General features: G+C 52.9%; 1 protein-coding gene across 8 annotated transcripts; it reads right to left on the reverse strand.

Moving 5' to 3' along the window:
* Positions 1 to 17,299: 17,299 nt before the first annotated feature.
* On the reverse strand, positions 17,300 to 50,802 carry LOC125159908 (uncharacterized). 8 transcript variants are annotated; one of them, XM_047848581.1, is made up of 4 exons: positions 50,482 to 50,802; positions 37,003 to 37,153; positions 36,220 to 36,383; positions 17,300 to 17,442 (listed from the first exon to the last, which is right to left on the reverse strand). In XM_047848581.1, the coding sequence occupies exons 1-4, from the start codon at positions 50,512 to 50,514 to the stop codon at positions 17,368 to 17,370; spliced, it is 423 nt and encodes a 140-aa protein (XP_047704537.1). In that variant the 5' UTR covers positions 50,515 to 50,802; the 3' UTR covers positions 17,300 to 17,367. The 8 variants fall into 8 exon arrangements, 5 of the variants coding, with proteins under 5 accessions (XP_047704537.1, XP_047704540.1, XP_047704535.1 ...); XM_047848584.1 differs by lacking the exon at positions 17,300 to 17,442 and adding an exon at positions 20,514 to 22,605; XM_047848579.1 differs by lacking the exon at positions 17,300 to 17,442 and adding an exon at positions 20,514 to 22,647.
* Between the last annotated feature and the right edge of the window lie 18,256 nt (positions 50,803 to 69,058).

Raw genomic sequence — 69,058 nt, forward strand, 5'->3', positions numbered from 1 at the left:
CATCCCCCCCGGCCCTGTGCCCCCCACCTTGTAATGTCACCTCCATACTGAGACCCTCACCCAGTGACCCCCACCCCATGACATCACCCCCAGCCCCGTGACATCCACCATGTGACCTCTGCCCCATAACTCCCACTCAATGACCCCCAGCCTCATGATACCCACGGCCCGATGCGCCCCATCGTGGGACATCTCCCCCCGTCCCGGGTCCCCAGCCCCCAGCGCTGTAACCCCTCTCCCCCTCCGTCTGCTCTGTGTGTAGGATTTTCATAAAGACCGTGTTGTGCCCACAGCCGACCCTCCCAGGGGTTAAACCCGTGGGTATAAGACGCGTCTCTGGCGCCAGGTCACCGCGAACTTGTCCCTCGGGTACTTTTCCTGACGCGCACACACTTTCTAGCAAGAACATACGGTAAAGACACAAGTTACAACACTTGTAAACCGGTGTTTGCTCATTTGACAGATTTGTCGGCGTTCTTCCGTACGGATCCTTCAGGTAACAACTTATTCTTGAATCCCTGCAAACGACACTCACGGGCTGGGTTCCAGGACGTCCGCCCAATGGCAGGGGCCCCGCTCCCAGTATTCCAGGAATTCCAGACTGTCCACCGGGAGGTACAGGAAGTTCCTCATGACCTCCTCACCCTGCCTCCTGTCCCCTGTCCCCCACCCCCACTGCTCTCTGGGGTCTGTCCCCTGTCCTCCCCGCTCTGGGATTTGTCCCTGTGCCCCTCTCTCTGGGGTCTGTCCCCCGACCCCCCTCTCTTTGGGGTCTGTCCCCTGTCCTCCCCGCTCTGGGGTCTGTCCCCCGACCCCCCTCTCTTTGGGGTCTGTCCCCTGTCCTCCCCGCTCTGGGGTCTGTCCCCCGACCCCCCTCTCTTTGGGGTCTGTCCCCTGTCCTCCCCATTCTGGGGTCTGTCCCTGTCCCCCTCTCTCCGGGGTCTGTCCCCTGTGCCCCTCTCTCCAGGCTCTGTCCCCTGTCCTCCCCCCTATGGGGTCTGTCCCTGTCCCCCTCTGTCTGGGGTCTGTCCCCTGGCCCTCCTGTGTCTCCCAGTCACTGTCCCATATTGCTACCTTTCCTCCACACCTTTTCAGGGTGTCATCTGTCGTATTAAAGGCTCCTGCTCAGGTCACTTCTTCTGGCTGTCAACGTCCTTCGTCTGCCCGTGCCGTGAGAACTTCAGCCACCCTGTGTTTGTGCTCCTGTCCTGGGTCTGGGTCCTCATCTGTTTGTGTCTTGGGCTCAGCAGAGACACCAAGAGGCCGAGAGCTGAGTCCCCTAGGAGCCTGATGAGAGAGTGTGAGTATCAGTGTCCATCCTGGGGCTCACTGTGGTTGCTGTTCTCCCATGTGTGGATCTCACACGGCGACCCCCAACCAGAGCTGCTGGGGCCAGGCTGCTGTGGTTCCCACACCTGGACGGGCTCCCCCGTTCTGGACAAAGAACAGTGAGATCAGTTTGCTTGGTTTCGAAATGGCCTCGTGCAAAATATCTGAGACCCAATCATTATTTTATTGTTTTAATATTTATTTTTTACTTTAGAGAAAGAGAGAGAGAGAGAGGGAGGGAGGGAGGGAGAGAGAATGAGCGGGGGAGGGGCAAAGAGAGAGGGAGACGCAGAATCAGAAGCAGGCTCTAGGCTCCAAGCTGTCAGCACAGAGCCCCACGCGGGGCTCGAACCCGTGAACAGCGAGATCATGCCCTGAGCCAAAGTGACACGTTTGACCGACTGAGTCACCCAGGCGCCCCATTTATTTATTTGTTTGTTTGTATATTTTCATCATTTTTTTTAAGAGAGAGAGAGAGAGAGAGAGAGAGAGAGAGAGATCGTGAGTGGGGGAGGGACAGAGAGAGAGAATTCCAAGCAGGCTCCACAGTGAGCGCAAAGCCTGCACTCATGAACCTTGAGATTATGACTTGAGCAGAAATCAAGAGTCAGACACTTAACCCATTGAGCAACGCAGGTGCCCCAGTATTTTTTTATTTTTTTAGAAACCAATTAGTTTATTTTTTAAAAACTTTTTAGAGTGGGAGAGAACCAAAGCATAAGAGACTGTTAAAAACTGAGAACAAACTGAGGGTTGATGGGGGGTGGGAGGGAGGAGAGGGTGGGTGATGGGTATTGAGGAGGGCACCTTTTGGGATGAGCACTGGGTGTTGCATGGAAACCAATTTGTCAATAAATTTCATATATTAAAAAAACCAATTAGTTTATTTTTTAAAAACTTTTTATGTTTGTTTCTTTTTGAGAGAGACAGAGCGTGAGCGGGGGAGGGGCAGAGAGTGAGGGAGACGCAGAATCCGAAGCAGGCTCCGGGCTCCGAGCTGTCAGCACAGAGCCTGATGCAGGGGTTGACCCCACGAACCTTGAGATCGTGACTGGAACTGAAGTCGGACACTCCAGCGGCTGAGTCCCCACGCGCCCCGAGACCAGTTACTTTAACCCCTCCTCACAGAGCATGTGGGGGCTCCAGGTATGCATATTTCAGACTCTGCAGCACAACCTTGTCTCCCCTTGTGCTCGAGACCGGTCCAACTCCGGTCCAGCCACCCAGGAATTGCCCTCCCCGAGGGCAGAGCCTGCCTCATCCTGTCTCCTCACTGCCTGGATGGATGGGTGCCCACAGGTCTCTCCCTGTTGGTGTCTGTCTCTGTCTCTCTTCTCTCTGTGTGCCTCTGTCTCATCTGTATCTCTCTGTCTCTGGCACATGCTCCTACAGGTGCACAACCAGGAACAGGACTCACACCCCATCCCCCACTCCTGGGTCATTATCCCGGGTCTTCAGATCCAGACGGACCCCAGTGTGCAGGGATGGCAGCCCTCCAGCACCACCTGTGATCCAAACCCAGAGCTCTGGGACTGCAAGAGTTGGGCAGAGAGGGAACAGGCTTGGGGCAGAAGCCACGAGCACCCCAGCAGTGTGGGATGTCACCTCAGCCTGTGCTCCTGGGAAACCACAGTGATTAAACAAATCTGCAGATGAAAGACCTGAATGAAGACAGGAAACCATCCAAACCCTAGAGGAGAAAGCAGGAAAAAACCTCTTTGACCTCAGCTGCAGCAATTTCTTACTCGACACATCTCCAAAGGCAAGGGAATTAAAAGCAAAAATGAACTATTGGGACCTCATGAAGAGAAAAAGCTTCTGCACTGCAAAGGAAACAACCAACAAAACTAAAAGGCAACCAACGGAATGGGAAAAGATATTTGCAAATGACATATCAGACAAAAGGCTAGTATCCAAAATCTATAAAGAGCTCACCAAACTCCACACCCGAAAAACAAATAACCCAGTGAAGAAATGGGCAGAAAACATGAATACACACTTCTCTAAAGAAGACATCCGGATGGCCAACAGGCACATGAAAAGATGTTCAGCGTCGCTCCTTATCAGGGAAATACAAATCAAAACCACACTCAGGTATCACCTCACGCCAGTCAGAGTGGCCCAAATGAGCAAATCAGGAGACTATAGATGCTGGAGAGGATGTGGAGAAACAGGAACCCTCTTGCACTGTTGGTGGGAATGCAAATTGGTGCAGCTACTCTGGAAAACAGTGTGGAGGTTCCTCCAAAAATTAAAGATAGATCTACCCTATGACCCAGCAATAGCACTGCTAAGAATTTACCCAAGGGATACAGGAGTGCCGATGCATAGGGGCACTTGTACCCCAGTGTTTACAGCAGCACTCTCAACAATAGCCAAATTATGGAAAGAGCCTAAATGTCCATCAACTGATGAATGGATAAAGAAACTGTGGTTTATATACACAATGGAGTACTACGTGGCAATGAGGAAGAATGAAATATGGCCCTTTGTAGCAACGTGGATGGAACTGGAGAGTGTGATGCTAAGTGAAATAAGCCATACAGAGAAAGACAGATACCATATGGTTTCACTCTTATGTGGATCCTGAGAAACTTAACAGAAGACCATGGGGGAGGGGAAGAAAAAAAAAGGTAGAGAGGGAGGGAGCCAAACCATAAGAGACTCTTAAAGACTGAGAATAAACTGAGGGTTGATGGGGGGTTAGAGGAGAGGTTAGGTGATGGGCATGGAAGAGGGCACCTGCTGGGATGAGCCCTGGGTGTTGTATGGAAACCAAGTTGACAATAAATTATATTCATAAAATTAAAAAAAAAAAGGAATCTCCAGAAAACATCTTTACTGTGGGTGGAAAGGACACTGGAGTCTGAAAACCCAGGACTTTGCACTGTGACCTTACGTGGAGACAGGGTCTGAGCAGAGGCAATCACATGAAGTGAGGTCATTAGGTTGGACCATAATTCAACAGCACTGGTGTCCCTGTAGAAAGGGGGAATTTGCACGCACACACACACTCAGACACACGTAGAACGTCGTGTGAAGATTTGACTGAACCCACAGCAGTGAAGTTGTCTCCCCGAAGGGAAGACACCCGTGACTGGGGTTGCCACAAGCCAAGTTCCAGAAGGGGACCCAGACTTGCAACCCCAGAACAGGCCACCACTTGGGCATAAGTTCTCCGCCCTCCTACTCTGCCTAAAAGCAGGATACACGTTTCCCTTTGTGAGGTTGGCGTGGACGTCCGCACCCTGTCCTGTGCTGGGACGAGGAGAGAGACCCTTATCACACAGAGGGGCCACTGACACCGAGAGGACACTGCATAAAGGGACCTCACTAGAATAACCCGTATCTGCCATTGAGTTCCCCATTTATTTCCTAGTCACATCCCCACAATCTATCTCTCCTTAAAGCCCAAACCCTGTTTTCTTTGTTAAAAGGATACATAACCCCCTGAGTGTAACTACTTCTTTGAGTATCAGTTCTCGTCTGTGGAGACCTCTCTGCATGTCAGTATTCTTTCAAATTACGTTATTTTTTTCCTCTTAATCTATTTTTTTTCTTTAATTCACAGGCCTCCATGAAAGAACATAACAGGGCAGAAGAAAAGTCTTTCCTCTCCAATATGTCCACAAAGCGTTGAGAGGGAGTCAGGCCCTGCCGACGACTTGATGTGGGACTCCTGGCCCCCGGAACTGAGGGACAACAGACACATTACTGATGTTTCAGCTACCTGTTTGTGTTTATTAATTTTGGCAGCCTCAGTGAAGTCACGCCACTGTCCTCAAAGGCTCAGATGAGACCCCTGAAGATGCTGTTTCCTCGGACAACGCTGCTGGGCCCTCCGCTTCTCTCCTCCGTCCCATCGGTGGCCCGCTGAAGTGTGCATCCCCAGTGATCCTTCGGGTAAGCTTGCTTCCTGTCATTGGGCCTCTGGACTTTGCCTGTATCCACCTGAGCCCCCAGACGGCCCTCCTGTGGGCCCATCTGGAGAGCCGGCTATAGGCAAGGACAGACGTTCCTTGGCCGGCTGTTGGGCGCACGGCACACTCTCCCCACCCAGGCGGTCCAGCCCTTTTGCTCCTAACGCTGGAGATGCCTGCAGACCAGTGGCCTCAGCATGCTGCCTGTCCCTACGTTCTGCGTGTACTGGATGGACCTTCACACGTCAAACCTCACCGCACTGATCTCATCCCTGTGTCATCCATTCAAACACCCAGGAAATCACAGCGAGGCTCTGTGGCTCGTTCTGAGGGACCACGGGTGCACAGTCGGATGGTCACCCGCTTGGGTCACGTCACCTGCCTGGATCACGTCACCCACCTGGATCATGGTCACTCACCTGGAACTTAATCCCATCTGCAAAGACCCTTTTCCAAATAAGGTCCTGAACCACAGCTTCCAGAATTAGCAGGTGCACGCATATTTCGGGGTGTGGGGTCACTGTTCAAGACACTTCAACACCTAAAAAGGTGTGTATTTTACTTTCTGTAACTTGTGAAAAGATTTACGGTTTATGTAATCTTTTGGAACTTACTTTTCCCTTGAAGTTGCCTTCCTAAGATTCATCTTTTTTTTTTTTTTAAGTTTATTTATTTTGAGAGAGAGAAAGAGCAAGGAGGGGAGGGGCAGAGAGAGAAGGAGGCAGAGAATCCCAAGCAGACTCCACACTGTCATCACAGAGCTCGACGAAGGGCTTGATCGCATGAACTGTGAGATCATGACCTGACTCAAAATCGAGAGTCAGATGCTTAACCAGCCGAGCCCCCCAGGTGCCCCCTCAGATTCGTCCTTCTTGTGAGGCATCAGCAGGGCATTCGCTCTGGCTGGGGCACACTCGCCATGTGCGACCTGCCTGCCAGGTCTCCACGTTACCAAAAAAAAAATAAAAAATTCCTGGGCTCTCGGGTAGCTAAGTCTGTCAAGTGACTGACTCTTGATTTCGGCTCAGGTCACGATGTCATGGTTCGTGAGGTCGAGCCCCGCATCAGGCTCTGCACTGGCAGCACGGAACCTGCTTGGGATCGTCTCTCTGCCCTTTCCCGGCTTGTGCATGCACCCCCCCCCAAAAATACATAAATAAACTTAAAACGCGACTGATTAAAAAAAAATTCTCCACTCAACGTATAAAATATAGAGATCTGTATTTTCTTCATTTTTGTATTATATATATATTTCTGTATTGTACGTGTGTGTATATACAATATACAATGTACATGTATACTATATATATATTTCTGCATTGTATGTGTATTTACAATATACAGTGCATGTATACATATATATGTTTCTGTATTGTACGTGTGTGTATATACAATATACAATGTATGTATACATATATATATTTCTGTATTGTACATGTGTGTATATACAATATACAATGCATGTATATATATATTTCTATGTTGTATGTGTGTGTATATACAATATACAATGCATGTATATATATATTTCTATGTTGTATGTGTGTGTATATACAATATATAATGCATGTATACATATATATATTTCTGTATTGTACGTGTGTACATACAATATACAATGCATGTATATATATATTTCTATGTTGTACGTGTCTGTATATACAATATACAATGCATGTATACATATATATATTTCTGTATTGTACGTGAGTATATACAATATACAATGCATGTATACATATATATATATTTCTGTATTGTACGTGTGTACATACAATATACAATGCATGTATATATATATTTCTATGTTGTACATGTCTGTATATACAATATACAATGTATGTATACATACATATATTTCTGAATTATATGTGTGTGTATATACAATATACAATGCACGTATATATATATTTCTGTATTGCACGTGTCTGTATATACAATATACAATGCATGTATACATATATATATTTCTGTATTGTACTTGTGTGTATACACAATATACAATGCATGTATACATACATACATATATACATATATATATACACATATATATTTCTGTATTGTACGTGTCTGTATATACAATATACAATGCATGTATACATATATATATATATTTCTGTATTGTACTTGTGTGTATACACAATATACAATGCATGTATACATACATACATATATACATATATATATACACATATATATTTCTGTATTGTACGTGTCTGTATATACAATATACAATGCATGTATACATATATATATATATTTCTGTATTGTACTTGTGTGTATACACAATATACAATGCATGTATACATACATATATATATATATACATATATATTTCTGTATTAGAAATATACATCTGTACGTGTGTATACCCAATCTCTACATTGTCGGCACTTAATTCCTGTGGAGCTGATTTCTCCCTAGAGGGAGCTGGAGAAGTCCACTTTGATCCTCTTTTTTATGAATAATATGCTGCCTCTCCCTCCCCCTGTTATACAATTAACACCTTTATTGTTTGTAGCAGTTTTAGGTTTGAAGAAAAATTGGACAGGAAGCCACAGAGTTCCTGTGACGTCCCCAACCATCCCAGTGACCTCCCAACCGCCCCCTTCTCAGTCCCGGGATCCCAAACATCACATCGGGCAGAGCTTTTGTTACACCCTATAAGGTGATGTTGCTACAATGTTATTAACTGGACTCCACCCAGTATAGGCGGGCTCATCCTGGTGGGTTTACACACATTTACACAGGCGGGACTCTGCCACCACAGGACAGAGCAGAGCAGGGTCTCGGTTCTGCCTCCTCTCTGCCTCCCACCCTGGCCCCACCATGACAGCTCTGTCCCTTCCGTGGTCATTTGTGCATTTGACAGCAGGTCATGTTGCCGGGGCCACACGGGGGGGGGGGGGTGGGCAGCCTTCCAGAGTGGTTTCCTCCTATTCTGTTTCCACTTGAAATTATATTTTCATTCCTCACCGCTCAGAGATTGTTAGATACTCTCTTTTTCCTGCAGACTTTTATGCCTAAAAGTCTTTTATTGGTCACGCCAGCATCCCCATGCTTACAAACGGTTAAAAATTTCTTGTATGTATTACAACCATAAAGCTCTAAGGTCTACCTTTTCCCCTGAATTAGCATCATAATTATGAGTAGTTGCAACATGTTAACACAGTAGTAAATATGTTTTGGTACGTCATATACTGTTTATACCAGTAGATAAAATGTATCTGAACTGCATCTTTGTATAGGACGAATGAAACGCCCCCTTTCTTCCCACATGTATATGTAGGACGACCACAATTTATTGCTAGAAATAGAAAAGGCTTGGGGGCACCTGGCTAGCTGAGTCACAGGAGCATGTGACTCCTGATCTCAAGTATGTGAGTTCAAGCCCCACGTGGGGGTATAGATTTCTTCAATGAATAAATAAAATGAAAAAAAAAAAAACCATGGGGGGCCTAGGTGGCTTAGTCGCTTGAGTATCTGACTCTTGATTACAGGTCAGGTCACGATCCCGGGGTTGTGGGATCGAGTCCCGCACCGGGTTCCATGCTCAGTGTGCGTGCAGCCTGCTTGGTATTCTCTCTTTCCCTCTGTCCCTCCCTTGCTCTCTCTTTTCAAAACAAAACAAAACAAAACAAAACAAAAACTAGAAAAAAACAGAAAAGATTCAATAATAGATATATTCATACTTTTTATTTATTTAAAGTTTATTTATTTTGAGAGAGAGAGACAGACACAGAGCGTGCAAGGGAGGGGCAGAGACGGAAGGAGAGAGAATCCCAAGCAGACCAATGCAATGCCAGCAGGGACCCCGACGCCGGGCTGGATCGCACGAACCATAACCGTGGGACCATGACCTGAGCTGAAATCAAGTCTGCTGAGCCGCCCAGGTGCCTCCCTAGTTTCTACTTTTAGCCATTAGCATTGAGCCCCTGTGTTTACATGAGAGTAGAAGTTTTGTTATAAAAGTATCAGTTACTCTTTGAAGTACGCCCTACTGACAAGCCCAAGTGTTACACAAAAGGTTGGGTAATCAGTCCGCTGAGTGATCTGCTTCTCTGCCAGTTGTGTTGAAAGTAAACAATGGCAAACGTTCAAAAGGATGTGGGGTTCACTCAGAGAAGGGTCCCCTTTCCGAGGGTCTGGGAAGCCGCCCAGCGGGCTTCCTCAGTGCTTAGCAACTGAGAAGCTGGGTTTTGCCAGCCAGTCTAGGACCGAGACATTCTTTTGCGTGTGCCATCTTTAAAAATAATCTCTACACTCACGGTGGGGCTCGAGCTCCCCACCCTGAGATCGAGTCACCAGCCGGGAGCCCCTAGAAATGCTTGTGTCCTGATGTGTTCAAAAGACTCGGGAGATTGGGGTACGGCCCATGTTACTCTGCCTTTGCTCCTGTGGTATTTTACTTTAATAAAGGCTTCTACCGGTGAGATCTGAGATCCACGTGTCTGGGTCATTCTGCTTCTGGAAAACCGGTGTATCCGCCCCTCCCTCCCAGCCCCTGCAACCAGCCCGGTCAGGCCCCCTGACAGCCACAGGCCCGTTTCAGTTTTCACTGCAAGAAAAGTGTGTGCTATTGTGGCAAAGGCAAGCTCACGGCACCAAGAGAGGCGACCTTCAGGGCAGTTTCTAGAAGCCCGCCGGCGAGATCCAAAGGGGAGAAAACGAGTATCAGAATAACTCTCTGCATGTGCAATGCTGTGTCACTACCTGCAACTCTTTGAACAGCAACTTCCGAGCACACTTCAAGCCCGTGGCTTGATACGTGTTGAAATGTGCGCACACCGGGGAACGGTTCCTGCCATAGAGATAAGGACCTACCCCTCATCCGAAGACAAGCCTCCAGCCCCTGCCCTCGCTCATCTGCAGACAACTGCTTTCTCCCAGATGCCTGCACATCTGGTAAATGCATATCACTTACCAGTGTGTCTGGAGCTTGGGTTTTCAGAGTCCGGGATAAGTGATAAGAACATGTAACAATTACAAACGTTTTCACCGGGTTTATCATAGCCTTTAACACAACAGAAGCTGTGCCCTGGGGGTGAGGGCGGGGACGGCCTGGAGCAGCAGACAGAATATTCTGTATTTACCGTGAAACGTGCCTACGCCGTGTTAATAGGAAAAGCACGAACACTTTGCAAGATTCTGTGAGGCTCAGCTACACCCGGATCGGCATTTTAGGGCAGGAGTAGGTCCGAGAAGCTCTGCCCTAACAAAGCCGGTCTGTCGGCCAGGGGCACAGCAAGCTCACCGTCACTCTGTCACCACCTGCAGCCCTGTGGGTATGACCTTTGACAGCCCGTTTCCGTCCCGACCCTCTCGAGGCTCCTTCCGTCCAGCTCGGGAAGCACACGAAGATGAGCGGTGTGGGAAGCCGAACAGAATCGCTGTGTTTAAGGCTGTGAAATGCTGCACGGCTAAGACAACATTTCAGATGTGCTGCTCACGTGGGCTCTCGCCCGGATGCAGCGACTCCTGGCGTTGCCGGAGGGCGGATGCCGTCTTGGGTCCCACGTACAGCTGAGTTCATGATGAACCGTGAACACCACCTGGTCTCGTTTTTGTTTTAATGTTTATTTATTTTTGAGACCGAGAGAGACAGACAGACAGTGTGCCCGAGGGGACAGGGCAAGAGCGAAAAGGGGACGCAGAGTCCCAAGCAGGCTCTGCGCTGACAGCCGTGAGCCTGACGCGGGGCTCAAACCCACAAACCACGAGATCGCTGAGCCGCCCTCGCGTCTCTCTGCTCTAACCCTTAACAGAAACTGGCCCAGGCTGGGTAAGGCAGGAAACCTTTTCTTATGGACTGAATTGTGTCCCCTGAATGTCCGCATGTTCAAGTCCTCAGCCCCAGGACCCCAGAAGTTCCTTGGAAGAGATAACTTAGCTTAAATAGTCAGTAGGGGGTCCCCAACCCAACATGACTTGGGTGCTTCGTTCTGAATAATTAACTCACGGTGACCACACTTTCTGCCTCGTGGAGAAAAGATGAATTATTTCTCTTAGTAATTATAAGGGAGCGGGAACACACGGAAGGAAACGATGACAGTAAAGGTAAAGAGAGAGAGTATCGAGAAGAACAGAGAAGGGTGAATCCACCAAATCGGGTGCTCACGACATCCGACCTCTCGGCTGGGGAAGCCCCACAGCGAACAGCCAGCTGGAGTCCCGATTGGGTGTCCTGGCAGACTGTCCCCCCTCGGATGAGGCCTCCCACCACCTCTTCCCGCCAGGGCAACACATACTTGTGTGATCCACGGTCAGTCATCAAGTCGGCCTCGGTGCGGTCCCGAGGGAGCTGGTTTTTCTGTCTCTCGAATGGTACTCACAATCTTAGGGACGGGCGCCTGCACAGTCCTCTCCCCTCCCTGATCCATCCCAGGGGGCCAGCCTGGTCTGGCTCAAGGAGGAACGTGAGTCGCTTTAATGCCTCTTGGTGTCAGGAGCAGAAGGGCCGTTCTGATCGTGAGGCCAGAGACGGAGCACAAGCCAGCTAAGCCCCCGTGAGGGTGTGTGGGCGGCTCTGGGCAGAAATGCTTAACAGGTCACACGAACAAGTTCTACACAGAGCATCCTTATAAGCAGATCAGGACACAGACACGCACAGAGGGCCAGCCACATGAGGACACAGGGAGAAGACGGGGTCTACTTGGCCACTTGGCGTGTGGGGCTTTGTTATAGTGCAGCCCGAGCAGAGACGTCTTCCATTTATGGCATCTTGAGGACTTCAAGTCTGTAGGGAAGAGGGCTGCATGGGGGGGGTTTGCTCTGCAAGTCAGCTGCCAGGCAGGCCACTTTCAGGGGCACCCAAGAATTGGAGGGTCTGTGCAGGGATTCCCTCCAAACCACTACCCTCTCCTGTGCCTTGGACAGAGGACATGGGAGTCCCAGTTTGGAGACCTCTGGTCCCAGCTGCGTTCTCTACATGGAATTGTAGATTCTGGGTCCACACCAAAGTTGGGTGTTCTGCTCGTGAACCATGCTAGTGCCCTGAGCTGCCAGGCATCCTGGGGTAGAGCGAGCCCTGTGCTTGAGAGCCCTGTCAAGCTCACCTTTCCTGGGAAAGGACCAGCACACAATTCTGGGCAACAATCTAACTTTGATCTACTGATGAACACATGATTTCTGAATGGCTTCAAGATGCGCTTAATTTTGCAGGTATGTAACCACGGTGTGATTCTAGGAACAGTTGTTCTCATTTTTATTCAGAGCCTTATTGAGAACATTTTGGAAAATCATGTCTCCAGTGATTACGTGGCTCAGAGGTTTTGAATTGCCAGTGAATGCACCAGGATTGCTGTAACCATGGTGATTTAGATTGTATACAGACATGCCCATTTGTCCTTGTTTAAAAGCATCATAAAGGTTGATGGGGCACCTGGGTGGCTCAGTCGGTTGAGCGTCTGACTCTTGGTTTCGGCTCAGGTCAGGGTCTCTCAGTTCATGGGATCAAGTCCCGACTTGGGCTCTGCACTGACAGCATAGAGCCTGCTTGGGGTTCTCTCTCTCTCTGCCCCTTCCCGCCTCGTAGGCTCACTCTCTCTCAGATAAATAAACATAAAAAAAAAGTTGAATCGAGTTGAAGCCTATCTCTTTTCTTAAGTTTAAGCATGCGATTGATTACTGGTTACGTCTTTAGTGTAGTGGAGGGCAAGCTCTGACATATTAAATTACAGGTTATTTTATTAAAATGTATTTACCTTTCATTCTCCTTTATAGTATAATTATAGCTACATAATAGACACACATTGTGAGTTACACATGCAGAGACACTATGTTACCTCTACATTTGATTTCAGAAAGGGAGGGGAGGGTTACAAAATATTTGATACAAAGGGGGTGGGAATCTGTTGACAGACCCACAATGAGACACCGCCTCACGCCCACCGAGGAATCGAAACACAGGCAATAACCAGGTGCGAAATGGAACCTCCAAACAAGGCTGGTGGGGATGCAAAATGGTATAGCCATTTTGGAAAACAGTCTGGAAGTCCGTCCAGACACCAAGCAGGGAGCCACCCCGTGGACCAGCGATTCCAGTCTCCCGTACGTGCCCGCTTGTTCACAGCAGCACGGTTCACGAGCACCAGAAAAGTGAAAACCGCCCACATGACCATCAACGGGTGAACAGATAACAAACAGAATGTGGTGTGTGCACACTGGAATATCACTCAGCTACAAACGGGAGTGAAGCGTTGACACCTGGTGCCACGTGGATGGACCTTGAAAGTGGCTCGGTGAGACAAGCCAGATGAGGACATCAGATGGAAACCCTTCCCATGGAGGAAGTCACACGATTCCCTTTACACAAAATGTCCACATCAGGAAAACCTAGAGCGACAGTGGAAACCAGTGGGTGCCGAGGGCTGGGGGAAGGAGGTATGGGGAGACACTGTTTAATGGGCACAGGTTTCCTTCTGGGGTGAACGTGATGTTCTAAAATGGACCCTGGGGATGGTGGTTGCGACCCTACCGATGTCGTGACCACACTGACAACCACCGTCTTGTACCCTGGGTGGTCTGCATGGTGTGTGAATGCATCTCAATAAAGCTGTTTGCAAGAAGAGAATCTGGTGGATAGAGAAGCACGGCCTCAGGTGATCCTAGGAATTCTAGCTCCTGTGCCAGAATTGGGTTTGGCCGCCATCTTGGCCAGTAGGTCGTGGAGACATTCTGCGGGGACCCCCACGGGAAGGGTTTCCACAGAGAAATTAAGATTCACAGGAGGTTCGGACTTTGCTATGCTACAACCTGAGGCTGCTAATATAGATGATCACACGGATGTATTGTCACATAAATACATATAAATATCAACGTATCAATACGCTGGCCAACACAGACACTGGTTTAGAAATATCGTATTGTGTGAAAGAAAAAAAGGTTCACAGGAGGAAACAGACTGAACAAGCATCAGTGTTGTCCACGGTGTGTGATGCCTGGAGCTGCAGCAGCCACTTAGGGACCCTGAGGAGACTAGGCTGGGATAAAGCTCCACTGACCGCAGAAGGAAGACGAAAGACGGAAGGAACCTGAACCTTCCATACTGTTATCCAGAGGCCAGGCTAACAGCTCGGCCTTCACACCTGCCGCGTGTCTGTACACAGAGCCAGGAAAGTCCCCTCTTTTGTCACTGGCAGCCCCAGAATAAGGCCCATGTCACCTGAGAGGATGTGTACGCCTGGAAAAGGAGACCCGGAGGTGAGCCCCCTGGACGACTCCAGTGTTCATCACGGAGCAGGTGCCTGGGGGGGGGGGGGGGGGACGGGCCACAGAGCAGCCTCAGGAGCTGGTGTTCTCCCACCAGCCCCCCGCCCCCTGCCCCTGACGCCCGCTCAGTCCCCACCCCCACCCGTCCCTGACCCCCATCAGTCCCCACCCCCACCTGATCCCTGACCCCCCCCCTCAGTCCCCACCCCCACCTGGTCCCTCACCCCCCCCCTCAGTCCCCATCCCCACCTGCCCCTGACCCCCCTCAGTCCCCACCCCCACCTGGTCCCTCACCCCCCCCCTCAGTCCCCATCCCCACCTACCCCTGACCCCCGTTCAGTCCCCACCCCCACCTGGTCCCTGACCCCGCCCCCACCTCCCCAACATTGCCCCCTCCTGTCCCCCGCCCCCCCCAGGCCGTCCTGCCCGGGCCTCCAGGTGTGGTCTTTGTCCCCCCAGGAAGCTAACCCAGCCGGGACGGAGTCTTCTAACCCAGATCGGAGTCAGAAACTCTTGTAACCGGCGGAGGAGCTGTGCTGACACTGTTTGCAACCGACCCTGTGGTTCGGCCAAGACATCCGCGTTCCTCCTGGGCGCCGGGAGACTGGGGGCGCCAAGCGGCGTGCCCCAGTGACCAGCCCCCAGCCCAGGCTCCGCGTCTCTGAGGGGGGGAAGCCCACCTGTTTTCACCCTTCCTTGCGGGGGGAGGGGCAGGCTCTGCGAGACCCCCGGGGAAGGAGGGAGCATTAGGGCACCAGCACCCGGATTCCTCCCGGTCCCAAAGTCGGATCCGGCCACGCGTCTACCAAGTCCTGGGATCCTGCCAGCACGGCTCCGCCGGGGGTGGGGGTGGGGGTGGGGGTGGGGGGCAGGGGGGGTGTTGTGTGACCTCGGGGACCCCCGCACGCCTTCCCTCTCTCTCTGCTAGATGCAGGAACCACTTCCCCTTGCCGTCTGGGGAGCATTTCCAGTGTTTGAAGGCTGAGCCCCTGTCTCGATGCCCCCACCCCCCACCCAGAACATGCAAACCACCCAGAGCTGGAATCCTTCCCTTCCCCATGTCCTAAGGAAGGAACTGGAAGTTTGCACAGCAAAGGTCTCAGCAGTTGGCTCCGCTCTCCCCACGCGGTCACGTCTGCCATGGAAAACATGCTTGTGAGCTCTCCTGGCCCCCTCTGCCCCCCCCCCCCCCGTGTGGACGGTCCTTCCCACCTGCCGGCCGCAGGCCCCGCTGCTGGAGGGCACTGGGTTCCGGGGCTGGTCCACGCAACGCCCCCGCGGGGTGGCTGAGGCCTCACAAAGGCGCACACTGAGCCACGGCTCCTGCCGTACGCGCTGTTAGCTGGAGACAGAGAGCTAAAACGGGGAGAAGAGACGGGGCTTTGGAAGCAGCACGTTGGCCACAATGGGCTCCCTGGCCCGTGTCCTGGCGTCGCTGTTCACGGACACACGCTTCCTCGTCGTCTCTTCCCACACAGGACGTCCCCCATCCTGTGCTTCGCCCTGGCCACGCCCCAGGCGTCAGGGACGCCATAGGCTGCGAAGGAGGCCTAGCGTGGAGGAGGCCCGGCTGGTCGCCCCGCTCGCAGGAGCCCAGACGCAGCGCACGAGGGGGGCCGCGCAGTGAGATCCTGAGGGTTCCAGGTCCGGGACGCTCACGCCAGCAAACTCTGCCACTGCTCACTGGAGTGTCACCCGGTGCGAGGCCCGGCACCCACACTGCAGCCTGAGGCCTGCAGGAGACGCCCGCTGTGGTTCCTGAAAAGTCTGCTCAGCACTCGTTTAGGCCCTGTGCTCAGCAAGGGACACTTGCCAATGCCCGCCGTCACCGCCCCACGCCCAGGCTGGCGGACACTAATAACACGTACACAGCACACAGCAGGGCCTTGGTGCGGTTCGCACCTGGGGGCTGGGGGCTGGCGGGAGTGGGCCTGGCCCTCTGCGCCCCTCCCCACCCCCTCTGACTGCCCCTTGGCAAAACCTGACCCTCAGGACTTACTTTGCAAACGCCTTCCCTTGGGGCATCTGGGTGGCTCTGTTGGTTACCGACTTTGGCTGAGGTCATGATCTCGATGCTCGTGGGGTCAGGCCCAGCGTCAGGCTCTCTGCTGTCACCACAGGGCCTGCTTTGGATCTTCTGTCCCCTCTCTCTGTCCCTCCCGGGCTTGCGCTCTCTCCCTCTCAAAATAAACCTAAAAAAGAAAGAAGAAAAGAAAAAGAAAAAAGCCTTCCTTCAATGGGATTCGGTGTCCAATCGTACCATTGGGGTCGCCCTGCAGCGGGTTCTGTATTTCCCATCACCAGGAGCTGCTCTGGGGCACGACTCGGGGAGGCCCCACTGGGCCCCCGCAAGGCCCCCAGCTGCTCCTGGATGAGTCCGCCACGGCCGTGGTGCAGAGGGCTTTGCACTGTGTGGCTTTCCTCCTCCGGCAGGTGCACAGACCTGCGCTGCATAGAGAGGGGCCGCCCTGGGCTGCCGTGCCTGCTGCCCCCAGGGGCTCCGGGGCGTGTGGCTCTGCCCACCACCCCTCCTCCCCTCTTCCTTACTCCTCGTGAGGACCGGCTCTTCTCGAAGCGCCCTCTGACTCACCAGCTGGCTGAAATGATTCAGAAAACGAACCAGAGAAGCCTCCCCACTCTGTCCTGATGCCCCACACCTGTTCCTGGCTGGGGCAGGAAGGCCCATTTCTCCGCCTGCGACCCCTGATTGGCCTACTGGGGCGGCGAGAATTGGAGAATTGGCCTACGGGGCAGCCTCCCCCAGCCAAGACAGCCTTCCTGGGAGTGGGGCACAGGTGTCCCTGCAAAAGAGGTTTGTATAAATACCCCCTTCAAAGTAAGGGCACCTGTAGGCACGCCTGATCTGGCCGGTGGCTTCAGGGCTGGGCTGCTGGGAGAGAACAAGGGGTCACGGCCTGGCAGTTTGCCTGGTCTGAGTGGCCTTTGCTGGATGGAATCTTCTATCAGATTGCTGGGTTGCAGCCTGCGAAGGAAGAGACTGTGTGGCACGACCCACTGTGTGAAATTCACGCCAGGTAGAGGTGAGGAAGCAGGAAAATAAGGCCCTGGGGTGAGGAAGGAGGGGTCGACTCGGGTAAATCAAAAGCTTGCCGAAGAGTGTGTGCATGAAACCAGGCCCTGTGGCCTCAAGGTGCCAAACTAGGCTGGTTTGCTTGTGTTTACTGATTTGGTTTTGTGTGACTTTTTGGTTACGTGTTTCCCCATATTTAAGGTTGTCGCACGTAATCTGTGTGGTGTGGCCTGTGGAGTGGGGAGCTGTGGCTGGGCAGACGGCACTGGGCTCAGCTACCAGCCAGGCGGCCCCTGGTGGGGCCCAGCAGCTTTCCGGTGGGGACGCTCCCTGCATGGGTGCCTGCTGGCCTCACATGAGGAAGTCCCCTCCCTCACGTCGTTTGTCCACCTCCAATCAGCTTCTGACAGCGTGGCAGGTGTCCCAATGGGGTTTTGTCACTGGGACGACCGGACTCGTGGTTACCACTGAGAACAGGGGCATGGAAGGTGTTGAACCAGGAGATTGTCTGCGATGCTTCTGACCGCACACGTAGAGGGCGCCAAAACCTCGGGAGGCCAGTAGGCAGTCTGCACACTTAGGGGCCCAGGGCTCCAGACTTGACCCCTCAGGAGGCCAGTAGGCAGTCTGCACACTTAGGGGCCCAGGGCTCCAGACTTGACCCCTCAGGAGGCCAGTAGGCAGTCTGCACACTTAGGGGCCCAGGGCTCCAGACTTGACCCCTCAGGAGGCCAGTAGGCAGTCTGCACACTTAGGGGCCCAGGGCTCCAGACTTGACCCTTCCGCAGTCTGGAGTCCAGCCCCTGCTGTGGGACCTGTGGGGGCCCACTGCTGACTCTGCGGCTTCCATAGTCCATCTGCCTTTTAGGGGACCCATGCCCCCGGGAGCCTACAGAGCAGGGGCCGTGTGTGGGAGTTTCCCGCAGCTTACTGTAACAAGGTCCACAAGCTGGTGTTGAAAACAACAGAAAGGCAACCTCTCTCGGCTCTGGGGCCGGAAGTCTGAGATCCAGGCCGAGCAGGGCCGTTCTCCCTCTGGCGGCTCCGGAGGGTGGGGGTGGGGGTCCTTCCAGCCTCTCCAGCTTCTGGTGGTTGCTGGCAATCCTTGGCTTATAGACCTCACTCCAGTCTCTGGCTCTGCCGTCCCATCGGCTTTGTCCCCGCAGGTTCTCTTTTCCCCTTCTTACAAAGCACACCTGTCACCGAATTAGGGCCCACCCTACTCCAGTGGGACCTCAACTTGGTCACATCTGCAAGGACCCTAACCCAAATGAGGACATGTTCCCAGGTACTGGGAGTTAGGATGTGAGCATATCTTTTGGGGGGAATACAATTCAACCCCACACAGGGTCTGTGAAGTCCTTGGCATGCGTTCGCAAAGGTATGGTGCAGAATTGGCTCTGAGAGTCGCTGTTAGGACACCGTGGTCTCCGACTCTACATCGTACCTTCTCTCTGCGATCTCCTGGCAAGTTCTCCTGGTTACTAAGGACAGTTCACAGTCACTCCTGAAGCCAGGTGACTTCCCACGAGGCCACTTCACAGCCTCAGCGAAACCCTCCTTGACTTGAGCTCGTGAGCTGCAGAATCCGGGGCGGACTTGCCTTTCGTCCTTTGGGAGGCGGGCTGTGGGCTGACACAACGGTATGTTCAAGGTGTCCCATGCGGCCACAATCTGAGGGACGACCATGTTTTTAACATTCTAGTCGTAGCGTGCACGTGGGAACGACGCGGGGGGGCGGGAAGATGTCTTAGGCCATAAACTGTAGAATTGTAGAGCCAGGAGTGGCCTCAGGAAGCGTCCACTTGAACTGTATGCAAGTTCTTTCTGATCAAGGACCGGTATGCTATGCTTTGTTTCCACCAGGGACCCTGTATTTTGAAGTATTGTGAATTTATTAAAGTTTTTAATTCTAGTTTCCATATTTATTAGTGAAGAACAAAGCTAACCTGCCTTAAAAACTTTTAAAAAATGTTTATTTTTGAGGCAGAGAGAGAGACAGAGCCCAAGCGGGGGAGGGGCAGAGGGAGAGGGAGACACAGAATAGGAAGCAGGCTCCAGGTCCCAAGCTGTATGCAGAGAACCCAGTGCTGGGCTCACACCCATGGACTGTGACATCGTGACCTGAGCCGAGGTCGGATGCTTAACCGATTGCACCACGCAGGCACCCCCCCCCCAAAATTATTTTTAATTGTAGTAAAGAACACAGAATACAAAAATTATCCTCTGAACAATTTTTCAGCCTACGGTTCAGGAGTGAGTAACTGTATTCCATTTTGTGTAACGGATCTCTAGGACTTTTTCATCTTGCAAAACTGAAACTCGTGAGCCTGTTCAACAACTCCCCCCCCACCCCGCCGTGCCTGGCACCCATCCTTCTATACTTTCCTTCCCGTGAATTCCATGTAAACGGAGTCCTGGTGTTTGTCCTTTTGTGACTCCATTCATTCACTCATCATGTCCTCAAGGGTCATCCATGTTGTAACATGACAGGATTTCTTCTTTAATTTTATTTTTTTAAACTTACATCCAAATTAGACTACAGTGCAACAATGATTTCAGGAGTAGATTCCTTCCCCATTTAGCCCATCCCCCCCTCCCACAACCCCTCCAGTAACCCTCGGTTTGTTCTCTATATTTATGAGCCTCTTCTGTTTTGTCCCCCTCCCCGTTTTTATATTATTTTTGTTTCCCTTCCCTTAAGTTCATCTGTTTTGTCTCTTAAAGTCCTCATAGGAGTGAAGTCATAGGATTTTTGTCTTTCTCTAACCCTCCGGTTCCATCCACGTAGTTGCAAATGGCAAGATTTTTTTTTTTTTTTGATTGCCGGTGATACTCCATTGTACATATGTACCACATCTTCTTTATCCATTCATCCGTCGACGGACATTTGGGCTCTTTCCATACTTTGGCTATTGTGGATAGTGCTGCTATAAACATGGGGGTGCGCGTGTCCCTTTGAAAGAGCACACCTGTATCCCGTGGATAATTGCCTAGTAGTGCAGTTGCTGGGTCGTAGGGTAGTTCTATTTTTAGTTTTTGGAGGAACCTCCATACTGTTTTCCAGAGAGGCTGCGCCAGCTTGCGTTCCCATGGATTTCTTTCTTTTTTGCGACTGAATAATACTTCATTGTATGTATGTGCCACATCTTCTGTGCCCATTTTCCCAGAGACATCTTGTTGCATCCACACGACTCCTGAAACGGAATGCCATGGACACCAGTGACAGTCACAACAAAGTTTATTGCAATGAGAGGCAAGGCAAACCGACCTATCGGGACGACACTCTTCATCAGAATGCAGTCTCGAACAGCTGGGGTACAGAGTTTTTATAGCCGACCACATCCCATTATCACCTGGGAGCAGAACAAAGGAATAGTTCCCAGGTGGAAACAGTTCAAACAAGCCCTTGCCCCAATCCAATCAAACACTAAGCCATCCCTTGATTGATAGGATAAGGCTGTTGTCTCTTAACCTATAGTGTTAAAGCTGTTATTTCTTAAGGCTGTGGGTTAGCCCTACACTACAATTTAACCCTTACAATCTGGGCTGTTTCCACCTCTCGGCTGTTGTGAATGATGTTGCCACGAACACAGGCATCCAAATATCTAAGATCCTCCTTTCAATTCTTTTGGCTATGTGCACAGAAGTGAGATCGCTGGGTCAAAGGGTAGTTCTATTTTTAGTTTATCAAGGAACCTCCATACTGTTTCCCATGGTGGCTGCATCGATTTCTCCACATCCTCATCAATGCTTCTTGTTTTCTGTGTTGATAGTGGCCTTCCTAATGGGCGTGAGGCGGTAGCTCCTTGTGCTTCCCATGTGTGTTTAATGACCAGAGATGCTGAGCATCTTTTCATATGTCTGTTGGCCATCTTTGTGTCGTCTTGGAGAAATGTCTGTTCAGGTCTACCTATGAGGTAGCTCACTCGCTTTTATCGTAGGAGTTCTCTGTATATTCTGAATACCAACCCTTATCAGAAGTAGGATTTGGGATTAGTTTTTACTCCAGGTCTCCTTTTCACTCTGTGGATTCCCTTGTGCAGAAGCTTTTAAGTTGGTAGTCCCATGTGTGTATTTTTGCTTTTGTTGCCTGTGCTTATGTGGCCTTTGAATAACTTGAGACAAAGAGCAGGTGTTCTTGCACCAGTCCATCAAGTTCCTCCCAGAGCAAAGGCACAGACATAGTAGTGAGCAGAGAATGTCTCCGTAGCAAGCATAAACATAAGAGTTCTGTCGAGAAGTTTCAATGTTTGGACACAATGACAGACTTCCCAAAAGGCAACAATATGGTACAAAGAATTCCTGTATAATGTGCATTCACAGTGCCCAAATGTTAGCCTTTACGTGAGCTGCGTCCAGGATCCGAGCAAAGAGGACGGAACACACTTTTTGTGGGAATTAGTTTCCTATGGTTGCGGTCACAAACGAAATCAGCTGGTTGGCTTACACATACCGAAGTCTACCCTCCTCCAGTTCTGGAGACCAGAAGGCTGAGATCCAGGAGGGGCAGGACCACACTCCCTCCAGAGGCTCCAGGAGAGGGTCCTTCCTGCCTCTTGCAGCTTCTGTGGCTCCTGGGCTTGTGGCCGTGTCCCTTCCAACTCTACCTCTGTCTTCACGTGGCTTCTCAGGAGGATGTCCCCTCCTGTATCCGTGTCTCCTCCTCTGTCTCTTCTAAGGACACCTGTCACTGGACTTAGAGCCACCCTGACCCAGGATAGTGTCAGCTCAAAATCCTTCACTGCAAAGAACCCTTTCCCAAATAAGGTGCTGTTCACACGTTCTGGGAGAAACCCCTTCTGGAGGGCACCATTCAGTCCACTATCTGTGTTAAGATAATTCTTTCATCCTGGATGAGTCAGGTCTTCCATGGACTGGTGTTGACAGCAGTATTATTGGGGTGTGGGTATAGGGACACTGAAAAATCTCTGAGGGAAGGAACCCAAGTCCTGGCTCCATCACAAGGCAGGCTCTTCGACCATGAGAAGTTACCCCATCCTTTTCCTGGGTGCCAAGTGCAGAATTAGTCACCTTGTAACGCTGGTTCTTACGGGATTTTTATGATTAATAACCTCACGTAGCCAATAATTGCAGGTTTGGAGTAATTGATCGCTGGAACATAATGACAGCACTGTCAGTGTAGGCTCTGCAAGACTGAAATAGGAATGCTGTTAATGGGGAAGGCTTGGGCAATTCAGAAAGTTGGTTGCCAAGGGAACCGAGCAGGTTTGTCAGGGTTGTCAAGGAAACTTCTCCTCCACGGGGAAGGCGGAGGTGGGCGGGACCTGAACTGAGGGATTAGCCTTTCAAAGGGGCCCCTGCTTTCAAGCCCCATTTACCTGAGTGAGGCTCTCTGAGTACCCTTCTAGTGTGGGCTGTGGCTTGGGGAAGTGAGTTCCATTAAGCCTTATTTTTTTTGTCACAGTCGTGGAGGGGTTTGCAAAGCACCTTTGTGTTTAGGGCAACAGATGTTACCACAGCAGAGCGTCCCAACACATCAGGGATGAAAGATTCAGGCCATGTCTTCGTCATGTGACTCTCAGGCCGGTCAAGCCTTGTCCGTGTGGTTTCTCCCTCCTCCTTCTGGATGGAGGGTTCCCGCCAGCAGTGGGTGGGGCTGTTTGGGTGACCCTGCAGGAGCCAGACCCCTTGTCCTAAGACCCTCATGGATCCGACTACATCCCCTTGGGAACACCCAGAGACGTGGAGTCCACACTGCAAGGTGGGGATAGGCTGGGAAGCGCAGTGCAGATATGAGCAGGGAAAAGGTAGGAAGACAGCTTCTGGCAAGGAGCCTCTGCCACAGCGGGGTCGCCAGGCTCCTGGTTCACGGTCTCTGGGTCGTATACAATGTGAATTACACGTTACTATGGACTCTGCTGTTTCCTTGTTTTGGAAGCCCCATAGGAGGTGGCTCACATCGCTTGTTAAGCTATGGACGCAGTCACAGCAAAGTTCTGTGGTTCAGTCTGGAGGTGCCGATGTAGGCGCAGAAAATTGGCAAGAACGAAACCACCTTGTGGGAATGTGGATAGGGTGCATTAAACCTGTATGTGGTTGTGTTTTGCCTAAAATCTCTTCTATTGCTTTTTTTTTTAAAAAAAAATACCTATTACAAGCTTTTGTGCGTTATTAGAGAATTCAACTAACACAATTACTGTGGGGCCCTTGCTGGGCTTTGCGGATGCTGGAGTAGCAGGTAACTTGGTACATGTCCCTCGTGTTTGTGCCCCACAGGAGCACAGTCACCCCTCAGTGTGTATTTAGGGTACTTGTAACGTTGCTGCCTTGAAATGTGCGCTCAGGTGAACATACTTAAAAAATAATTTTTTTTAAGTTTATTTGAGAGAGAGAGAAGGAGAGGAGAAGCAGAGAGAGAGAATCCCAAGCATTCTCTGCACTGTCAGCACAGAGCCCGATGCGGGGCTCAAAGCCATGAACCGTGAGACCGTGAACTGAGCCTAAATCAAGAGTTGAGGGGTGCCTGGGTGGCTTAGTTGAGCGCCCGACTTTAGCTCAGGTAATGATCTCATGGTCCGGGAGTTCGAGCCCCGTGTCGGGCTCTGTGCTGACAGCTCGGAGCCTGAATCCTGCTTCGGATTCTGGGTCTCCCTCTCTCTCTGCTCCTCCCCAGCTCATGCTCTGTCTCTCTCTCTCTCTCTGTCAAAAATAAATAAACATTAAAAAAATAAAAAAAGAGTTGGATGGTTACTTGACTGAGCCCCCCAGGTGAACATATATGTAATGAGAGCTTTCTCAGTGACTGGGAGTGAACCTGGTGACGTGTTTGTTGCTCTGGTGATTCTCGCCTCTGCCTCTCCAAGATGCTGTGAGTAGAGCAGCCATGTTCACATCCAGACGGTGTCATTTAAAAAATACAAGCAGGGGCGCCTGGGTGGCTTACTCGGTTAAGCGTCCGACTTTGGCTCAGGTCATGATCTCACGCTTTGTGAGCTCGAGCTCCGCATAGAGCTTTGTGCTGACAGCTCAGAGCCTGGAGCCTGCTTCAGATTCTGTTTGCCTCTCTTCCTGCCCCTCCCCCACTCACGCTCTGTCTCTCTCAAAAATAAATAAACGTTAAAAAATTAAATACTAAGCAAATCCACTGTAATCACAGATGCCTGGTAGGGAATGGCCAATCCTGACCATCTGACATGAGCTGCACACTTACAGTTCCAAGGTGCCAGTGAGTGTTGGTAACAAGGGGACGTGCTCCCACTGTGGTCTGAGTGATGTTAAATGCCCTCAGTGCCACCTAGAGATACTATGGTGTCTCCTTTGTGTTCTCCAGCAGCCTTGGAGCCAGGGGCCACAAGATGTGACGAACCCTTTACAAACACCCCTTTGTGCAGCATGGGCTCGCCACGACCCAGGTCTAAATGATACAGCAAAGTCGGCCTCTGCCTTCACTCTTCCTGGGGACGTTGGTGAGACCAAAAGATGCGGACAACCCCCAGGTGCCACTTCAGGGCCTGGTCCCCAAAGGGAGAGTCCTGGTCAGGGGCCAGGCACCCAGAAAGTGGTCGGGGAGGGGGGACGACAGTGGCCACTCAGGGGCGGGGCGCTCACTTGGACTCAGATGTACAATGTGTCTGGACGTCCCTGGTGGGTACAGGGCAGGAACCGGCTCCTGGTGCCTGGGAGGCCAGGAAGGGTGTTTGAAATGAATGAATGTGGATGATAATCCAGAGCACAAGGGGAGGGCGCTGTGGTGGCCGGGAGGCATGGCCCGACAAGGCAGAGAAGTCCGTGCCGCTTACGCACCAGGCTTTTTCTGATGGTCACTCTTGAGCCCGTCTGGCAGCCCAGCACCTCGTCCCCACGGACCACTGCCCCTGGGGAAACAAGATTTTCCTTGCTCGAAGGCTGAAACCATTCTGCCTCACGTACAGATGGCACAGGGAGTTTGAGTCAGCGTGCAGACGTGGTTGGGAGTCTGGTTTTGCCATTTACCAGCGTGTGATGCAGGACACCCACTTCCCTCTTGGGGCCTCAGTTGCTACACCATGAGCAAACAGTGTATAAGGATGTCCCAGTCCAAGGACTGCTGTGACGCTCCCATGTGACCATTGACGCAAAGGACCTGCTACACAGAAGGTGCTCACAGCGTCAGGCAGATGCTGCATCCAGACCGTGAGGGTCCGGAGCCAGGTCCCTGCGTCCCTCAACGATCCTGTCCCTGGGGTCCCTGTGACTTGTGTACCAGGGGAACAAGTGGCAGCTTCTGTCAGTTCTGAGACCTGATATTTTCACAGCATGCTCGCGCTGCCATAGCAAATACCCCAGACTGGGCGGCTTAGACCATAGGTATTCATTTCTCAGGGTTCTGGAGGCTGGGAGTCTGAGATCCAGGCAGGGCTGAGGCTGGTTCCTGCAGAGCCCCTTCTCCTGGGTGTGTAGATATCATCTTTATCCCGGTCCTCTTGTGGTTGTCCCTCTGCGTATGTCTGTCTCCTCATGTTCTAGGACTCTAGTCCTTTGGGTTCAGGGCCGATCCTAATGACCTCATTTTGATTTAATTACCGCATTCAAGACCCTATATCCAAATACATCCGCACTCTGAGGTGCTGGGGGTGGGGGTAGGACTTGAACATCTGGATTTTGAGGGACATCATTTAGCCTGTAACATCCTGCCTAGAAACATGTGCTCTGGTCCCTCCTTCCATCAAGTCCCATGGGTGTGATGCAGTGGCCAAGGGAAACACCACACGGGCAGTGGTTTGATCCCAGCTGGGGAACCTGTCTTTGAACTCTTTGCAGCATAGGAGCCAGCCCCCTGCTGGGGCGAGTAGTTTGAGGTGTCAGTCTGTGTCCTCTGACCACTGGAATGCCCAGGTGACCCGCCCCAGGAAATGCTCCCTGTTGGGAAACCTGGGAGTCAACAGCCTCAGTTGAGGGTGTCGGGGCTCTCAGGAGCAGGTGCCTCTTCCAAAAGACACCCCAGCAAGTATCGAGAAACCTTTGGGTGGAGTTACAGGTGGACAAGTGTCATGGTGTCATTTGTGTTCCAGAAAGATCCCCTCGGGGGTAGATGTGAGCTGCACCGGGGAGCAGGGAACCTCGTCTGGGCCCCATGCAGGAGTCGGGCCCAAGACTGGGGCTTGGGGCAGGGCTGTGCTGCATGTGGGAATTAGTGTCGGGACTAGAGACCGACTTGGGGCGTAGAGCTGCAGATGTTACTGGGACACAAGGAGAGTGGGGAGACTAGGATGGCCCCATGTATTTGGGCTCAGCAACTAGCGTGTAGAGCGCATCCGAGATCAGTCCTGGGAGCTGGCCGTTTGAAGTCGAGACTGTGATTCTTGGTTGGATAGATGTATCCATCTGGGGGGGGGGGGAGGAGAAAGGTCATGTCGGAGGCGCCAGGGCGATGACGTTCTGGTGGGGGCAGGTGGGTCAGGAGCGGACCCTGTGTGGCTGACTGTAGGCCTGATGGAAGCAGCTGTGAGGCACAGACGCCAACAGCTGTCCGTTGCTGCAGCTTTATGATCTAGCCAGAAAGCCCAGGTCCCCGAGCACAGCCCCCCTGTCGTCTGGTCGGGGTGGGCGAGCAGTCTATTGTCAACGCGTTTGCCATCAGGGACTGATTAGCTGCAGCGGGAGGTCTGCGCAGTGTGCAATCCCCACACCGGCTGCGGGCGCCATGGTTACGGCATCGGACCCCGTGACTGCTTTCGAGAAGGCCCGCTGCTCACTGCGGCTAACAGGAGGGGCTCCCGGGGCCCCAGCTGAGCCCGGCCCCCTGTCTGCCCTCCGCCAGGCCAGTTCTTTGCACACGGCCTGCTTCCGTGTCCCCCAAAGTAACCAGCACGTTTGCCCCTCTTTCCCAGGTGCAGAGAGGCCTCTGGCAAGGGTTGGGGAGAATCCTAGACTTCAGACACAGGACTGCGGGGAGTCCGTGTCCTGTCCTACCCCCAACCCCCCCTCCCCCCCCCGCGAGGACCCCTGTGGGACAGACGAGTCAGGGCTGTTTTCGGGGGTGCTGCGTGGAGGTCCTTAGGGGGAACACTTAGGGCCCCCTTTCCAGAAAGATGGCAGAAGGGGGGACTGCTGTGAGTGTGTGATGTGAGAGAGAAATGTTGGCGCCACCCACACAAAGGGTGGGCTTTCAAGCACAGACTCCCCCCTCCCTGGGGGGTGTGCGGGAGCTGGGAGCCCCGAGCTGGAGCAGGACTGTCCCCGGGCGGCTGTAGCACCGACCCGCGCCAGGGCCTCCCCGTCACGTCCGTTCTGCATGCGGCCTCTCCGGGGTGCACACTGGCTTGCTGTCGCTCGGCGCTCTGCGGTCTTCCATCGCCAGCCCGGGCACCTGCCACTCCATCCCTCTGCGTCACTTCCTGTCCTGTTGCTAGGCGCTCCGCGGTCTTCCATCGCCAGCCTGGGCACCTGCCACTCCATTCCTCTGCGTCACTTCCCGTCCTATCGCTCGGCGCTCCGCGGTCTTCCGTCACCAGCTTCGGCACCAGTCGTCCATCTTCGCTCGCTCTCGTCACTGCGTCACTTCCCGTCCTGTCCCTCGGCGCTCTGCAGTCTTCCGTCACTAGCTTCGGCACCTGTCACTCCATTGCTCTGCGTCACTTCCTGTCCTGTTGCTAGGCGCTCCGTGGTCTTCCATCAGCAGCCTGGGCACCTGTCACTCCATTGCTCTGCGTCACTTCCTGTCCTGTCGCTATCGGCACCTGTCGCTCCGTCCCTCTGCGTCACTTCCGTCCTATCGATCGGCGATCTTCCATCACCAGCTTCGGCACCTGTCGTGCATCTCCGTCTGCTCCCGTGTCTCCGTTCGTTGTGCTGCGTCACTTCCTGTCCGTCTCCCTTCAAGTTGCCCGGTCTCGTCCGGCGGCCCTTTGGCGCCCTCCGTCCGGGCTTGGACCGCTCGGCGCCATGTATCCCCGCCCACCACCGCTCGGCACCTCCCGTCACCACTCGGGTCCCTCCGTCCGCGGTTCGTGTGTGTGTGTGTGTGTGTGTGTGTGTGTGTGTGTCTCTCTCTCTCTCTCTCTCTCTCTCTGTCTTTGTGTGTGTGTGTCTCTCTCTCTCTCTCTCTCTCTGTCTTTCTCTCTGTCTCTGTCTCTCTCTGTCCGTCCTTGGTCCCTGGCGCCTCCCTCTGGCCCTTCGTCCAGGCTCGGCTCCCTCCGTGCGCACTTCGGGTGGCCTTGGCCCTTGTTCTCCATGACTGCGCTGTCCTGCCAGCTCTCCTCCCTGGGCACGCGGGTGTGCACGGACTCCCGCACATGCGTGGCACGCGGCCACCCCGCCTTCCTGCCCCCTGTGCGTGCACGCAGGCAGCGGGGCAGGAGTGGGTCGGGGCATGGGGTACCGTCCCTGAAGCAGGGCCGGTCAGCCTGCGCAGTCGCACGGAGCACCGTGTCCCGCGTCACTTCTTGACCCAGGGCCCCCTTGGAAAGGCCTTTCCCACTATGACGGTGTAAACCCTGATGCCCTCCACTTCTTGGACAACTGCTACTGTTCTTTCTTGTACACCTGCAGTCCTGCCGCAGAGCGTGTACGCGATATACGCGGTTGTACATCCGCGGCTCTGATGGGGCGTGTGTACACTTGATATACGGGGTTGTACATCTGCGGTCCCGCACGGGTGTGTGTACATGCGAGATACCCTGCTAACCTGTGGTTGTACACTTGCGGTCCTGCCAGAGCGCGTGTACACGTGACCTATGCGGTTGTCCATCTACGGTCCTGCCGGAGCGTGTGCACATGGGAGATACCCGGTTGTCCATCCACAGTCCTGGTGGAACGCGTGTAACGTGAGACCCACCACTAACCTGTGGTTGTAGATCCGTGGTTCGGCCGCAGCTCGTGTACGAGGCTCACCTGTGGTTGTACATCCGCGGTCCTGCTGGAGTGTGAGAGGCCGGCTACGCAGCTCACCTCCCTAATTTTCTCTCTAGCATTCTTAGATCTCTCTTCCTATTTGCAATATTATCTCATTTTTATGCTAAAACCATGCATGTTTTTAGCTCTGTCTGCTCTATTTTCCTTCTGTGAATCTGTGGATACCATGCCGAGGCACGTGGTTTCTCACACTTGTGAGCTGTCGGTCCTGATCCATCTGACAAGTCGTAGGTTAACTGGTGGCGATTTCTTAGCGGCACACGACCCCTGCAATGCGTGGTGGTGTCCTGGATGCAGTGAGGTGCTCTTCACTGTGGTTGTAAGTTTTCTTTACTGCCTGCGAGGCCTCGTCACATCTCACTGCCCATTTTTCCTGCCATTCCTTTGGGTGTTTCCTAGGTATTACTATTCATTTTTCTCTGAAATTACGATCAAATTATTGCATTCTGAAAATAAGTCTGACTGGGGTTTTTATTAACATTGCGTTAATCTAATTAAGAAGTGACATTTATATGAAATCTTACCATGAAAAACACTGTCTTCACAAGGATACAATTTGTGTGTGTATGTGTGTTCCTTCAGAGGGTGTTAAGGAAACTGTCCTTTCTACTTGTTCTGTACATATTTACTGGACGTCTACTATGGGGCAGGCCCCGTCCTTGCACTGGGGATACAGGATAAACCTAGCAGACAAGATATCTGCACTCAGATCTTTGCCTACCTTCACAGCATAAAGCCACTGTTCTCCTGTTGTCTGCTGGCTGGTTTTACCTTTCACGTTTATTTAAGTTGATTTACTTATTCAGAGAGAGAACGAGTGGGGAAGGGGCAGAGAGAAAGGGAGACAGAGAATCCCGAGCAGGCTCCACGCTGTCGGTGCAGACCCCGACGTGGGGCTTGATCCCACAAACCATGAGATCGTGACTGCAGCCAAAGCCAGGAGTTGGTCGCTCAATTGACTGAACCACCCAGGCAGCCCTACCTTTCGCATTTAGATCCACAAATCACATTTTTATTAATCATTTTACTCCATGTAGATGGTCAGTTGATTAAACACCACTTGCTGAAAAAGCTACTTTTCCTCAGTGCTCAACAGTGGTTAACACTGTAATAAATCAAGTGCTCATATATGTTTGGTTCTAGACCTATTTCAACAGTAGATCAGCTTTACTTTCCCTCAGACTCGATCAGGAGTTGGCGAGAAGGAAGGGAGCCAAGAATGACTCCACAGTTTGATCCTGAGAAACGAGTGGCAGGTGTCCATAGGGAGGAAGGCACTGGCAGGAACAGATTGGAGGCTTAAGCTAGACTTGGGGGACTTGAGGCATCTCTCAGACATCAAGGTGAAGAGGTCGGGTAGGCAGGTGCATAGAACACAATCCAATTCTATCTCTGAGAACCATTACCTTTACGAAATCTCTATGGAATGTTTTGCTTTGTGTTCTTTTGTTGAATAACCACATCACTGTTTCTTTTCATGTCACTGATAATAGTTGGCAATTTAATCCATTTTAAGTGTCTAATTTTGTGGCATTAATTACGTTCGTAGTGTTTTACATCCTTCACCATTATTTCCAAAACTTTTTCACTGCCCCCAGCAAAACTGTCCCTATTAAGCAGTTACTCTCAAGTCCTGCCTCCCCAACCCCTGGCCACCTCTGATGTCCTTTCTGTCTCCATGAAGTAGCTTTTCCTAGATATTTCCTATAAATTGAATCGTATAATCCATTTCGTGTCTGGCTTCTCTCACTGAGTATGTTCTTCAGGTTTATCCATGTTATGTATCTCATACCTTCATCATTCTTTCGGGCTGAATAATTGTCCACTGCATGTACATAGCACAACTTGTTTATCCATTCACGTACTGTGAACACTGGGTGAATCACAATGCTCTGAATGTTCACGTACAAGTATCTACTTGAGTTCCTGTTTGCAATCCTTGTGGGTACATCCCCAGGAATGTAACTGCAAGGTCATGTGGAAAATCTAACTTTTTGAGGAAAACCCAAACTGTTTTCCATACTGCCAGCATCATTTTACCTTGTTACTAGGAATGTATATGGTTTCACTTTCTCCATATTCCAATACAGGTTTATTCTCTCCAAACTCCTTTTATATTTTTGTTGACATTTTTAAAACTATAGTCCTTTTGTCACTGTTTTCCTTTGACTGATGACCAATGATAAGCATCTTTATGTGCTTATTGGCCCTTTGTATAGATCTTCTTTGAAGAAATGTCTGTTGGTGTTTTGCCCAGTTTCATATTGAATTGTCTTTTGGGGCACCTGGGTGGCTCAGTCGGTTAAGCGTCCAACTGAGGTCATGATCTCACGGTTCATGAGTTCAAGCCCCGTGTCAGGCTCTCTGCTGTCAGTGAGGACTCCACTTCAGATCCTGTGTCCCCCTCTCTCTGCCCCTCCCCTGCTTGGGTATGTGTGCTCTCTAAAATATTAATAAAATAACATAGGGGTGCCTGGGTAGTTCAGTTGGTTAAGCGTCTGACTTCGGCTCAGGTCATGATCTCGTGGTTCGTGACTTTGAGCCCACGTCAGGCTCTGAGCTGACAGCTCAGAGCCTGGAGCCTGCTTCAGATTCTGTGTCCCGCTCTCTCTCTGCCCCTCCCCTGCTTGTGCTCTTTCTCTCTGAAAAGTAAATAAGCATTAAAAAAAATTGTTTTGTTGTTGTATTGTAGGCGTTTTTATATATTCTGGACATGTTCCGTATCTGCCTTATCAGATAGATTATATCCAAATATTTCTCCCTGTTTTTTCTTTTTGAGATTTTAAAAAAAAATTTAAAATTATTTTTTCAGTTTATTTTTGAGAGAGAGGGAGGGAGGGAAAGCAGGGGAGGGGCAGAGAGAATCCTGCACTGTCAGCACAGAACCCTGTGTGGGGCTCGAACTTACAAACCGAGAGATCATGACCTGAGCCAAAAATCAAGACTGAGCTTAACCAACTGAGCCACCCTGGGGCCCCAAGATTTTCTTCTTAAGGAATCTCGACACCCAACATGGGGCTCGAACTCACAACCCTGAGATCAAGAGTCCTACGCTCCACCAACTGAGCCAGCCATGTGCTGCTTTGTATTGCTTAAATCTCCTGACCGTGTCCTTTGTAGCAAAGTATTTAATTTTAGTAAGTTGAATCTATTTTTCCTTTCGCTGCCTCTGCGTTTGGTGCCATATTTAAGAAAGCTGCCCAATTCAAGGTCATGAAGGTCTTTCCTATGCTTTCTTCTCACGGTTTTGTAGTTGTGGCTCTGAAATGTAGGTCTTTGATACATTTTGAGGTGTAAATTGTCAGAACCAACTGGCCATAACTCGAGGTGTTTTTTTTTTTTTTTTTTTTTCTGGGCTGTCCATTCTCTATTTTAATAAGTTGGGGGCACCTGGGGGGGCTCAGTTGGTTGAGCCTCTGACTTCGGCTCAGGTCATGATCTCACGGTTTGTGGGTTCAAGCCCCGCATCAGGCTCTGTGCTGCTGACAGCTCGGAGCCTGGAACCTGCTTCGGATTCTGTGTCTCCCTTTCTGTCTGCTCCTCCCTCGCTCATACTCTGTCTCTCTCTGTCTCTCTCTCAAAAATAACATAAAAAAATAATAAAAAAGAACTTGGTTGAACCATAATCTACATACAATATACATAATTTAAGTGTCCAGTTTTGATATCTGACCAACTTTTTTTAAAGCTTAAGATTTTTATTTTGAGAGAGACACAGAGCAGGTGGGGAGAGACAGAGAGAGTGGGAGAGAGAGATTCCCAAGCAGGCCCCGTGCTGCCAGCACAGAACCTGAGGTGGGGCTCAAACTCCCGAACCTGTGAGATCATGACCTGAGTTGCAACCAAGAGTCAGCTGCTCAGCCGACTGAGCCCCCCAGGCACCCCGATATCTGAAAAATATAACTACAATGAAAATACAGAATACTTCTGTCACCACAGTCTTCTCCCCTCCAGCGCCCCCCCCCCCCCCCCCCACTGACCCTGACCTTCCCAATTATCCCCAGCATCACCGGGCAAACAGTGATTGTTTTCTGTCACTGAAGGTTAGATTTATCTTATCCAGAGTTTCATACATGTTGAATTATATGTATTCTTTTCTGTCTGGCTTTTGCACAACATATCAATTTTGATATTCGTACATATTATGTGTGTCAGAAGTCCATTTTTAATAGATGTGTAATATTACACTGTAGAGATATATTAGTTGATGTTTGTGTTTTTTTTCCCAAGTTTGGCTATTATGAATAAAACTGCTGTAAACATTTACGTACACATGTGTGTGCACATATATTTCATTTGTTTTGGCAACCCTAAAAGTAGGATTGCAAGTTCATTTCCTTTTTTAATTTTCATTTTTTTATGAGAGAGGGAGGGCATGCGTGCGTCTGTGCATGCACGAGCAGGGGAGGGGCAGAGCCAGAATCCCAAGTAGGCCCTGTGCTGTCAGCGTAGAGCCCGACGTGGGGCTCGATCTCACAGATCACGAATCAGGACCCGAATCGAAACAAAGAGTCAGACACTTAACCAACTGGGCCATCTGGGCACCCCCTGTATTTTAACTTTTAAAAGAAACTGATGAAAGTAGTTTTGCAAAGTGTGAGCACCGCTCCCGTGAGCAGCGTAGGAGAGTCCCCACTGCTCCAAAGCCTCGCCATGTGGCACGTCTTTTTCACTGTAGTCATTCACGTGGGTGTTTAGTGGGATCTCATGGTTTTAATTTAGATTTCTCCGGCGACTAATACGTTGAGCATTTCTGTGTGCTTACTGGGCAACCGTGTATTTTTTGGGAAGTGTCTTCCCATCATCTCGGGGACCTGTTTGTGTTATTGTGGAAACAGTTCTGTGTATATTCTGTATTAAGTTGTGAAGTATGCGTCTCCACTGCGTGCACATCCGGACACACACAGGGCATGTTTTATCCCATGTTTCTCCTACACGTTTGATTCTATGATTATGTACGTGACCCATTTGGAATTTATGTCGTGCACCGTGTGAAGCAAGGATCAATGTTATTTTTTTGGCCATATGGATGTCCACTTTCCCCATCACTTTCTGTTGAAAGGACCATGTTTTCCCACATCGGACTGTCCTGGAACCTTCGTCAAACAGGAGTTGATCCTGTAAGTGTGGGTCAGTCCCAGATTCTCTGTCCGTCTCCACTGATCTGTGTAGGGCACTCAACTGGCTCTGCACCATGTCCACAAAGGGCAGGCTGAAGCGGAGTCGGAGACAAGTCTTGGCATAATGCGTGGCAGTCCTTCTAGAAGGTGACCCACCTACTCTAGACAGGTGGCCCAGTGCGGAGCTCTGACATCGTTCCCCCTGTCTGTTTCGCAGAAGGCTCGCTGTCCTGGGGAGGCTGATGAGTCTGTGTGTCATCCGCCTCCCTAGGACGGGACCTCCCACGGAGCACCCACCCCTTCGCTGCAGTGCTGTCTCTAGTAAGGGACGGGCTTGAAACCTGCTGTCCAAATGGCGCCTTAGTTGCTGGTCAGAGTCCACTTGGTGAGGCTGAGTGCAAGTGCATTAAAACAGACGGTGAGTTCGGGGCACCTGGGTGGCTCAGTTGGTTAGGCGACTGACTTCGGCTCAGGTCATATCTCCCAGTTTGTGAGTTCGAGCTCCGCGTGGGGCTCTGTGCTGACAGTTCGGAGCCTGGAGCCTGCTTCGGATTCTGTGTCTCCCTCTCTCCCTGCCCCTCTCTGGCTCACGCTCTGTGTCTGTCTCTCAATGATAAATAAATGTTAAAACAAAACAAAACACAGTGCAGACCGGCACGTGTGGTGTGGGCTCCCTCTCTGTGCTCCAATGTCTCCGTCTCCCTCAGCCTCGGACGCCCTAGGAGGGGGTGTCCTGCTGCTGTACCTGACCCTGCACACGGAGCTGCCCCCCCAACACTGTCCTGCACTGGCTGTGTTCCCAGCCGAGCAGGAAAGCTCTAGGAGCCGCCACCGTGATGCCTCAAGTGCATATGGTGAACGTTTTCTTTTTGTAATTTTTTGGGTAAAGAGCATTTGAATCCAGCTTTAACTCGTGGTCTAGAACTAGCAATAAGGAGACGAAGTTAATGTGAACTCGTGAGGCCTCTGAGCTGGCCCAGTGCAGTGCTGTGGAGACGCAGACCGGAAACGGTGCGTCCATGTCTAGGTGGTGAGTGCCCACGTGGTGCCACGGGAGTCTGTCCCGTCCGTGGCCTGAAGCCGTGTCCCCTACAGCGTTCCCAGGTTTTCACTCTGGGCGTGTGGCCTGGGCGCCATCCCTGCTAAACACCCTACAGTCCCAAGCGTCCTGCTGGTCGTACACGAGAGGGACACAGCCTCCAGCGCCGGCACAGCCAGTCCCACCTTGCAGGGTGACCTACTGCTCACGACTGTTCCAGACTCTTCCAGTGCGAGAGGCACGTGCACCAGCGGAGCTCGGCTCCCCAGGGAGCACATTCAGGATGGGGACTCGGGGCTCTCCCACAGCAGTTCCCCAGAAGGGGCCTTCCCGTTGGGAGAGAATGTGTGTGACGCTGGGGAGGGGACAGGGAACTCTGGCGTGGCTCTAGGAATCCAAACTCGGGGCCTGGGGGGCTCAGTCGGCAGGCGTCTGACTCTGGATGTCAACTCAGGTCATGATCTCCTAGTCTGTGGGTTCGAGTCCCGTGACGGAGTCTAAGGTGACAGCACAGAGCCTGCTTGGTTCTCCGCCACCCTGAACCCATGTGTCTCTCTCTCTAACAAAACAAACATTTAGAAGAAATAACAAACTCTGCAATTAATTAACCTGTGTCAAGCTCTGTGCCACAGCGTCCCCTGAGAAGGTGGGTGTCTGCAGCCCACAGTCAACAGACCATGCAGGGGTGGGAGAGTAAGCAGGCGCTTCCCTTACCTCCTGTGAATCCCTGCTGCGTCTGTGCGGTCCTGGACACTGACGGCGGCGGTCACGGTATCTGTGCCTCAGCCAGTGGACGGGGTATGTTCTAGGAGGGGATAAGGTGGGCCCCCCCGCTTCCCCAGGGTCCCCTGAGCACAGGGGACTCGGGACTCGGGACCCTGGTTAGTGGCAGGACGTGAGAAAAGGGTAAAGTGGTTGGTACGTGGTCATCGTGTGACTGGCAGAAGAAACAGTTGACACGTGGGGGGTGAGTGCTGGGGACAGGGCCGTGATCCTCACCTGCCTTTCACCTGTGGGACACCTGGCCCAACCTATCCTCCCAGGATTTTCTAGCATCCTCGTCAGCTTCCTGGAACCCTTGCTGTACAGACCACAGTACAACAAAGGGGGCCAGACGTCAAGCTGGGTGCACGGTCGTGTGCTTTGCTGCTTCAGCCCAAGAGTGCAGTCTTTTCTGGCCTGCAGCTGTCCCCCACCCCCCGGGAGCAGGAAGCCCCGGACGTGACCCGAACGAGACAGGTGGACGGGCGGCCGGTCTCTGCAGGGGCAGCTGAGCACGTGCTTCTGAGCAGCCCCCCCCCCAAGCCTGACTTTCTTGCTGTGCTGGGACCCTGTGTGCCCTCCCGACCCCCAGGCTCGGGCAGCTGCGATCCAGCCTTGTCTCTGTGGTCTGCAAGGTTCTCCGGGTGCCGGGTGCCACGAGGGGCTTGGCCGTGGCCTCGGGGACACTTCCCTGCGCAGCACGGGGTCACGTATCAGGGTACAGTAACACCGTACTTTCCATCCTGTGGACGTTGGGCTTCACAACAGCCGCTCCGTCCTCGGTGTCCCGCCGTCCTCGGTGTCCCGCCGTCCTCGGTGTCCCGCCGTCCTCGGTGTCCCGCCGTCCTCGGTGTCCCGCCGTCCTCGGTGTCCCGCGTGTCCGGGCCTGTGAGTGTGGAGCAGTAGACAGGTCAGCAGGGTTGGCAGTGCAGCCAGAAGACAGGAGGGTCTGGACACTGGTCTGGACACTGGCAACCTCCAGTTGAGGGGGAGAGGACGGGGGCCAGGGGCCTGGGAACGATGCTGCACCTTGATGGCACGGCCACCGTGAAAGAGAATGTGCTGTCTCCCTCATCCACGCTTCTGTCCCGTGTCCTGGCCACGGAACTGGACTTTGATCTCCCCTGACCTGTTCCTAGCTGCCCCTGCGGGGGGCGGGTGTGTGTGTCACATGGACCTGGCCCCTCAGCCCCTCCTCGCAATCCCGACCTGTCTTCTGCACCTCCCCCAACACCACCCCTGCACACGACCCCAACCTGTCTCCTCCCCCCTCTCACTATACTGCCCCTGGCCGGTCAACTGTCCCCATTCTCAGATATAGGGATGGGGCTCAGACAACAACCAGCTCCAGACACCAGCAGCTGGAGGCAGTGTAGACCCTGTACCCAGGCTCCCGGCCTGTTGCCGCAAGCCAGTGTGGAAATGAGCTGGGGTGTGAGCAGCCGGGCCTCCCTGGGCCCTGTGACCCTGTGACCCTGTGACCCTGTGACCCTGTGACCCTGTAACCCTGTAAACGCAGGAGAGCTGGCATTCCAACCTGAGAACAAATGCACCGTCCCGGTGGCCAGCACGTACCCAGCCCGGTCCTGCCAGGGCACAGGTGCGAGGTCCAGGTGCACCAGGCGGGAGGAGGTGCCCCCCACGTGCACCTGCCTACTGCAGCCCCCTGCAGACACTCCTTTTCTGTCCCTTGACCTACCACCTTCCGATGCTTGTCCACTGGGCCCTTGTCACCTGTAGCATCACTTCTGCTCAGGTGCTCGTCCCTGCGGTCCACCCACCCCGCACAGACTGCGTACCAGCAGCCCTTACGGTGCCTCGCGTTGCAGGTGTCCTAAGAAAGAAACCAACCCTCCCTTGCCCAGGAGCCCTCGAGTGCTGCTGGCCTCTGTACTGGGGACTTGCCTGCTAGGCCGGCTTCCTCTGTGATGCTCCAGGGACACGGTGCTGGTACCTCACGAGCTCCTACGGCCTCCAGTGCCATGTCTGTGTCCAGAACAGCACCCCTACCTCGGTCTGCCTTTCAGTGGAGGGTCCCTGCTCACCGGGGAGCCACCCAGGTGCGCCTGGGTGTCCGATTAGGGTCTCGGAACAAGAGCCCTTTTCTCTCCGACCCCATGCGTTTGGTACCCCTGCGGCCCTGGGAAGTCAGCCCGCCGTGCTGGCCGCTCCTTCAGAGTCTCTGCCTGCAGGCCTCCCACAGCCAAAGTGACCGTTTCTGGTCATGGGCAGTCCATGCTGTTCCCTCCAACTTTTGCAGGTACTTCCCTCTTTCTGGAATATTCTCCCGTCTGTGCCTCTCCCACTTCATCAAACTCCTGAACAGCAGTCCGATCTCCGCTTTCCCAGGGGCCTTTGCACGCAGTTGTTACTTTACCGTTGTCACTGTGCGCCACAACCCCAATGTGTCCCCGGTCACCCCCTGCTACACCCACTGGCTCTCTCTCCCTTCTAAGGGGACAGGCTGCCTTTCCGGTTACTTCCAAGGAGGCGTCTTGCTCCTCAGCTGCTTTGCAGGACAGGCTGCTGGAGCACGTCCTGTGAGTGGGGAGGAGGACTCGGGCCCCTTCCCCCCCCCCCCCCCCCCCCCGAGCAGGCTGCCGGGGATGTCGACAGTCGGAACTGCGCACTCCTCACAGGGCTGTCCTGGCCCGGGCGACTCCGCTCCTCACAGGGCCCCGTGTGCCACACAGAAAGGGGATGCAGCCCCTGCACAGTGCCTGGGCCAGCTTACTAACGGGGCTCTTGCACACTGGCCCAGAGCGGAAGTTCCCATCAACACCGTCAAGAAGAGGGCGGCGGGTCTAAGGGATCCTACTGGCCCAGCACGCTGCCCCAGAAACAGGGACGCCGAGAGTCCCACGCAGACTGTTCCAATCCCTGCTGCCTGTACTGAAGCCGACGGAAGAGGTGGCATCCCCGACCGACCGCTGCTCCTCTGATTAGACCTGGTCCCTGGGTACATGCCTGTCCGGCACGCGCTCAGCCTGTGTCACTCGTGGGGAGCGGGAGGGGTCTGGTTGGACCAGGACGGTGGTCAGAGGGCAGGGGAAGGGTGTGCCCCGCGGTGTCACTGCCCGGGGACCTGGAACAGGGCTGTCTTCACCTGCAGAGGCTGAATCCTCATGGTGGGGGGTGAGAGGCTAACATCAGGCCTGGGAGCCCCACCTGATGTCCGCTGGGTATAGGGGGCACCGTCAGAGCTCCCTCATGGCCACGACACAACAGGTCTGTGAATGAGACCGAGGGGAAGTCTGCCAGCCAGATGAGAAGCTGAACTGGTGCCGCCAGGAGCCCTCAGGGTCCGCAGGGTCAAGAGAACAAGGTCAAAATGGCAGGAGGTACGAGCCGTGGGGCCTGAGTCTTTATCGACATTCAGGCACAACCTGGCTTTGAGTTCTTGGGGCAAGTGACCTAGGAACGGAGGATTCATCCGCGCATTGTGCGATGTGACCCTCAGAACGGTGCTGGGCGGTGGGCAGGAAGCCCCCGGCCCCAGATCTGTGCATACGTGCGTGTGTGTGTGTGTGTAGACAGGCCTGATGCGTCTACATAACATACAGTTGATTAAACCCTAACCCCCTCCCCACACCTCCCACCTGTCCTGACAGCAGGGACCTCCGCGGCTGTTTCCAACAAGGCAATACACGTCAGCTGCTGTGCACACAGACCATGCGCCCCGCGCCCCTCTGCACACGGGCGGACCGTGCGCCCCCCGCCCCCCTCCACAGACGGAGAAGGAGCCCGTGTTAGGAGGGCGGGGATGTGTCCTTTCACACTGGAAGGGACAAGAAATGGGTCGAGCTCAAAGACGTCTGTGTGACACGCGGCTCCCACCTTGAGCCTGGTGTTTCCAGGAGCCGCAGGCCTCGGGGACTTGCTGGGGACAGCCTCCATTCCAAACGGGGAGTCCAGATCCCGTGTCCTGCAGGTTCCCCCATCCTGCAGCCCTGCTGTTTCCAGGCGGCCTGGACACCTGCCTCCCATCCTGGACTGCACGGCTGCTTCTGTGGGCGGGACCCAGTGGTGCGTGGGGACCGCGAGGATGGGAGCCTGCATAGGGTTAGCACCGGGGCAGGGTTTAAGCCTAAGGTGGGAGCTTAGGGTTCGGGTTCGGCCCTGTGTAAACTCCAGGTCTGGGTTTGTGGTTAAGGCAGGTCTCAGGTCAGGGGCCAGGGGTTTATAAAGTTCATGAGGCTGACAGTGTTGTATGGGTTGCAACTTCTGTGGATCTTCGGCTGTTCAGGGTGAGGATAGGAGTTATGAGTGAGGGCTAGGGCCATGGGAAAGTAATGGAGGTCAGCGTCAAAGTCAGAACCACGGTCAGAGCTCAGTGTCCCTGAGATGCTAGGGCTGGCATGGCTTGTGCCCCCTGCGACACGTCTCTTCCCAAACGTTGTAAAAGACCCACTAAGAAGGGTCTCACGTGGACATAACCTTGTGTTGCAAGGCTACCCTGAACGGGATCAGGTGCCATCTGCATTCCCATCGAGGACACACTGTGACCTACCTGCGGATCTTCTCCTCTGGATGGAGCACCGACCCACAGGAGAGACTAGGGCCTGGTGGCACTACCCACCCCTCCCAGCACCTCTCCTGGCACCGGACCGTGGACACTGGCCTGCTATACCCACTATGTGGTCGCCGAGACTAGGTGGGTCACAGTGGGGTCCCTAAAGTCACCCCAAAGGATCCCTTCACTCTGCCCCTCCTGAGTCTCTGGCTAGAACATCTCTGTCCCATGACTCTGCCCTTCTCTCCTCCTCTGACCTCACTCTCCCCACGCCGGAGCCCCTGTTTTAGTGATGGCACCACCGAGTCTGGGGGCAGTGACCTGCCCACGGGATGTCCGAAATGCTCTCCCTGGACTGCTATTTCTAGGAGCCCAAGGCACACGAACCTGTAAACCCCAGGGTGGGAGAGGGCTGGGGGAGGCGAGGCACCATGGTCACCTGCTCTACTCACTCACAAAAGTGCAGCTTTGTTCCCTCGGTGAAGCTCCATTTTGGGGTTTCTTGGGGGGGGGGTGCTATAATCCTGCCTCAGACACCGAGGACACCACTGCTCTGTATTGTCAGCTTCTCTCGCTTGGTACCCATTAGTCTGGGGCCCATCGAGCCAGACACGGTTGTCACAGGGGGTGGGCTGCAGGCTGAAGGCAGCTGAGAGGTGAGGCTCCCGAGAAGAAATTAGGCCGACAGTGTCAGCAGGGACCATATGAGGATGACCCATCACCCATACAAACACACTTGTACCAGAGAATCGACAAGAATTTTTGCAGCTAGTGCTAGAATGACCAAATACACTCCTTGGGGTCACACTGTGGCAATGTGTCAGAGGGCACGTCTAGGCCTTGGGCAGAGGACGGAAAAGCCTGAGTCTCTGCCTCCCTGCGGGGTGGGAGTGGGGCATGCCTACCGATCAGGACCTCATCTTGGGGGGGGGGGGCATGCCTACCGATCAGGACCGCATCTTGGGGGGGGGCGTGCCTACCGATCAGGACCGCATCTTGGGGGGGGGGGGGGGGGCGGGGGGGCCGTGCCTACCGATCAGGACCGCATCTTCCGGGGGGGGGGGCATGTCTACATATCAGGACTGCATCTTTGGGGCTGCCTCCAGGGCCACTGGGGTGTGCCAGCTGTCACAGCCGTTCCTTCCCCTTCCTTGCAGAGCGCAAGTCCCTGGGGCCAGCCCAGCACACGCCACGTGGTCACCCAACTGAGTGGGGCAGAAAGGCTGTGCGGGCTTCTGGGGAGGATGAGGGGGCCGGCGGCCCCTTCACGGCCAGGTGGTGCTGCTGCTGGTGTGTAAACCCCGACCTGGGGGTTCCCCCTTTTGCACCGCAAGGGCCTGACTTCAGCACTGATGGCTGCGCACACGGCCAGCCACGAGCCGAGCCGGGACAGATGCAGGCGCCGCTCCACAAGGGGGCTCCTCTGTTTCGAGCGCTGGGGGGGGTGGGGGTGGGGATTTTCATGATGGACCGTTTGGGCTGTGTGGTCTCGCTCCTGCCGCACTTCAAATCCCTGTGTGTTTCACACGTTTATTCTTGAAGTACAGTCCAATGCTTTGCTGGGCCAGCCAGGTGCCCCAGTAAGTGTATTTCAAGTAGAGGCGGATGCTCTGTGGACTGAGCCCACCAGGCACCCCAGACTCCTGGATGTAAAGAGTGAAACTCTACGCCTGCACCCCTGCGGCCGATAAAAGCAGAACCCCAGGCGGGTAGAGCCGTTGTCTCCAGCTGTGTGGCCCCAGGTGTGCCGTGTAACCCACGCTTCCTACAAGTGATCAGCTTTTCTCCCCCCCTTCAAGGTTTCCTGAGGGCTGTTTCTGAGAGGCGTGTTGGGATCACGAAGCAGTACAAGGGCTGGTCCAGCCACAACTCTGGTGGTTACAAATCCCTGAAAGTCTCCTCAAAATACTTCCACTCTCGGGGTGCCTGCGTGGCTCAGTCGGTTAAGCGCCCGACTCCGGCTCAGGTCACGATCTCACCGTTGGTCAGTGTGAATCCCCAGTCGGGCTTCTGCTAACAGCGTGGAGCCCACTTTGGATCCTCTGTCTCCCTGTCTTTCTGCCCCTCCCCTGGTCGCGCACTCTCCCTCAAAAGTAAATGAACATTAAAATAAATACTTCCCCCTTTTAAGACTTCTGCGAACATGGAAAACGCCTGAAAAAGCTTATATTTTATCACTTTTTTCCTTGCAAATTCTTAAGGCGTCCTCATCATTCAACAAGACCGTGAAATAACCTAGACGTCTTACGTCTATGAATTGCTTCAAAGAACAGATTACACTACTTTTAAAAATCTGGCTTGAGAGCCTGGCAAGTAGAATTTCATGCCTAACCCTTCAGGAACTTGACTTGGACTTATACTTACGTCCGCTTTATTTGGAGAAACCTAGAGGAAAACACTGAATGTGTGGAGCGGGTATTTGCCCTGTTTTGCCGTGTGCACGCCCTGACTGCCCTGACGGCTGGCACAACTGGGAACAGGACTCAAAGCACCACTGTTGGCTCCGTACCTCACACAGGTCTCCCCTTCCTGCGGGGAATGTGGGTACCCTCCTGGGTTAGGGAGACGGTGACCGGGCCCTCACTAAAGAGGACGGGGGGGGGGGGCGCTGCAAGAGGGAGCCATCACTCTCTGGGCTCATTGCAGCGGGAGCACTCAGGGGCCCCAGATGCAAGTCTCAACAGGAAGACTCATCCCTTACAGATCCCAGCGGGGGAAGGGGCACCCTGCACCTACCAGGAGGAACCCCCACCCCTGCAAGTTAACCAGGCAGAAAGTGTCATCTCAAGTCTTGATTCTGTCCAAAGTTTCTTCCAGAACGACCCCTGCCAACTTACTGCTTCTCCACACAGCAGAACCCTTGTTTGTTGGGCTTGTCCACAGTTTTGCTTCCTTGTCCCAAGTCACAGTTCTCTTACTCCCAGATAAACCCTTTTTCGCTGGTAAAATAACTTATTTTAAAGGTTAACGTTAGTGTATTAAAGCAGGGGTTTTTGTTTTGGGTTAAAGACTGTTCTAAAAGGATTATAAAACTCTAAGTAAAAGGATTCCTATAGTTCAGATGCGTCCTGTCTTACACGAAAGTGTTTAACTAGAATGTTCGTTTGAATGCGAACTGCCAAGAAGTGAACGCCACCCCCTGTCCCATGCAGGCGTACTTTGCACAAGGTTCTGCTTGAAATCAGCTAGACGGCGGGTGACGCCTAAGAATGTATGCAATGGGGTCAAAGTGGGCATCTCTGGTCCTTCCAAAGGGTGTGCAGAGAGTCACAGGTGGTCCCGTTCAGCATCCTGACACCTGTGGGCACCACTCTGCCAGGCCATCGTCACCTGGTGGGGCCAGGCTTCCTACTTGTCACGCCTGGGGACCCGGTCTGGCTGTTTGGTTAGGCTTGGAACTCTGGGCTTCTGACATGAGAGAGCGCAGGGCATGGGGGGGGGGGGGCGTTACTCTCAGACGTTATAGCGAGCGCCAGGGGAGTTACTCTCAGATGTTAGAGCAGGCGCCGGGCTGGGGGGGGGGGGGGTTACCCTCAGATGTTAGCGCAAGAGAGCGCCAGGTGGTGGTGGGGGGTTTACTCTCCGATCTCTCAGATGTTAGAGCGAGCACCAGGTTGGGGGAATTACTCTCAGATGCTAGAGCGAGCAGTGGGGGGGGGGGGGTTACTCTCAGATGTTAGAGCAAACGCCAGGGTGGGGGGGGGGTTACACACATTACAGCGAGCGCCGGGCTGGGGGGGTGTGTTACTCTCAGACGTTAGAGCGAGTGCCAGGGAGTTACTCTCAGATGTTAGAGTGAGCACCGGGTTGGGGGGGGGGTTACTCTCAGATGTTAGAGCGAGCGCCGGGTTGGGGGGGGGGATTAAAGACGTTACAGTGAGCGCTGGGCTGGGGGGGCGGTTATTCACAGATGTTAGAGCAAGTGCCAGGGAGTTACTCTCAGATGTTAGAGCGAGCACCGGGTTGGGGGGCGGTTACTCTCAGATGTTAGAGTGAGCGCCGGGTTGGGGGGGGCGGTTACTCTCAGATGTTAGAGCGAGCGCCGGGGGAGTTACTCTCAGATGTTAGAGCGAGCACCGGGCTTGGGGGGGGGGGGTTACAGACGTTACAGCGAGCGCCGGGCTGGGGGGGGTTACTCTCAGATGTTAAAGCGAGCGCCGGTTTGGGGGGTTACTCTCAGATGTTAGAGCAAACGCCAGGGTGGGGGGGGTTACACACATTACAGTGAGCGCCGGGCTGGGGGGTGTGTTACTCTCAGACGTTAGAGCGAGTGCCAGGGAGTTACTCTCAGATGTTAGAGTGAGCACCGGGTTGGGGGGGGGTTATTCTCAGAGGTTAGAGTGAGCACCGGTGGAGTTACTCTCAGATGTTAGAGCACCAGGTTGGGGGAGGTTACTCTCAGATGTTAGAGCCAGGGCCCGGTTGGGGGGGGGAGGGGTTATTCACAGACATTAGAGGGAGCGCGGGCTGGGGTGGGGGGAGGGTTACTCTCAGATGTTAGAGCAAGCGCCGGGTTGGGGGTGTTACTCTCAGACATTAGAGCAAGTGCAGGGCTGGGGGGGGGTAACTCTCAGATGTTAGAGTGAGCACGGGGTTGGGGGGGGCGGTTTCAGACGTTACAGAGAGCACCGGGCTGGGGGGGGGGTTACTCTCAGATGTTAGAGCGAGCACCGGGCTGGGGGGGGGGCGGTTACAGACGTTACAGCGAGCACCGGGCTGGGGGGGGGGTTACTTTCAGATGTTAGAGCGAGCACCGGGTTGGGGGGCGGTTACTCTCAGATGTTAGAGTGAGCGCCGGGTTGGGGGGGGGCGGTTACTCTCAGATGTTAGAGCGAGCACCGGGGGAGTTACTCTCAGATGTTAGAGCGAGCACCGGGCTGGGGGGGGGGGGGTTACAGACGTTACAGCGAGTGCCGGGCTGGGGGGGGTTACTCTCAGATGTTAAGCGAGCGCCGGTTTGGGGGGGTTACTCTCAGATGTTAGAGCAAACGCCAGGGTGGGGGGGGGTTACACACATTACAGCGAGCGCCGGGCTGGGGGGGTGTGTTTACTCTCAGACGTTAGAGCGAGTGCCAGGGAGTTACTCTCAGATGTTAGAGTGAGCACCGGGTTGGGGGGGGGGTTACTCTCAGATGTTAGAGCGAGCGCCGGGTTGGGGGGGGGATTAAAGACGTTACAGTGAGCGCTGGGCTGGGGGGGGGTTATTCACAGATGTTAGAGCAAGTGCCAGGGAGTTACTCTCAGATGTTAGAGCGAGCACCGGGCTGGGGGGGGGGGGGATTACTCTCAGATGTTAGACTGAGTGCAGGGCTGGGGGTGTTACTCTCAGACTTTAGAGCGAGTGCTGGGTGGAGGGTGGTTACTCTCAGACGTTAGAGCGAGCGCCAGGGAGGTACTCTCAGATGTTAGAACGAGTGCAGGGCGGGGGGGGGGGATTAAAGACTTTACAGCGAGCGCTGGGCTGGGGGGGGCGGTTATTCACAGATGTTAGAGCAAGTGCCAGGCTGGGGGTGGGGTTATTCACAGATGTTAGACTGAATGCAGGGCTGGGGGGGGTTACTCTCAGATGTTAGAGCAGGCGCCGGGCTGGGGGGGGGTTACCCTCAGATGTTAGACTGAGTGCAGGGCTGGGGGCGGTTATTCACAGATGTTAGACTGAGTGCAGGGCTGGGGGGGGTTACTCACAGATGTTAGAGTGAGTGCAGGGCTGGGGGGGGTTACTCTCAGATGTTAGAGTGAGTGCAGGGCTGGGGGGGGTTACCCTCAGATGTTAGCGCGAGAGAGTGCCAGGTGGTGGTGGGGGGTTTACTCTCAGATGTTAGAGCGAGCACCGGGTTGGGGGGGGGGGTTACTCTCAGAGGTTAGAGTGAGCGCCGGTGGAGTTACTCTCAGACATTAGAGCGAGCGCCGGTTTGGGGGGGTTACTCTCAGATGTTAGAGCACCAGGTTGGGGGAGGTTACTCTCAGATGTTAGAGCGAGGGCTTGGTTGGGGGGGAGGGGTTATTCACAGACATTAGAGGGAGCACCGGGCTGGGGGGGGGGAGGGTTACTCTCAGACGTTAGAGCAAGCGCTGGGTTGCGGGTGTTACTCTCAGACATTAGAGCAAGTGCAGGGCTGGGGGGGGGTAACTCTCAGACGTTAGAGTGAGCACGGGGTTGGGGGGGGTTACTCTCAGAGGTTAGAGTGAGCGCCGGGGGAGTTACTCTCAGACATTAGAGCAAGCGCCGGGGAGTTACTCTCAGATATTAGAGCGAGCGCCGGGGAATTACTCTCAGATGTTAGAGTGAGCACTGGTCTGGGGGGCAGTTACTCTCAGATGTTAGAGTGAGCGCCAGGCTGGGGGGGGGGCGGTTACAGACATTACAGGGAGCGCCGGGCTGGGGGGGGGGTTACTCTCAGATGTTAGAGCGAGCACCGGGTTCGGGGGGGTTACTCTCAGAAATTAGAGCGAGCGCCGGGCTGGGGGGGTTACCCTCAGATGTTAGAGCGAGCGCTGGGGGAGTTACTCTCAGACATTAGAGTGTCGGGGAGTTACTCTCAGATGTTAGAGCGAGCACCGGGTTGGGGGGGCAGTTACTCTCAGATGTTAGAGCGAGCGCCAGATTTGGGGGGGGGTTCTCTCAGATGTTAGAGTGAGCACCAGGTTGGGGGGGATTACTCTCAGATGCTAGAGCAAACACCAGGGTGGGGGGGGGGATAACACACATTACAGCGAGCGCCGGGCTGGGGGGTGTGTTACTTTCAGACGTTAGAGCGAGTGCCAGGGAGTTACTCTCAAATGTTAGAGTGAGCACCGGGTTGGGGGGGGGGGTTACTCTCAGATGTTAGAGCGAGCGCCGGGTTGGGGGTGGGGTTACTCTCAGATGTTAGAGTGAGCACCGGGCTGGGGGGGCAGTTACTCTCAGATGTTAGAGCGAGCGCTGGGTTCGGGGGAGGGGGGGGTTACTCTCAGATGTTAGAGCGAGCGCCGGGTTGGGGGGGGGGTTACTCTCAGATGTTAGAGCGAGCGCCGGGCTGGGGGGGCTGTTACTCTCAGATGTTAGAGTGAGCGCCGGGCTGGGGGGGCAGTTACTCTCAGATGTTAGAGCGAGCGCCGGGTTCGTGGGGGGGTTACTCTCAAAGCGAGCGCCGGGTTCGGGGGGGGGTTACTCTCAGAGCGAGCCCCGGGTTTGGGGGGGGGGTTACTCTCAGATGTTAGAGTGAGCACCGGGCTGGGGGGGGCGGTTACTCTCAGATGTTAGAGCGAGCGCCGGGTTCGGGGGGGGCGGTTACTCTCAGATGTTAGAGTGAGCACCGGGCTGGGGGGGGTTACTCTCAGATGTTAGAGTGAGCGCCGGGTTGGGGGGGGGGTTACTCTCAGATGTTAGAGCGAGCGCCGGGTTCGGGGGGGGGTTACTCTCAGATGTTAGAGCGAGCGCCGGGTTCGGGGGGGGTTACTCTCAGATGTTAGAGCGAGCGCCGGGTTCGGGGGGGGTTACTCTCAGATGTTAGAGCAAGCGCCGGGTTCGGGGGGGGGTTACTCTCAGATGTTAGAGCGAGCGCCGGGTTCGGGGGTGGGGTTACTCTCAGATGTTAGAGTGAGCACCGGGCTGGGGGGGCGGTCACTCTCAGATGTTAGAATGAGCACCGGGCTGGGGGGGCAGTTACTCTCAGATGTTAGAGCGAGCGCCGGGTTGGGGGGGGGTTACCCTCAGATGTTAGAGTGAGCGCCGGGTTCGGGGGGGGGTTACTCTCAGATGTTAGAGCCAGCACCGGGCTGGGGGGGGGCGGTTACAGACGTTACAGCGAGTGCCGGGCTGGGGGGGGGGGGTTACTCTCAGATGTTAGAGCGAGTGCCGGGGGAGTTACTCTCAGATGTTAGAGTGAGCACCGGGTTGGGGAGGGGTTACTCTCAGATGTTAGAGCCAGCACCGGGCTGGGGGGGGGGGGGGGTTACAGACGTTACAGCGAGCGCCGGGCTGGGGGGGGGGTTACTCTCAGATGTTAGAGCGAGCGCCGGGGGAGTTATTCTCAGATGTTAGAGCGAGCACCGGGTTGGGGGGGGGTTATTCTCAGATGTTAGAGCGAGTGCCGGGTTCGGGGGGGGGGGTTACTCTCAGATGTTAGAGTGAGCACCTGGTTGGGGGGGGGTTACTCTCAGATGTTAGAGCCAGCACCGGGCGGGGGGGGGGGCGGTTACAGACGTTACAGCGAGTGCCGGGCTGGGGGGGGGGTTACTCTCAGATGTTAGAGCGAGCACCGGGTTGGGGGGGGTTACTCTCAGATGTTAGAGTGAGCACCTGGTTGGGGGGGGTTACTCTCAGATGTTAGAGCGAGCACCGGGTTGGGGGGGGGTTACCCTCAGATGTTAGAGCGAGCACCGGGCTGGGGGGGGGGCGGTTACAGACGTTACAGCGAGCACCGGGCTGGGGGGGGGGGCGGTTACAGACGTTACAGCGAGCACCGGGTTGGGGGGGGGGGGTTACTCTCAGATGTTAGAGCGAGCACCGGGCTGGGGGGGGGTTACTCTCAGATGTTAGAGCGAGCGCCGGGGGAGTTACTTTCAGACATTAGAGCGAGCGCCGGGTTGGGGGGGCGGTTACTCTCAGACGGAAGGATCTGGGGGACAGCTTAAGCCCATGCAACTTTGACCCGCCTGTTTCGACAGTTACGCAGGACAGACTGTTACGGATCTGCTGAAACCCCAAAAGAGAAGTGGGGTGCACCCCGCGCAGCAAACCCGCCGTCCTCCCCAAAAAGGAATCCAACACACCGGCCGGTGACTGCGGCACAGCCTGCTCCCACTGCCACTCTGGGGAAAGTGCTCTGCGCCACCAGACGAGGCAGCTGAGGAGCGAAGGCACGTCGGTGTCAAAACCAAGGCCGTTCCCCCCAGGGTACCTGCGGCCAGCAGGAAACAAGCAACGAACGCACGGAGCTTCCTGTGAGCCGAGACTGCGCCACGCGCTGCCACGCTGGCAGGTGTGGGTGGGCTCCCGCGCCCGCGCGTGTCAGGCGCCATGAGGCCTGAGCCCCGGACCCTGCGCCAGGGTCCCGAATGACGGCCCGTGTCCCCAGTCGTGCCCGTGAACCGGCAGCCCTGGCGTGGCCCGCACCTTCCCTGGGCCGGGCCTGATTCGGGTCGGGAATAGCGCATCTGGGCTTCGAGTCCCTAAAGACACCTCTGGGGAGTTCAACGTGCCCTGTGGGGCCCTGGCTCCAGGGACCCGCCACCGCCCGCGTCCTGGACCCGCATCGTCCTGGACCCGCATCGTGCTGCCCAGGGTCCCAGTAGACTCTGGGAAGCAGACCCCAGCCTCCCACACCACCCCAGACCCTCCATTCCAGCCCATCCCCCCCTAAGGCCCCACCGGCCCTCCCACGGCGCCCCCACAGCCGGTTCGAGCCCCGACCCCAGCTAAAGACCCCGGCTACCCCCCCCCCCCGCCCCAACCTTCACTCCTCCCAACTGAGGATCCTGGGCCTCCCTCTGTCCCTCCCGCGGCGCCCCTGGATTGTCCGTTCCTGCCCGCCCCTACTTAAGGGCCGCCGGCGCCAGCTCCCCCGCCCCTCCCCCTGCTCACTGGTCCCTCCTAGCTGGTGCCCCACCCCCACCACAACCCCGGGCGTCTCCCCAGCCAACCCAGTTCTTGGCCTGCCCCCAGTCGCCCCCTTCCCGATCACCCCTGCAGGTTGCACTAAAGTCCTGGTCCTACCTACCGCCGCTCTCGGGCGCGGCCCGCCCGCTCCCATTGCGTCCCGCCGCTCGGTCCTCAGCCTCGGCTCCCCGACTGGGTCTACGGCGCCGAGCGGCCCTCGAGCCCTCCCTTGGGCCTTCGGATTCTTCCGTCAGTTTTCGGCCCCCATCGCTCGACATCGGCTCAGCTTCGGCTCTTTCCGCTCAGTCTCCGCCCTTTCCAGCCTCCCTCGTCGCTGCCCGCCGCCACTCGGCTGTCCCCGTCGATGATCGGCACCGCGCACGGCTTCGGCCCTGTTCCCCATCCCGCGGTCTTTCGGTCGCGCGCCCATTCTTGGTCTTGACCCACGGACGCCCCTCTCTTTCAGTGCGGGGGGGGGGGGGGGGATCTGCGCAGGCGCTCTGCGGTTTCTCCCATCTGGGGTGAATTCTCACATTCTCGGAAGATGCTGTCTCAGGAAACTACACCATCATGCTCTCAAGCGAGGGGTCAGGGCAGAGGGGTAGGGGTGATACCACGAACAGCAAGGGTCAGATAGGGAAGGGGTTGGGTTTAGGCTATAAGCTTTAGGCTTAGGTTTTAGGTGCACGTTTTGGGTTGGGTTAGGATTCGAATCGTTTTAGGTTGGGGTTTGGAGTTATGGGGTATGGGGTAGAGGTTAGGGTTTGGATGAGGATTAGGGTTCCAGGTTACAGTTCTGGGTTGAGGGTTAGCGTTAGGATTAGGACTAGGAATAGGGCCTGGGCCAGCTGATATCAGGGCTCAGTGAAGAGTGTGTTAGGGTTAGCGTCTGTTTTTATTTTTTTAATTTTTATTAAAAAAAATTTTTTAGTGTTTATTTTTAAGACAGAGAGACAGAGCATGAACGGGGGGGAGGGTCAGAGTGAGAGGGAGACACAGAATCCGAAGCAGGCTCCAGGCTCCGAGGTGTCAGCACAGAGCCCGACGCGGGGCTCGAACTCACGGACCGTGAGATCATGACCTGAGCCGAAGTCGGACGCTCAACCGACTGAGCCACCCGGGCACCCCAGGGTTAGCATTCTGATTCAGGGTCTGACCGAGTTGTGAGCCTGCCTTATGTCGGGCTCAGCATACCCTCCTGTAGCTCCACCCAGGCACTGAATATGTTTTCCAAAATTTCAAGATCCTTGCTTAAGAATCCTGCACGGGTTATGGGCCCCAAATCTATTCTTTGCTTTGTACAGACAGGTGGGGCTTCTTGGAGCCAGAGTCCCGCTACGGTATGGTTAGGCCTATGGAGGGTCAGCGTTACAGATAGGCTAGCGTTAGGCGTTAGGGTTAAGTCGTTGGACGCTCCAGTCCCTAAACCCACAACAGTGCAGTTGTCTCCCCCAAGGGCTGAGTGGATTGCAGAAATGAGGCTGCTGGTAACGATTAGTCTTTGGTTTCCAAAACCAGACCACTGTATGGGCCACACTTCGGATAGGCCTCAGCAATCCTCTCGTGCAGCTGCAGTCCTGCTTTGGAAGTGACATGGTGATGTTCCACTTTCCATGCGGAGTATTTTTGTACCGATTCTCGAACCCGTGTGCGTGCTGTTGTCAGATTTTGGAATTAGGACCCCATGGGGAGAGAGCCTTAGTTAGGGTTAGAGTTCGGTCCAGGGACGTCACCAGGGCTGAAGTGATAACCAGTATTGTGAATTCCGTGGAGGGCTGAAGTGAGAGCACATGTGTGGCTGTGGGACTGGTGTAAACTTAGTGACACAGAGAGGGTTAGGTGTAGGGTGACGGTTATGTCTAGGTTTAGGTCTGAGGAGGCTCGCCAGGGCCGTTGCGACTCCAATATCGTGATCTCCCTCGAGGGCTGAATTGAGAGCCCATGAAAGGGTGCAGGCCAAGTGTAGGGTTAGAGTTAGAGATAGGGTTAGGTGTAGCTTGAGAATTAGGGTTAGGGTTATGGGTAGGGTTAGGGTTACGTCCCAGGAGGCTCCAGGCACTGACCCCACAGCAGAGATGTTGGATCCAAGAAGGGCTGAGTGGAGAGCACTATGGAGGGTGCCAGTCAGGATAAGTTTTTGGGTTACAAGGCCAGACAACTCTATCGATGCTCGTCGTGTAGTCCTCAGAAATCCTCTATTGTAGCAGCAGTTAGACTTTGGAAGAGACATGGTGATGTTCCATGTTCTAGGCAGAATATTTCTGCACCTATTCTCGAAACTTTGTGCTGTTTTCAGACATTGGAATAGGGTCCCCATGGGGAGAGAGCTTTAGCTAGGGTGAGGCTGTGTCCAGGCATATTTCCAGGGCAGAAATGACACCAGTCTTCTGAATTATTTGGAAGCCTTTTGTCAGGGCACAAATGCGACTGTAGTCTTGTGTGGAGTTAAGGAGATGTATAGTGTTATGTGTAGGTTGAGGATTATGATTAGGGTGAGAGTTAAGCTTAGGATTAGTCCCCAGGAGGCTCCAGGCACTGAACAAACAGGAGAAAAATGACTCCCAGAAGGACTGAGTGGAGTGTACATGGGAGTGTACCGGGCATGATTAGTCTTTGGGTTCAAAGGCGAGTCAATTCTGTGGGCCAATGTTTGGGTAGGCCTCAGGAATCCTCTTGGGCAGCTGCAGCCGGGCCTGGAAATGACATGGTGAGCTTCCAGGTTCCATGCTGAGTGAGCCTGTACCGCTTCTGGGCCCCAGGTGCATGGTGTTGTCAGACATTGGATTGGGTCCCCATGGGGAGAGAGCCTTAGCTAGGGTTACGGTTCGGTCCAGGGACGTCGCCAGGGCTGTCGTGACGCTGGTCTCGTGATCTCCCTCGAGGGCTTACGTGAGGGCCCATGCAGCAAGGCGGCTCTAGTGCAGGTTTAGGGTTCCAGGCAGGCTTAGGTTTCGGTGGAGGGACCCGGTTCGGGGTAGGGTTAGGATTAGGGTTTGGTCCCAGGAGGCTCCAGGCGCCGACCCCACAGCAGGGCAGTGAACTCCCCGAAAGGCTGAGTTGAGGGCACAAGAGACAGTGACGGTCAGGGTCCCTCTTTGGCTGCCAAGGACACACACGTCGATAAGCCCCTGGTCGAGGAGGCCTCCGGAATCCTCTCGGGGAATGCAGCCGGGCCTGGGAAACGACATGCTGAGCTTCGAGGTTCCTTGCCAAGTCAGCCTGCACCGCTTCTGGACCCCAGGCACATGATGCTGTCCGACCTTGGAATTGGGTCCCCATGAGGAGAGAGCCTTAGCTAGGGTTAGGGTTCGGTCCAGGGACGTCGCCAGGGCCGAAGCGACTCCGGTCTCGTGATCTCCCTCGAGGGCTGAAGTGAGGGCCCATGCCAGAAGGCGGCTCAAATGCAGGATTAGGGATCGAGGCAGGCTTAGGTTTCGGTGGAGGGTCCTGGTTCGGGGTAGGGTTAGGGTTAGGGCCCAGGAGGTTCCAGGCGCCGACCCCACAGCAGGGCAGTGGTCTCCCCGAAGGGCTGAGTGGAGGGCACAAGAGACGGTGCCGGTCAGGGTCCCTCTTTGGCTCCCAAGGACACACTCGTCGATAAGCCCCTGGTCGAGGAGGCCTCCGGAATCCTCTCGTGAGCTGCAGCCGGGCCTGGGAAACGACATGGTGAGCTTCCAGTTTCCTTGCCGAGTCAGCCAGCACCGCTTCTGGACCCCAGGCGCGTGATGCTGTCCGACCTTGGAATTGTGTCCCATGAGGAGAGAGCCTTAGCTAGGGTTAGGGTTCAGTCCAGAGACGTTGCCAGGGCCGAAGCCACTCCGGTCTCATGATCTCCCTCGAGGGCTGAAGTGAGGGCCCATGCCATTAGGCGGCTCAAATGCAGGATTAGGGATCGAGGCAGGCTTAGGTTTCTGTGGAGGGTAACTGTTCGGGATAGGGTTAGGGTTAGGTCCCAGGGGGTTCCAGATGTCGAACCCACAGCAGGGCAGTGGTCTCCCCGAAGGGCTGAGTGGAGGGCACAAGGGACGGTGCCGGTCAGGATCCCTCTTTGGCTGCCAAGGACACACACGTCGATAAGCCCCTGGTCGAGGAGGACTCCGGAATCCTCTCGGGAGCTGCAGCCGGGCCTGGGAAACGACATGGTGACCTTCCAGGTTCCTTGCCGCGTCAGCCTGCACCGCTTCTGGACCCCCGGCGTGTGATGCTGTCCGACCTTGGAATTGGGTCCCCATGAGGAGAGAGTCTTAGCTAGGGTTAGGGTTCGGTCCAGGGACGTCGCCAGGGCCAAAGCGACTCCGGTCTCGTGATCTCCCTCGAGGGCTGAAGTGAGGACCCATGCCAGAAGGCGGCTCAAATGTAGGATAAGGGAACGAGGCAGGCTTAGGTTGCGGTGGAGGGTAACTGTTCGGGGTAGGGTTAGGGTTAGGTTCCATGAGGTTCCGTCTCCGAACCCACAGCAGGGCAGTGTTCTCCCCGAAGGGCTGAGTGGAGGGCACAAGGGACGGTGCCGGTCAGGATCCCTCTTTGGCTGCCAAGGACACACACGTCGATAAGCCCCTGGTCGAGGAGGCCTCCGGAATCCTCTCGGGAGCTGCAGCCGGGCCTGGGAAACGACATGGTGAGCTTCCAGGTTCCTTGCCGAGTCAGCCTGCACCGCTTCTGGACCCCAGGCGCGTGATGCTGTCAGACCTTGGAATTGGGTCCCCATGAGGAGAGAGCCTTAGCTAGGGTTAAGGTTCGGTCCAGGGACGTCGCCAGGGCCGAAGCGACTCCGGTCTCATGATCTCCCTCGAGGGCTGAATGAGGGCCCATGCCAGAAGGCGGCTCAAATGCAGGATTAGGGATCGATGCATGCTTAGGTTTCAGTGGAGGGTAAGGGTTCGGGGTAAGGTTTGGGTTAGGGTTAGGTCCCAGGAGGTTCCATGTGCCGAACCCACAGCAGGGCAGTGGTCTCCCTGAAGGGCTGAGTTGAGGGCACAAGGGACGGTGCCGGTCAGGATCCCTCTTTGGCTGCCAAGGACACACACGTCGATAAGCCCCTGGTCGAGGAGGCCTCCCGAATCCTCTCGGGAGCTGCAGCCGAGCCTGGGAAACGATATGGTGAGCTTCCAGCTTCCTTGCCGAGTCAGCCTGCAACGCTTCTGGACCGCAGGCGCGTGATGCTGTCCGAACTTGGAATTGGGTCCCCATGAGGAGAGAGCCTTAGCTAGGGTTAGGGTTCGGTCCAGGGACTTTGCCAGGGCCAAAGCGACTCCGGTCTCGTGATCTCCCTCGAGGGCTGAAGAAAGGGCCCATGCCAGAAAGCGGCTCAAATGCAGGATTAGGGATCGAGGTAGGCTTAGGTTTCGGTGGAGGGTCCTGGTTCGGGGTAGGGTTAGGGTTAGGTCCCAGGAGGTTCCAGGCGCCGAACCCACAGCAGGGCAGTGGTCTGCCCGAAGGGTGAGTTGAGGGCACAAGGGACGGTGCCGGTCAGGATCCCTCTTTGGCTGCCAAGGCCACACACGTCGATAAGCGCCTGGTCGAGGAGGCCTCCGGTATCCTCTCGGGGGCTGCAACCGGGCCTGGGAAACGACATGGTGAGCTTCCAGGTTCTTTGCCGATTCAGCCTGCACCACTTCTGGACCCCAGGCGCGTGATGCTTTCCGCCCTTGGAATTGCGTCCCCATGAGGAGAGAGCCTTAGCTAGGGTTAGGGTTCGGTCCAGGGACGTCGCCAGGGCCTAAGCGACTCCGGTCTCGTGATCTCCCTCGAGGGCTGAAGTGAGGGCCCATGCCGGAAGGTGACTCAAATGCAGGGTTAGGGATCGAGGCAGGCTTAGGTTTCGGTCGAGGGTCCCTGTTCGTGGTAGGGTTAGGGATAGGGTTAGGTCCCAGGAGGTTCTAGGCGCCGAACCCACAGCAGGGCAGTGGTCTCCCCGAAGGGCTGAGTTGAGGGCACATGGGACGGTGCCGTTCAGGATCCCTCTTTGGCTGCCAAGGCCACACACGTCGATAAGCCCCTGGTCGAAAAGGCCCCCGGAATCCTCTCGGGAGCTGCAGCCGGGCCTGGGAAACGAAATGGTGAGCTTCCAGGCTCCTTGCTGAGTCAGTCTGCACCGGTTCTGGACCCCAGGCGCGTGATGCTGTCAGACCTTGGAATTGGGTCCCCATGAGGAGAGAGACTTAGCTAGGGTTAGGGTTCGGTCGAGGGAGGTCGCCAGGGCCGAAGCGACTCCGGTCTCGTGATCTCCCTCGAGGGCTGAAGTGAGGGCCCATGCCAGAAGGCGGCTCAAATGCAGGATTTGGGATCGAGCCAGGCTTAGGTTTCGGTGGAGGGTCCCGGTTTGGGGTAGGGTAAGGGTTAGGGTTGGGTCCCAGGAGGTTCCTGGCGCCGAACGCACAGCAGGGCATTGGTCTCCCCGAAAGGCTGAGTTGAGGGCACAAGGGACGGTGCTGTTCAGGATCCCTCTTTGTCTCCCAAGGCCACACACGTCGATAAGCCCCTGGTCGAGGAGGCCTCCGGAATCCTCTCGGGAGCTGCAGCCGGGCCTGGGAAATGACATGGTGAGCTTCCAGGTTCCTTGGCGAGTCAGCCTGCACTGCTTCTGGACCCCAGGCGCGTGATGCTGTCCGACCTTGGAATTGGGTCCCCATGACGAGAGAGGCTTAGTTAGGGTTAGGGTTAGGTCCAGAGACGTCGCCAGGGCCGAAGCGACTCCGGTCTCTTGATCTCCCTCGAGGGCTGAAGTGAAGGCCCATGACAGAAGTCGGCTCAAATGCAGGATTAGGGATAGAGGCAGGCTTAGTTTTCAGTGGAGGGTAACGGTTCGGGGAAGGGTTAGGGTTAGGTCCCAGGAGGTTCCAGGCGCCGACCCCACAGCAGGGCAGTGGTCTCCCCGAAGGGCTGAGTTGCGGGCAAAAGGGACGGTGCCGGGCAGGATCCCTCTTTGGCTGCCAAGGCCACACACGTCGATAAGCCCCTGGTCGAGGAGGCCTCCGGAATCCTCTCGGGAGCTGCAGCCGGGCCTGGGAAACGACATGGTGAGCTTCCAGGTTCCTTGGCGAGTCAGCCTGCACCGCTTCTGGGCCCCAGGAGTGGTTGAAAGTTGAAGGAGAATAGGGAGGAACTTCTGCATTCAGAGAGGCACAAGACATACTTCGAAGACAACCCCCCGGGACCTCCAGCTGCTGTGGCCCGATCTGCCTTTACACCCTGCTGTGGTGAAGCCCCACCTGGCCCATGTCCCTGACTACCTTGTCCCTCCTGCTCTGCATCGTCTCGTCCACCCTCCCAGGAAGCGGAAGAAGCTGGCCTCTAAGAAAGCCAAGGTCAAGAAGGCATGGACCCAGAACCTACTGCGCAGCTTCAGGCACAGAGAGGAGAGATGTAGGCCCACCGCTGTGCCTCCCTGAGGCTGTGCGTGCAGCCTCTGGTCTTGGGGATGCGTTCTGGGGCTGAGCAGGGAGCGTAGGCCAGCTTCCCGCCCTGGATGGTCTGTATGGTGGGGCAGTCAGCGCCGTGCTGGTGCTGGTTCCTGGTGCCACCAGGCTGGCACTTTGTTCCTCGACAGATAAGGAGTCTGGCTGGCCTGGCCTGTGCTTTCTCTCTTTGTGAAGGTATGCTCATCCCTGGAAACCTTGGGAATTAAACCGCATCCAGGAGGCGGAAAAACCGCATCCAGCAGGTGGTGTTGTCAGACGTTTGAATTGGGTCCCCATGGGGAAAGAGCCTTAGCTAGGGTTAGGGTTTGGTCCAGGGACGTTGCCAGGGCCGAAGCGACTCCAGTCTCGTGATCTCCCTCGAGGGCTGAAGTGAGGGCCCATTTCAGAATGCGGCTCAATTGCAGGGTTAGGGATCCAGGCAGGCTTAGGTTTCGGTGGAGGTTCCCGGTTCGGGGTAGGATTAGGGTTAGGGTTACGTCCCAGGAGCTCCAGGCGCCGAACCCACAGCAGGGTAGTGGTCTCCGCAAAGGGCTGAGTTGAGGGCACAAGAGACGGTGCCGGTCAGGATACTTCTTTGGCTGCCAAGGCCACACAGGTCTATTGGCCCCTGATCGAGGAGGCCTCCGCAATCCTCTCGGACAGCGGTAGCCAGGCTTGGGAAACGACATGTTGAGCTTCCTGTTTCCTTGCCGAGTCAGCCTGCACCGCTTCTGGACCCCAGGCGCGTGGTGTTGTCAGGCGTTGGAATTGGGTCCCCATGTGGACTGAGCATGAGCTAGAGTTAGAGTTTGGTCCAAGGACGTCGCCAGGGTCGAAGCGACTGCAGTCTCGTGATCCCCCTAGAGGGCTGAAGTGAGGGCCCATGCCAGAAGGCTGCTCAATTGCAGGGTTAGGAATTGAGGGAGGGTTAGGTTTCGGTGGAGAGTCCGGGTTCGGGGTAGGGTTAGGGTTAATGTTAGGTCCCAGGAGTCTCCAGGCGCCGAACACACAGCAGGGCAGTGGTATCTGCGAAGGGCTGCGTTTAGTGCACAAGGGACTGTGCCGGTCAGGATACGTCTTTGGCTACCAAGACCACACACGTCGATCGGCCCCTGGTCGAGGAGGCCCCCGGAATCCTCTCGCGCAGCTGAAGCCAGGCCTGGGAAACGACATGGTGAGCTTCCAGGTTCCATGCGGAGTCAGGTTGCACCGCTTCTGGACCCCAGGCCCGTGGTGTTGTCAGACGTTGGAATTGGGTCCCCATGGGGACTGAGCCTTAGCTCTGTTAGAGTTCGGTCCAGGGACATAGCTGGTGCCGAAGCGACTCCAGTCTTCTGATCTCCCTCGAGGGTTGAAGTGAGGGCCCATGCCAGAAGGCAGCTCAATTCCAGGGTTAGGTATCGAGGCAGGCTTATTTTTCGGTGGAGGGTCCCGGTTCGGGGTAGGGTTAGGTTTTGGGTTAGGCCCCGCAGGCTCCAGGCGCCGAACCCTCAGCAGGGCAGTGGTCTCCCCAAAGGGCTGAACTGAGGGCACAAGGGATGGTTCCGTGCAGGATCTGTCTTTGGCTGCCTTGGCCACAGACGACGATTTGCCCCTGGTCGAGGAGGCCTCCAGAATCCTCTTAGTAGCTGCAGCCAGGCCTGGGAAACGACATGGTGAGCTTCCAGGTTCCATGCCGAGTCAGCCTGCACCGCTTATGGACCCCAGGCGCGTGGTGTTGTCAAACGTTGGAATTGGGTCCCCATGGGGGAGAGCCATAGCTTGGGTTAGGGTTCGGTCCAGGGACGTCGCCAGGGAGGTGGCATAGGGGGATGGGTTAAATGGGTGATGGGCTATGGAGGGCACTAGTAGTGAGGATCACTGGGTGTTGTATGTAAGTGATGGATGACTACATTCCTTACCTGAAGCTAACATTACACTGCATGTTAACCAACTGGAATTTAAATAAAAACTTGAAAAAATGAGTACTAAAAAAACACATAAATACGTTTAAACTGAACTAAATAAATACATGTTAAAAAGGAAAAAGGAAACTCATGTGAGGATGTCAATAGACACAGAACAAGCGTTCTTAGAAAATTTGGTGTCTATTTGTGGTCAAAATCTGTAAAATTCTGTGCAGAACGGTCAAATCTCAACATAACAAAGGCCACGTATGTGAAGCCCACAGCTAATGTCATACTCAGTAGTGAAATTGTGAAAGATTTTCCGCTAAGATCAGGCACAAGACAAGGATGCCCTAGATATGTGAAGGGGATTGGATGATGCAGGCTTCTGGTTATGCAATGAATGAATCACAGATAGAAGATATAGCATAGGGCACATAGAGAATGGTACTGGAGTAGGGATGCATGGTGACAGATGATAGCTACACCTGTGTTAGTGTAGCAGAATGTATACATTTGCCAATGACTATGTTTTTCATATGAAACTAATGTAACAGAGTGTGTCAGCTATTCCCAAATAACATGTTGTTTTTTTGTTAACTAGGTAAAGGACTGAAATAAAAAGTTTAATGTAAAAGAACCTGTTAATATCTAATCAAGAAATGCAGTGAAGTTCCAAAGTATAAAGTCACCATATCAAATTCTGTATCATTCCTATACACTAACCCAATTATCTGAGAAGAAGTAAAGAAAACAATCCCATTTACAATAGCATCAAAAACAATAAAAATTATAGCAATACCGTTAGCCAAGGAAATGAAAATCTCTCTACAGAAAACTATAAAACCTGTGTGCAGGAATGGAAGAAATTCAATTTGGGTGAAAGAAAGGGGAGAACACACAAGTCAGTGAAAAGCCATCCCATGTCCAACTTTCGGAGGAATTAATACAGTACAATGTCCATATTACCCAAAGCCATCTAGAGATTCAGTGCAATCTCTATCAAGACTCTGATGCAATATTTATGCAATTAGAAAATCATAACCAAAAATTTATTTGGAACCACAAAAAGACCCCATGTAGCCAACGCAAGACAGAACAAAACAGGAAGCATCCCCCTTCTTGATTTCAAGCGTCATTCTAACACAAAGAAATCAATGATGTCACTGGCATAAGCACACACACAAGACAATGGAACAGAAATTGAGAGCCCAAACTAAACCCATGCATCACAGTCACCTAGTATTCGACAAGGGAGTCAATAATACACCGTGGAGAAGAGTAGTCTTTTGAATAACTGGTGCTAGGAAAATTGGATATTCCCATGTATAAGAACAAAGTTGAGCACCGTATAATACACCACTCCCTAGAGAGTGAAAGGAAGAAATAGAGAGAGATGTGGTTAGAGAGAAACAGAGACAAAGAGGAAGTACAAGAAGGAAAGTAGAGACCTGGTCCGGGTATGTGGACACGGTTAGATGGGCCAGGGGAGAGGGGATGTAGGAAGTGGCTCTGAGTGCTGGGGCAGAAAGGGCTTCTATCATGGGAATCAGGGTTCCATGGCCCCAAGACTCCAACATCCCTGGGTCCAAGTTCTGCAGAGGCCATTGGAATTGAAAAGATGGGTAGCCCTCATTTCTTCTAGAATTGTGAGGTTCAGCCTCACGTTCTGTCATGGAGAGGGATGTCTTGAGGGAGAGTGTGCCGCTCTTTGGCAGGTAAACTCCATAGCCTGCCCTGTGGGGAGGTGTCCCAGGGCCATCTCCCTCACTGCCCCAGGCTCTGTTGGATTTCCCCCCTCCCCCGCCAGCCTGCCTTCCTCAAGTTCTGAACCCAGGCATCAGGCATTGCGTTGCCCCCAAGTCCTGCAGTCTGGACCTGGCAGAGGTGGACTCGTAATATTGGTAATATATATATATATATATATATATATATATATATATATATATATATATATATATATATATATATTTGACAATAAGGTACACATCCTCCCTCTGGGACTAGCGGTGTGCATCCAAATCATAGGTTTCTATCCTCCTCTCCACAACCAATCTGAGGAATCCAGAAGGTAGGTGGACCCTTTCAAACACCCTAGTCCTCTTACATGAAATTCAAAGACATTTTCTTGACCCAGCTTTCTTTTAGTTCTAAAGAGATGGCAATTAGTAATTGAAGGCATAATAGTCCTATAGGAAATTGACCTATATGACGGATGGACATTATTTCATCCATCCGTATCCCTAAAGCACATTTCAGTGTAAATATTAGCCAAGGATACACACTGTAAATTCACAACTGATGTGTAGCTCCCTGTAAGTTGCATTCTGACGTTGTCACATATGTGTCATCAAAGATATTATTCGTGACTTTTCAGATAAGCTTTCAACACCAAGAAGGTGATGCTAGAGAATCTGGTATGAATGGAAATTCGCAGATTCTCAATGAGGAATGATTTTTCCTTTTTAATGTTTCTTTTTTTGAGAGAACCCGAGCTGGGGAAGGGGATAGAGTGGGAGACACCGAATATGAGGCAGGCTCGAGGCTCTGAGCTCTCAGGACAGAGCCTGATGCGGGGCTCAAACTCATGGACTGCCAAATCCTGACTTGACTCAAAGTCGGACTTTTCACCGACTAAGCCACCCAAGCGCCCCAGGAAGGATAGTTTAGTGGCAAAGAAGAAGAAAGTAAAGATAGTGTAAAGGATGTCTATTTTTAATTGAAATATTCTTCACACATTCGTTGTGTTAGTTTTAGGCATACATTGTAGTCATTCCATATGTCTCTACATTATGTTGTACTCAACCACAAGTGTAGCTATCCTGTGAAAGCATGCAACAATATTGTTACAGGATTGACTCCATTCCATTGGCTGTCCCTTGTATCCCTAGGACTCATTCACTCCATCGCTGGACGCCGGTATCTCTCTCTCTCAAAGGTGTCCATTCTTTATCTAACCTAAGTATTTTGGTGGTAAACAACATTACCTCTTGTTCAGCATGTGTAAATCGGTGGTCTATTTTTCTGTGAATATTGCTGAAAACATTACCAATGATGTCGTTACGTTAATAAATTCGGTTTCATTCTTCACTCACAAGAAAGAGAAGGAAAAGATTTTGTGTCCCAGGCCCTGTCACTAAAACCTTCCCAACGAGGAGAACAGGCTTAGTTGCCCAGAGCACCTTCGGTCTCTCAGCTGAGCAACCAGGGCCTTCCACATTGAAGGAATTCCCATGGTGGCCAGCAGAGAGAGCTCAAGCACCACAGACCCCCGAGGGGCGGGTTCCTCTGCTGGGCAGTGATAGCCAGCAGAGGGCGCACCATCTGCTTTTCTGACCCAGGGCACCTCAGAGCAGGAAGGGCTTTGATTGCTCTCAGAGGACTCAGGCCTCTGCTGGTGCCTGAGTACAGAGAGCAGAGCTGCACTTCCAGCAGGTTCTGCCACCCGCCCCAGGGGAGACCTTGGGAGCTTAGCAGCAACTTGGCATCTCCTGAGTCGCCAGAGAGAAGCTGCCTTGTTGTACTGAGTGCTGAGGAGGGGGCGCCGGGTGGCTTCCCTGGTCAAGCTGGTCGCTGAGCTGCACAGGCCTTTGCATTTTCTGGGCTGTTACCGTGTTTCATTCCACCCCTTCCCGCACAGTGTTTGAACAAGACGTATTTTACTAAAGGACTTGTGGATTGCGGGGTCCCACGACATCACCTCATAGATGCAGTCGATGGTGTGTTCCAGATCCAGGCTTGTTTCCGGGAAGAAACCCTAACAGAAATTCAGAAGCACGGGAGCTGCATTCAATTAGGACGTGGATCCATGAAATGCTCGTCTCACGACCTTCTGGAAGAAGGAGCTGGGACCCATGTTCCGAGTCCTGCTGGACCCAGAGGCCAAGGTAAGGGCACAAACTGTCCCACATATCATACATGCTTTTTTAAAAATTTCATGGTTATTTTTCCACCCTAGTGAAGTGATTGAACACTACCGAAAACCCGGTAGGTAAGTCTCAGTAACCTTATGTTATCTTTTAATTTAAATTCCACTGAGTGAAGACACAGTGTAATAGTAGTTTCAGGTGTCCAATATAGAGCAACACTTCCACACGTCACCCGGTGCTCATCCCAGGTGCACTTCTTAATCCCCATCAGCTGTTTCACCCATTCCCTCACCTCGCTGTGGAACTCCCCAGTTTGTTTCCTAGTTAAGAGTCCGTTGGTCTCCTCCCCCCGCCCCTTTCTTTTGTTTTCTTGCCATGTGTTAGCGAAATCATTGGGTATTTGTCTTTCTCCGACAGGCTTATTTCACCCAGCATAACATTCTCTCTCTCCATCCACCTTGTGGCAAATTGCAAGATTTCATGTTTTTACGGCTAAATCATATTACATTCCATAGACCACATCTCAATTTATTCATCCGTTGATGGGTGCTTGGATAGTTTCTGTCATTTGGCTTTTGTAGAAAACGCTGCTGTAAACATCACGGTGCATGTATCCCTTTGAAGATTTTGTATTCTTTGTGGAAATACCTTGTAGTGAAGTTGCTGGATTGTAAGGTACTTCTATTTCCAGTTTTGTTTTGTATTTGACATCTCCATGTGGTTTTCCAGAGTGGCTGCAGCAGTTTGCATTCCTACCCACAGTGCAAGAGGGTTATTCTTTCCCCACATCCATGGCAACACCTGCTGTGTCATCCTTCATTGATTTTAGCCATTGTGACAGATGTGATGTGTTCTCTCATTGTACTTTCGAATTGTATCTCCCTGAAGATCAGTATTGTTGAGCATTTTTTCATGTGTCTCTTGGCCATGTATATGTCTTCCTTCGGGAAATGTCCACTCGTGTCTTCTGCCCATTTTTAATCAGATTTCTCATTTTTGGGGTGATGTATAACTGTATATATTTTGGACACTAACCCTGTATCCGATGTCGTTTGCAAATATCATTCTGTTGATGTTTTCGTTTTGTTGATTATTTCCTTGGTGACGGAAGGTTTTAATTCTTATAAAGTCTCATTATTTTTGCTTGCGTTTCCCTTACCTCTAGAGATATATCTACAAAGACGTTTGTACAGGCAATGTCAAGGAAGATACTACCCGTGTTATCCTCTGGGATTTTTATGGTTTCAGGTTTCACGTAGAGGTCTTTGTCCATGTTGGATTTATTTTTGTGTATGTTGTAAGACAATGGTCCGTTGTTTTTGTTTTGTTTTGCAGATTGCTGTCCAGTTTTTCCAAAACCATATATTGAGGAGCCTTTTTTTTAATTTATGTATTTATTTTTGAGACAGAGAGAGAGAGAGAGAGAGAGAGCGAGCGAGCATGCAGAAGAGGGGCAGAGAGATATGGAGAGAGAGAATCCCACGCATGCTCTGCACCGCCCTGAGATCATGACCTGAGCTGAACCCACCATCACACGCTTTCTTGACTGGGCCACCCATGTGTCCCAAGACTATCTTTTTTTTCCATTGGATGTTCTTTCCTGCTTTGTTGAGAATGAATTGACCATAGAGGTGTGAGTTTATTTCTGGGTGTCCATGCTATTGATCTATGCATATGAGTTTGTTGTTGTTGTTACTTTTTGTTGTTGTTTTGTCAGTACTGTTCAGTACGGACATACGGATCATACTGTTCTGATCAGTATAGCTTTGTAATATAACCTAAAGTCTGGAATTGTGATGTCTCCAGCTTTGCTTTTCTTCTACAAGTTTGTGTTGGCTGTTTGGGGACATTTGTCATTCCATACACATGTTGAGATTATTTGTTCTTGGTCTGTGACAAATGTTTTTGTTAGCGTGATATCCCTATCACACTTCATTTCATTATATGTGTAGATTGCTTTGAGGAGTGTAGACATTTTAACAGTATTTTGTGCTTCCCATCCATGAACATGAAATGTATGTCCATTTCTTTGTGTCCTCTTCCATTTATTTCATCAGTGTTTCATAGCCTTTAGAGTACAGGTGTTTCACCTCTTTGGTTAGGTTTATTCCTGGTTTCTTGTGGTATTTGTGAGCCTGTCAATGGTTTTGATCCCTTACTTTCTCTCTGTGTTAATTCATGACTTGTGTTAGAAATTCAATACATCTATCTTCCTTGATTTCTGTAGACTGTGACTTGTCGAATTCATATATCGATTCTAGCAATTTTTAAGGGAGCCTTTCATGCTTTTTATAGAACCTATCATGTCAGTTCCAAACAGCGAAAGTGCTACTTCTTCCTTGCCGATTTGGATGCCTCTTATTTCTTTTTGTTGTCTGAGTGCTGTGGTTAGGGTTTCCCGTACTATGTGGGATAACAGTGGTGAGAGGGGTCATTCCTAGCTTGTCCCTGACTTTGGAAGAAAAACTTTCAATTATTACCCATTGAGGATGAGATGAGCTGTGGGTTTTTCATACACGACCTTTATTATGTGCAGGTAGGTTGAGTCTCAATGTACTTTGCTGAGGGTTTTTATCATGAATGGATGTGACGTTTTATCAAATAGTTTCCCTGCATCTGTTGAAAGCATCCTATTGTTCTTATGCTTTCTTCTATTACTGTGGTGCATCATGTTGATTGATATGTGAATGTGGAACCACGCTTGCAGCCCAGGAATATATCCCACTTGATTATGGGAAATGATTCTATCAATGTATTGTTGACTTTAATTTGAAGGTATTTTAATGAGAATTTCGGCATACATAGTCATCAGGCTATTGCTCTGCAGTTTTATTTAAAATTTTTTAAACATCTTTTTAAATGCTTATTTCTTTCCTTAGATAGTGTACATAAAAGTGAGGGAGGGGCAGAGAGACAGGGAGAGAGAGAATCCTGGCCACGCCCCACACTGTCATGGCAGGGCCCAACGTGGGACTCGAACCCACATACCGCAAGATAATGTCCTCATCCAAAATTAAGAGTTGGACAGTAAACCGACCGACCCACACAGGCGCCGCTGCAGTTTTTGGTTTTAGTGGAGGCTTCATCTCGTTTTGGTATCAGGGCAATGATGGCCTCATACGATGAATTTGTAAGTTTTCCTTCCTTTTTAATTTTGTAATAATTCGAGGAGAATACCTATTACCTCTTCCTTGAATGGATGGTAGAATTCATCCATGAAGCCATCTGGCCATGAACTCTTGTGTTGGGGGGAGATTTTTTTAATTACTGATGGGGTATCTTTCTGTTTTCAGGTTTTAGGTATCTTCCTGTTTCAGTTTTGGTAGTGTGTGAGTTTCTAGGAAGTTGTCCATTTTTCTCAGAGTGTCCAATTTGTTGCATATAGTTGTTCATAATATTATCTTCTAATTGTATTTTTGTGGTGTTGACTGTCATTTCTCCTTTCTTATTTGTGATTTCATTTATTTGAGTCCTTTCTGTCTTCTTTGTGAAGAGTCTGCCTAGGAGGTTTTCAAGTTGATTACTGCTTTCAATGAACCAGCCCCTGGTTTCATTGATTTGGTCTAGTGTCTTTTTGGTTTCTATATTCCTTATTTCTGCCCTAAACTCTATTATTTCCTTCCTTCTGCTGCTCTCTTTCTCATTCCTTCAGGTGTAAGTTAGGATTCTTTGAGAGTTTTCTTGCTCTTTAAGGTAGGCTTGTATTGCTATATACTTCCATCATAGACTGCTTTTGCCGCATTCCAAAGGGTTTTACCAGTGTATTTTCATTTTCATTTGTTTCAGTGTATTTTCTCATTGATTTCCTGTTTGACCCATTCATTTAGTAGCATGTTACTTAACCTCCCTTTATTTGTGGCCTTCCCGCCCTCCCCCCCCCCCGCCCTCTTTTTGTGGTTGACTTCAAGTTTCCTAGCTTTGTGGTTAGAAAAGATGCTTGGTCTGATCTCTGTCGTTGGGTACCTCTTGAGGCCTGATTTGTGACCTAGAATGTGATCAATTCTGGAGAACGGCCCGGGTATGCTTGAAAAGAATGTGTACTCTGCCATTTTAGTATGGAGTGTTCTGAATATATCTGTTAAACCCTTCTGGTCCAGTGTGTCATTCAAAGCCATTGTTTCCTTGTTGACGTTCTGTTTATAGGTTCTGTCCATTGATGTGAGTGATGTGTTAAAGTTCTCTACTATCATCATCATATTATAAATGAGTTCCTTTACGGTTGTTGCTAAATGTTTTGTATACTTGGTGATCGCATGTTGGGTGCATCGAAATTTACAATCATTGGATCTTCTTGTTTGGCTGTCCCCTTTAGTATGAGATCGTGTCTGTCTTCATCTTTAGTTATAGCTTTATGTATGTATGTATGTATGTATGTATGTATGTATTTTAATTTAAGTCTTAGTTGACATACAGTGCATTCTCGGGTTTAGGAGTAGAATTCGGTGATTCATCCTTTACATACAACCCCCAGTGCTCATCACAACAAGTGCTCTCCTTAATACTCATCCTCCATCTAGCCCAGCGCTGACCCATCTCCCTCCATCAACTTTCACTTTTTTTTTCTCTAACATTAAGAGACTCATGTGGTTTGTTACCACGCTTCTCTTTTCCTCGCTCCTTCCTTAGTTTTCATGTGTTTTGTTTCTTAACTTCTACATGAGTGAAATCATATATGTGTCTTTCTCTGATTGACGTATTTCACGTAACATAATACATTCGAGCTCCATCCACATCGTTGCAAATGGCAAGATTTCATTCTTCTTGAAGCTGAGTTATATTTCATTGTATATACATATGTATGTATATATGAACCTACACGTATGTCCATATGCATATACATACGTATACATGCACACAACACAACTTCTTTACACCTTCATCAGTTGATGGATACTTGGGCTTTCTCCATAGTTGGGCTACTGTTGATAATTCTGCTATAAATACTGGGTGCATGCAATGTCACTATTAGGTATTTACCCAAAGGGTACCAAAAGAGAGTCTCGGTTTTAAAGTTTATTTTGCCTGATATAAGTATTGGTACTGGATTTCTTTTGACATTATTGGCATGATAAATATTTCTTCATTCCCTCACTTCAAATCTGCAGGAGACTTGGGGCGCCTGGGTGGCTCAGTCGGTTAAGGGGCCGACTTCGGCTCAGGTCATGATCTCGTGGTCCGTGAGGTCGAGCCCCGCGTCGGGCTCTGTGCTGACAGCTCAGAGCCTGGAGCCTGTTTCAGATTCTGTGTCTCCCTCTCTCTTTTCCTCCCCCGTTCATGCTCGGTCTCTCTCTGTCTCAAAAATAAATAAACATTAAAAAAATTAAAAAAAATAAGAAATCTGCAGGAGACTTAAGTCCAAATAAGGCTTTGTAGGCAGCATCTAGATAGACATTGTTTTTTGTTGCTTGTTTGTTTGTTTGTTTTGTCCATTCTGACGCCCTATCCAATGTCTTTGGATTGGAGCATTTAGTCCATTTATAGTCAGAGTGATTATTGCTAGGTATATATTTAGTCCCATTCTACTAGTTGATTTGTCATTGTTT

Source organism: Prionailurus viverrinus, unplaced genomic scaffold (genome assembly GCF_022837055.1).
Source record: "Prionailurus viverrinus isolate Anna unplaced genomic scaffold, UM_Priviv_1.0 scaffold_89, whole genome shotgun sequence".
Taxonomy (NCBI): Eukaryota; Metazoa; Chordata; class Mammalia; order Carnivora; family Felidae; genus Prionailurus; species Prionailurus viverrinus.

What these genes read in the sequence shown, in the direction of transcription:
- LOC125159908 (XM_047848579.1), bottom strand. Translation starts at nt 50,514, where the DNA reads ATGGGAGCGGGCGGGCCGCGCCCGAGAGCGGCG. An exon ending in GGCCGCGCCCGAGAGCGGCG is followed by an intron (nt 37,154 to 50,481) that starts GTAGGTAGGACC and finishes CCACACTCACAG; the next exon opens with GCCCGGACACGCGGGACACC. An exon ending in CAACGTCCACAGGATGGAAA is followed by an intron (nt 36,384 to 37,002) that starts GTACGGTGTTAC and finishes GCCACTAACCAG; the next exon opens with GGTCCCGAGTCCCGAGTCCC.